This window comes from Gracilinanus agilis, chromosome 1, assembly GCF_016433145.1.
Source record: "Gracilinanus agilis isolate LMUSP501 chromosome 1, AgileGrace, whole genome shotgun sequence".
Lineage (NCBI taxonomy): Eukaryota > Metazoa > Chordata > Mammalia > Didelphimorphia > Didelphidae > Gracilinanus > Gracilinanus agilis.
In genome coordinates, this window is record NC_058130.1 from 146,403,993 (window position 1) to 146,476,081 (window position 72,089).

The window sequence follows — 72,089 nt, forward strand, 5'->3', positions numbered from 1 at the left end:
CCTCATTTTACAACACAGATAGTACTTAGGGAACTGAGATTTACAAAAATAAAATCCATTTCCCAATTGATAAATTAATTGGTCTAAGGATATGAATAAGGACTTTTCGGAAGAAATCAAAACTATTTGTAGACATATGAAAAAAATGCTCTAAATCACTCTCAATTAGAGAAATGTTAATCAAAATGACTAACACCTCACACCTGTCAGAAATGACAGCACTAGATGGGGAAGACAGAAAATTGGCGCCATAATAAACTATTGGTGCAGTTGTGAACTTGTCAGTCAGATGATGAGTGATTGGATCTGAGGGCTGTTGCAGCTGTGGAGAGTGAGAGCTAGCCTGCTAGGGAGACTAGCAGCTAGAGAGAGAGAGTTAAGGTGGACGAGAGAGATGAAGTCCAACATGCCTGAGAAGGACTGGGGGCTATGATCTTTGTTTATTATGACAAAGAGAAAGACTTTTATTTTGTTCATTTATCTATCTATCTATCTATCTATCTATCTATCTATCTATCTATCTATCTATCTATCTATCTATCTATCTATCTACTCATTTATTTGTTTGCTTTTTAGAACCCTTATTTTCCATCTTGGAATCAATACTGTGTATTGGTTCTAAGGCAGAAGAGTGGTAAGGGCTAGGCAATGGGGGTTAAGTGACTTGCCCAGGGTCACACAGCTGGGAAGAGAAAGACTTATAGAGAGGAAAATGTTAAGCATTACAACATTCTTGGGGGATGTTACTTTCATGTTTATGAAAATGACTTCACACATGAATGTTAGCAGGGTTGCTATTACAGATGTAAGCAAGTTAAGAAATAGTGTTTGCTAATCAATTCTGCATTCTTAGGAAAAGGCAAGTTTGGTACTTTCGGCCATGATGTTACAAAGACTTCTTTGCTCTTTAGAGTGAGGGGGGACTCAGGGTTTAGTGAGGACCTTCGGCTGAGAGCAGCGGTGCCTTTGGGTGAGAGATTGGGACCTTGCCAGCAATCTCAGGCAAGCATGGCTGCTTTCTTCAGGGGACTTGATCTATCTTGAGCTCCTCCTATATGAACTGGTTGAACCATTAATGGAGAACAATTTTGAACTATGCCAAAGGGCTATAAAACTATGAAGAGCCTTTGATCCGGCAATCACTATTAGGATTGCACCCCCAAGAGACCAAAGAAAAAAGAAAAGGAATCATGGACAAAATATTTATAGCAGCCCTTTTTGTGGTGGCAAAGAATTGGAAATCGAAGGTATGCTCATTATTTGGGGAATGACTGAACAAACTGTGGCATGTAATTGTGATAGAGTACTGTTGTTCTATAAGAAATGATGAGGGGGGTGATTTACGAAAAAAACCAACCGTGATAAGACCTCTATGAAATGACATGAAATGAAGTGAGAAAAACAGAGATCACTGGGCACATGAACAGCAATGTTGTAATGATGATTAACTGTGAAAGACTGGGCTACTCTGATCAATACAACAATCCAAGACAATTCCAAAGGACTCACGAAAAAATGCTGTCCACCTCTAGAGAAAGAGAACTGATGAACTTTGAGGGTAATTTGAAATACAGGCATACTTTGGAGATATTACAGGTTCAATTCCACCTCACCACAATAAAGCAATTAACACAATAAATTTTTTGGTTTCCCAGTGCATATAAAAGTTATGTTTATACTCTACTGTATTTTATGAAGGGTGCAATAGTAGTATGCCTAATAAAATGTACATGCCTTAATTAAAAAAAATTTTGTTTACTGCTAAAAAATCCTTACCATCATCTGAACCTTCAGTGAGTCACAATCTTTTTTTTTAAGAATTTAAGTTTATTTATTTAATTAATTTAGAATATTTTTCCATGTTTACATGATTTATGTTCTTTCCCTCCCCTCCTCCCACCCCACTCCTATAGCCAAGAAGCAATTCTACTGGATTTTATGAGTCACAATCTTTTTGCTGAGGGAGGGTCTTGCCTCCATGTTGGTGGCTGCTGACTGCTAAAGGCTGGGGTAGCTGTGACAATTTCTTAAAAAAAGATAATGAAGTTTGCTGCTTTGATTGACTCTTCCTTTCATTTGAACACTTAGTGATCATTGAGGGTTATTAATTGGCCTAATATCAATATTGTTGTGTCTTATGGAATAGGGAAGCCTGAGGAGAGGGAGAGAGAAGGAGAATGGTTGGTTGGACCACATACAACATTTATTGACTAAGTTTGCCAATTTATAGGGCAGTGGCTTGTGGAACTCCCAAATAATTACAGTAGTAACGTAAAAGGTTACTGATCACAGATTACCATAACAGATAAAATGATAAAGTTTGAAATATTGTAAGAATTACCAAAATGTGACAGAGACACATTGTGACCATGCTACTGGAAAAATGGCAACAGTAGACTTGCTTCATGCAGGGTTGCCGCAAGCCTTCAGTTTATAAAAAACAACATTATCAGTGAATACAGAAAAGCAAAGAGCTGTAAAATGAGGTATGTCTGTATAGTTTTTCTTTTTTCTGCTTTTTTTGTGATATGACTAATATGGTAATGTTTTACATGATTTCACTAGTATAAATGAGAGCATATTATTTGCCCTTTTATAGGGAGAGAAAGAATTTGGAACTTAGAATTTAATAAGAAAAGAATATTTAAAATAATAAAACGAATTTCAGGACTCTGCTTAGCTTAGTGAATGTAACAAAATATACACTCTGCTCATTTCCTTTGAACTGCCACTATGATCTCAGACCCTCAATTTGTTTGCTCCCTTGCCCACCAAATAACTGATCTTCCCTGTAAAGCCTTCTCTCCCTTCCTACCTGCCTCAAGAAGGCTGCAGTGTGCTTAAGTAGAAAGACCCTGCTGCTGGACGTTGGGGATGATTTCTTCAAGCTAGCCTTGTAATTCTCCCAAGGAGGAGGGAATGAATATACAAGTAGAAAAGAAGGGATGACATTCCTTTTTTAGCTGGACAGCCAAGCCATGAGGATGTAGATGCCTTTCTTTCCAGGGTGTGATTTTTGTGTTGTACCAATACACTTCCTACTTGGGGAAAGAATTCAGGTGGGTATGACTTGCATATGTTCATTCTTAAATTGCCATGTCTTTTTCCACACTAGTGATCTAGCTGCCTGGAGGTCCCACAAAGCATACTACATAGTATGAAAACGTCCCCAAGTTGAAAGGTCAGCCAGGTTTTTAATCAATGCAAAACTGGCATTACCTTATCTGACCATAACTTGCCGTCATGGTACCTCTCCCTACACTTTCATCATGAGTGTGCTGGAAAAAGCTTGAATCGGCTCTGAGAGTTGATTGCTAAATTCTCATTGTGAGCATTTTACCTCAGGAATCAGCAAATACTACGCACCAGGGCTTGGTTGATTGTTTTGGTGATTGAACTTAAGAAAGTGATGGAGAAAATGTTATTAGTGCAGATTAAATTTAAAAGTGTACTGTGAGTATATCCTGCTCCCCACAACCCCCCCCCCAAAAGAGCCAGTTGTGAAAAATTTACCCACATAGGGGCAGAGAGGTGGCCCAGTTAATTGGACAGGTCTGAAGAGGGTAGGTCCTGGGTGCAAATTTGACCTCAGACATTTCCTAGCTGTGTGACTTCAGGCAAGACACTTAACCCCAACTGCCTAGTGTAACTGCTCTTCTACCTTGGAGCTGATACTTGGAATTGATTCTAAGATAGAAGGTAAGGGTTTAAGATTTGCAAGTATACCGCTGCCTCAATTCTTGGTTTCACCCCTCTTAAATATGTTCATTCTTATCAGAAACTTCCAGGAACAATTAAACAATAATTTTAACCAGGAAAAAGAATACTTGACTTTTGGGGGGGGGGGGGAGTTGTGAATGCAAGGCTAGTTGAGAGGTCCCCCTCAGAAGACAGATGTAGTTTTTTGTAGAACAGGGCTTTGAGATCCAAGTAAAAGAGCATACTTTATACTTCTGGGGTGGCCTGAAAGTCAGTGGTGTGCCTAATGGGCTAAATACATTCTGGCTCTGTCTATTTCATTCTAAAGGACTTGTAAACTCTTCCAGGAAGAACGCAGCAGCAGAGGGAAATGACTCCAGTGGCCCTGAAACAATGGGAGTCCTGATGGAGAGACTGGCAGTGGGGACCGCTAAGGAATGATGAGCCACAGGACCCTAAACAGGGGTTTATTTGGCACTTCGTACTTCACTATCTTAATCAAATTGGTGCCATTAGTCTTTTATGGACTCAAGGCAGGGTACAGACCCAAGTTAGAGTTTGAAACTTGAGTGAACCCCGACTTTGTTCTCCATAGATTAGATAGGTCAATAATAAAAATATGATAGAGAATGTAGAACTATTTAAATATTATTTTGTTTCTATTTTTTTCAGCCAAGGAGAATTAATCTTTGAACAATAAAAGCCACATTTTTAAAATGGCTAAAAGGGCATTGTAACCGAAGAGAACAGCAGAAGAGTGGTAAGGGCTAGGCAATGGGAGTTAAGTGACTTGCCCAGGGTCACACAGCTAGGAAGTGTCTGAGGTCAGATTTGAACCTAGGATCTTCCATCTCTAGGCCTGGCTCTCAATCCACTGTGCTACCCAGCTGCCCCCTAAATACTTTTGATGAGTTCAAGTCATGAGGCCCAGATAGACTGCATCCCAGAGCATTGAAAGAATAGATAGATATTAGTGCTGGATCGTCAGGTCATAGAGAAAGGGGAGATGCCACAGAATTGATAAGAGGTAAATGATGTTCTGATTTTCAATGAAACTTGCGAACTACAAACTAATGTGCTCAACTTTGTTCCCTTGAAGAGTTCTAGGGAATGTATTATTAAAGTGGTAGTTAATGAACACCTAAAAAAGAACAGATTATATGATATATCACAAAGATCATATTCTAGGACTAGGTGAGATTTATACCAGCAATGCAGGAGTTGGCTCAACAGTAGGAATTTATCAGCATAACTGACCATATCACTAACAAAACCAACAGAAATCATATGACTAACTTAATAGTTACAGAAAAACCTTTTGACAAAATAAAATGCTCATTCCCATAAAAAACACTTAGAAAGCATAGAAATAAGTGGATCTTTCCTTAAAACAAGTAGTATCTATCTAAAACCATCAGCAAGCATTATCTGGAATGGGCATAAGCTAGAAGTTTTACCAATAACATCAGGGGGCAAAGCAAGGATGCATATTATCACCTATTATTCAATATTGTACTATAGCATAAGAGTAGAAAAAGAAATGGAAGGAATTAAATAGGCAATGAGGAAACAAGACTATCATCACTCTTTGCAGATGACATGATGGTATGGAGATTCCTAGAGAAATCAACTAAAAACGTAGTTGAAGTAAATCACACTTTAGCAAAGTTGTTAGATATGAAAGAAACCCACACAAACCATCAGCATTTCCATATATTACCAAACAAGTCTTTCAGCAAGAGATAAAAAGAGAAATTCCACTTAAAATAACTGTAGCCAATATAGATTAGGGAGTCTATTGCCAAGACAAAGCCAGGAACTGTGACAGTACAATTATAAAACACTTCATACAAACAGATCTAAACAACTGTGAAAATAGTAATTGGTCATGGGTGGGCTGAGCCATCATAATAAGAATTCTACCTAATTTAATTATTTAGGGCCATACTAATCAAATTATCAAAAACATTTTAGAGGTAGAAAAAAATATTCATTTGGAAAAATAAAAGTCATGAATATCAAGGAAACCAAAAAAAAATGTGAAGATGGCCTAGCTATACTAGATCTCAATATGTATTATAAAGTGCTGACCATCAAAACAATCAGGTATTGGCTAAGAAATAGTGTTGGATCAGTGGAATTAGATTAGCTACACAAAAAATGAGCAGAAAATGAATATAGTAATCTAGTTTGACAAATGCAATGATCCATACTTTTGACAAGAACTCACTATTTGACAAAAACTGCTTGGAAAAGTTTGGTAGAAACTAGGTACATTTCAATTTACATTGAACATAAATACCATTAAGCAAATTATGAGGAGCATGGAATAGTTTACTTGTTAGATCTTTGGGTAAAAAAAGAATTTATGGCAAACAAGGAAGAGCAGGGGGCAGCTGGGTAGCTCAGTGGATTGAGAGCCAGGCCTAGAGACAGGAGGTCCTGGGTTCAAATCCAGCCTCAGACACTTCCCAGCTGTGTGACCCTGGGCAAGTCACTTGACCCCCATTGCCTACCCGTACCAATCTTCCACCTGTAAGTCAATACAAAGAAGTTAAGGGTTTAAAATTAAAAAAAAAAAAAACAACAACAAAAAAAAAAAACAAGGAAGAGCATTACAAGATGTGAAATGGATAATTTTGATTATATTAAATTGAAAAGTTTTTGCACAAACAACAAATACAGCCAAAATGAATAGGAAAGCAGAAACTTGGGAATTTTTCAGCAAGTATCTCAAATATATGAGAATGAAGTCAAATTTATAATAGAAGTCACTTCTAAACTGGCAAATGGTTAAAAGATATGAAGTTTTCAGATGAAGAAATCAGTTATATTCATATGAAAGTTCTAAATCACTCTTGATTAGAGAAATGCAAATTTAAACAATTCTCAGGTATTATTGTCACACCTTTCAGATTGGCAATTGATCCAACCATGCTAGAAAGCAATTTGAAACTATGCCTAAAGTGATAAAAATATTTGCATATTCTTTGACCCAGCAATATACTACTAGATTTGTATCCCAAAGAGATTTTTTTTTAAAATGGAAAGGACTTGGCAAAGAATTAGAAATTGAGGTGGCACCCATAAATTGGGGAATGGCTGAGGAAGTTGGAGATGATTACTATCATGCTTTAAAAAATGACTAGTAAGGATGCTTTCAGAAAATCATGTAAAGACATGAACTGATGCAAAGTGAGCAGAATCAGAACACCTTACATAGTAATGGCAATATTGTATATAATCAACTATGAATGACTTAGTTCTTCTCAGAAATACAACCCAAGACAATTCCAAAGGACTCATGATAAAAAAATGCTATCCACCTCCAAAGAAAGAATTGATGGAATCTGAATGCTGATCAAAGCATATTTTTTTTTTGCCATTCACATGATTAATATATTGTTTTGTATGATGTACATGTATAAATCTATATAAAATCACTTATCTAAGGGAGGGGGAGAGGGAAGCAGGGAAAGAATTAGGATCTCAAAATTTTTAAAAACTTGTTAAAAAGTGTTTTTACATGTAATTTGAAAAATATCTAAGAGAACATGTCATACTAAAGTAACTTGTTTTAAAAAACAAGGTTATTAGATGGATCAGAGAAATGCTATACAAACACAAGTATACCCAGATTTTAATAAAGCCTTTTAAAGTCTCTTGCATTATTTTTGTGGCTAAGATGGGAGGTAAGGACTAGAAAGTGGAATCCATCAAGTGAATTCAGGACTGATCAAATTCAGACCTAGTTATGGAAGGCAGCATGGTATAATGAAAAGCATGCTTTATTTGGAGTAAAATAAGCAGTTCAAATCTGGATTGCCACTAGTACTACTCATGTATATATGAGCAATTCATTTAACCTCTTTGGGCTGGTATTTCCTAATCTGCAAAATTAGGGGGTTGGATGAAATAACTTTTATGATCCATCAGTTTTAAACTTAGGATCCTATAAATTGCCAGATCCAAAGAGTATTGTCAACTTGGAAGTTTAGTGGAGAATATTATAGTGATCTGTGCTTGGTATTTGTAGAAAATTAAAGAGGAAAAGGTAGTAGATAGGGAAAGTGAGAGAGATCAAGGTTATATTAAATCACCTGCCTGATAAGCTTTAAAACTTATTTAAAGCATTATAAGCTACAAACTTGTCTCTAGAACAAAGTACTTCTTAAAGTTTTCTGATAAACGTTTCCATCATAAATATAACCAGGAGCAATCCAAAATCTCAGTACTCTTTTAAAATAATTTTCAAGCTGGTTGCTGCTATGTATATATGATCTCTCTCCATGTTTACCAGGATTCAGAAAAGGAATGAGAACAGCCCTCCTCCTCCTACTTCTTTGACTCATAGAATCAAGTTTGAATTCCAGAATTCTTCATCCTATTAGTCCAACTTCCACCTCTCATTTTCTACCCTGGCATAAACAATTTATTCCAAATCCATTCTCCTCCTCTTTATCATACTGTTTTCCCCACCTGGAATATAACTTTTCCAAATTCTATCTTTTTGAATCCTGTTTTGGGTCTTATGAAGGTTTCTTTGTTGCAGTCCAGTTTTCAGAGTGCTTCACTGCCAGGAGTATTGGTCATAGCAATTCATGAAAATTACACTTGGGTATAGAAGGGCTGCAATCTGTTGGCAAAGGAATGCCACACCAAAGAAATTATAGATCTTTTGCTGAAGGAAAAAGTCAAATGATCTGAGTTGCCCCATTATTAGTATTATTCTCTAGAATTTCATTTCAGATAAAGATGCAATTAAATTTAAACATAAAGTACATTTTACTCTTTATCCATGGTAATGTACCTTATGACTGTTAATACAACTTCATTAAAACAATTTTATTTTTACTGAACTTTGGGGTAGAAAAAGGCCTGATTTCTTCTCATCAGATTAAAAAGAAAAATCTTGTCAATATAGTCATGTCAATGGTGAAATCATGAAGACTAAATACAATAAAATAACTTAGTAGGATGAAGCAAGAGTTGAATAATCTTCTCTACATGAAAATAGTGATTAAAAAGATACAGTCAAACATGGCAGATGTTCTGAATTCATGTCAAACAGTGTTTAGTCTCTCCTGAAAGATGGAATTAAGATTAAATTACTTTGTAGCCACAAAAAAGTTTTGGTTTTTTGTTTTCCTACTTGCATTTAACTACTAAAAGGATAATAATGCACATTCAAGAAAAATATTCTTGACTATAACCCTGAAACTAATGAAAATCTATACCATAGACTTAAGGGTACTTTTTGAGATTGCTTTATGCAAATACAACACAATTGAAAAGTTTACTGAAAACTTTTATTGTAATCAAAAAGTGACATAACAGGGCTGTAATGAATTCTGCAAATCATTCTGCTGATATTTTAGAACGGATACCAGCTTTTTCTGCCAGGCAATTAAAAAAAATTCAAATGTGAAAATTTCACAGTACAGTAAACTCCACCCAAACTAATTAATGGTGGTTAAAAATAAGATGCCCCAGGCAAAACCTCTCATGTTACATGGTCACAACTCACAATTCTGTACAAAAAGTTCGTGTTATAAAGCTCTGATGTAAAAATCAAATAATCAAGCAGCAATATTTTAAGTGCAGCACAGGGTCTTCCATGTCATTATTTACAAAGCTTGAATCTGTTTACATTATAACAAAATTTAATACAGATGACTTAGTAATTAAGTCAATTTTTTAATCTGTCATTTTTTATACAGTGACAGATTTAACTTTTTGGTCATCCTTTTCCTTCTCCTTTTCTTTATCTTTGCTTTTCTTGGATTTTTTCTTCTTATGCTTGTGTTTTTGGCTCTTTTCCAATTCTAACTCAGTGCCTGTGTGTTTCTTATGTTTCTTATGTTTTTTATGTTTCTTGTGCTTCTTTTTTTCCTTTTTCTTTTTCTTCTTCTTGCTATCTTGACTTTCTGCTGAGCTAGCACTGCTGCTGTGGCTTCGTGTTTGGCTTCCAGAAGGACTATGACTGCGACTTCGGCTAACACTAGGACTACTTTGACTCTGACTTCTTATACCTATTTGGCCAACTACTGTTGTCTCCAGGGTCTCTTTAGCTTTCTCTGCCACCTTTTCTTTCAGTTCCTTAGGATTTTTCCCCAAAGTTTCTTCCTCTTTTGCGGACACATTACTCTCACTGTCACTTTCATTATAGTCTGGTACAAAAGCAGCCTCATCAGTTTCTCTTGTTAAGTCTGAAGAAAGTCGAGAGGAATGACTTAACTGGGGCTTAGGTTTGACAACAGTCTTATCATTCTGCCCAGTAGTAACATGCTCTTTTTCAATTTGTGTATCTGGTGAGCTATGCCTACAAAATAATTTATTTCCACTTAACTCTTTCTCTTTATTGTTCTTTGTTTCTGATATATGCTTTTCCCTTTCTTTAACTGGATTTTTGTCCACAGACTTATTGTCGTCATTTGAACGTTTGGAATCATGAGCAGCTTTGTGATCGTATGGTCTCCTATCCTTTGAAGGACTAGAGTTGCTTCTTTTTGATTCTCCAACTCCCTTTTTAGGTAAATCTGTCCTCTCATCCTTCAGTTTATTTTTCTGACCCAGTGAAGATTCTAGTTTAGTTCGAGAAGGAGAATCTTTTCTTCTTGCCAAGTCACTCCTTTCATCTCTCCGTTTGGAACCAGAGTGATCCCTGTTATCATAGTCTACTTTTTTGTCTCTATTAGGTGTAAAGTCTTTACTTGAGGAACTACGCCCAGAATCATGTTTATCTGAAGTTCTACTGTCTTTGGAAGATTGAGAAAGACTTTTGAAGTTTCCTTGTTCATTTATACGATCTACACTAGTATCTTTTTCTGTCTGAATGCTGCTTTTCCTTTTTTCAGAGTTTTCCTTATCTGACACAGAATGATCCCGATCTTTGGTTTTTCCTTTATCACTGGATGAACAAGTTTTGGAACTTTTGGCCTCATGCTGTACACTTTCGTGGCTTACTTCTTTTGTGGGTTTCTGAATTTTCTCTGATGGCTCACTTTCTTTTTCAATAAGTTTTACAGGATTTGATGGCTTAGTGCTAACATTTTTTATAACACTAGCAGGCTTTCCTACACTTGACAAAGCTTGTGTAGATTTAATGTCTTCCTCTTCAGATTCAAAGTCATCTTTGTCCCACTTTGATTGAGGAACCTGAATCATAATAATAACATCTTCAGCAGGAGCTGTATTATCATTATTATATTCTTCCATGGTCTTAATGACAGTTCGTTTTGTGTCTGTTTTTTCTTCACACTTCCTTACAGGGCTACCTCCAGTTGAACTGGTACTAAAAGAAATTAAAACATTAATTAGGGCATAAAATTTTAACATTTTCACAGACCAATACATTTTCATCAAAATAGGACCACTGAAATATTAAATTTTACTTAAAAACTTAAATAAGTTTATCCTGGTCAAATGTTCAACTTCAGAACAGAGACACTTTTTCCTTCCCCAGTGGAGTGCTGTTTCACTGCTTACTCCAGTTCTGAGGTGGACTAGGCTGTATCCTCACAGTCTTTATTATGACTGGCAGGATCCCATTACATGAATATCAATATAGTTATGTTTTTATATTAGGCAACTATGGGCAGACAGGCCTCAGTAATGGTAATGGATACCTAATCTTCCCTGACCAATACAGTATTCACAAAAATATGAATACAAAATAAAACCTATGAAGACATCCATGAAACTGTTGTGATAGTTACATGTATAACATTTCCCAAGAAACTAAACTGCTCCCTTTAATACCAATCCTTCTAAAATCTTGCTTTCTCAAGTATCAATGAATAATAGTAGGTAAGAAAAGTCTTAATTATTAGGTAATTGGTAGTTTATATGCATGTGAACACAGGCTATAATCTTGATGGACCAATCCAAGTTGTCTGTCGCTGCTTCAACCATAAGCAAAGTGTGGCAGCAGGCACAATGCCATAACTTAATTCTCAATAGCTTTCTTTCAATCTCTACAGCCTATAAATCAATTCTCTCTTTTTTCTTTTTAACTGAAAATTAGGAACAAGCATGGATTATATACAGCAATTCAAGAAACTATAAGCAGAACAGTGTGGCATGACTTCTGAATGATCTTAATGTTCATTTAATTCAATTTAATCTCACTAATTCAGACTAAATGGGGAAAGTCCAATTATAATTAAGATTGAATTGCAAGATAGTCAAAGAACTACAGTTTTCACTAAGTTATACCAAGTAATTCAAATTAGCCTAAAAATCTTGACTAGAAGTAACACTTAGAGCAGTGATTCTCAAATTTTTGGTCTCCAGACCCATTCATGCTCTTAAAAATTACTGAAGGGGTAGATAGGTAGTACAGTGAATAGAGTCCCAGGCCTGGAACTCAGAAACACCTTGAGGTTCAAATATGGCCTCAGACATTTCTTAGTTGTGTGCCCTTAGGCAAGTCATTCAATCTCAATTGTCTAGCCCTTACTGTTCTCTCTTAGAATTTCAATTCAAAGACAGAAGGTAAAGGTTTAAAAAAATCTGACTACCACACCTACCCAGTCCTTCCACAAAGGGCTTTTATGGGAAGCTACTGATATTTACTATATACTTGAAATTACAGCATCTTAGTATAGTTATGAAAATAGTTTTGCCTTTATGATCTCTTCCTGAAAGAATTTCAAGGGACTCCTGAGGTTCTCTATGACACATTTGGATAGGTTATCTCGATAACGATTTAACAAGAATTTTTAAATTAACAAAGGGTATAAATATTTCTAAAAATGAATGCTGAGTAATGTTTCTCATATCCCACTGGGAATGCAGCCCCCATTGCCTGGCTGATAAGTTCCCAACATCCCTGATGAGTAGTCAATCTAGTTTCCTCTTAAGCATCTTCATAATTAGAGAAATTACTATTTTGTTAAACAGCTCATTCTACTTTTGACCAAATCTGTTATGAAGTTTTACTCTATATTGAGCCAAGGTCGGCCTCCCTGTAAGCTTTCACCCATTGGTCCTGATTCTGTCCTCTAGGATGAAGCAGAAAAATCTTTTTTCCATAATGTCGTCGCTCATATGCTACATGGAATCAAGAAGATATTAAGTTGTTAATCGATAAAATATATGCATTAATCAGATGTATAAATGAACTTTTTGAGAACATGCCTCTAAAAGCTCATATTTTTCCTAAAATCTTTGTTTCTTAGCAAATCCATTTCCCCAGAAAACAAAGACTTGAGCTAGGAGGGGCAATGAGGCAGCATAGCAGATAGAGAGCCAGGCCTACTCAGGAGGATCTATCTGGCTTCAAACCTGACCTCAGACACTTGCCAATAGCCCTTACCACTTATCTGTCTTAGAATTGGTACTAAGACAGGAGGTTAAGGTTTTTAAAAAGCGAAACAGGTTCAAATTATAACAATTCTATATTAGAATTTTTATAAATGAGACTGAATTGTATTATAGAGCTACAGTGAAGAAAAAAAATTACCTGGTATAATCCACAAGAGTTGAGCTAGATCCTTCAGTGGCTGTTACTTTTCTTCTTACTTTTCCTTTAACTTTTTCTTGTTTAATTTTACTAGATGTTGGCTCCAATTTTTCAGTGAGTTCTTTTGCATTGGGCAGGTTTTCTCCACTTCCAATTTTTTTTCCTGTTTCTCTGTTGAGCTTAATCTTTTTGGCTGGGGCAGTTAACACAGCTTTGTCTTTTTCTGGGGTTCTATCTGTTTTCTCAGCATCTGGCTCAATTTTCCGCTTTGGTGACGGCTTCATCATTTCAGCAACTTCTGGTTTAGAGCTTTTCAATGACAAAATCTCATGTTCTTTATCAACACCCTTTTCTTCAGCTTTTCTTTTTCTTTTTTCTGGCTTGGCATCAGCTGGCTTACTTTTCTCATTAGTCTTTTTTGACTTTTCCTCCTTGTTAGCTAGCTTTTCTTGTTTGGCATCTTTTGAATATTCTTTTTTAACCTTTTCCTCCTTGATGGATTTTGTTTCTTGATGTTCTTTTGTCATCTTAGGGTGAGCTTTTCTGGGTGTACTAATGGTCTTTTCTTCTTTTTGGGAGGAGGATTTAGTACTCTCTGTCTTTGGCACCTCCTCTTTGGCTTTTTTGGATGGTGGTTCAGATCTTGGAGACTTTTCACGTTCTATATCTGTTTTTTCCTGCGATGCTTTAACAGGTTTTGCAGTGCTCTCTTTCTTTGAACCAGTAGTTCCTTCATTTTTACGTTTAGTCTTGTCACCTTTTGCTTTTGGTTTGTCTTTTTCTTTCTTCTCCTTTTCTGATACAGGTTTAAAAGGTATTGACTCTGCCTCCATTGGTTCATCTCTAACAGGGGTGGCATCATCTCTACTGGGGAGAATGAACAAGGAGTCTGTTTTAATATCTTCCCCACCTACAGGTTCTCTTTGTTTTCTAGAACTCTCTAGCAACTCTGTGTTAGGAAATCCTTCATTTTCTTCTCCCTTTCTTCTCTTTCGGTGTTTCTTATGTTTGTTTCCCTTTCCATCTCCTGGTGGATTTTCACTCTCCTTCTCTTTTGACTTGGCACTATCCTTCATGGTGTGACCATCTCTTGCTGAAAGCTTTTCTGGGTAATTGCCACCTATGTTGCGACTGCGGTGACCTTGCACACCAGAATAATCTTCCCTGCGACCTCGAGCAAAGGGAGAATTCTCTCTTCTGTTGCCCAGTGGTCCAAATCTCTCTGGAGAAAAGTTCTCCCTATTTGCTGGAGGTCTAGGTTGTGCTCCAGCAGCATAACCCTTGTAATATTTTTCATACCACTCTCTGTAATTTCTTTCCCATTCTCTGTATCGTTCTTTTTCAAATGGGTCTCTAAAGTCAACATTCCTACCATAGTAAGCTTTTATATCATAAGGTGGTGGGACTTCTCTGTATCTGTTAAAATATTCACGTTCTGTTTCTCCTTGAGGTATATTTCGCTTATTAGGAGATTGTCCCCTAAAAACTGGAGGTGATCTTGATCGTGAATGATATCGTCGGTATGGGGGCGACCTAGATCTGGAGCGGTGATATCCATGAGACCTGGATCTTGAACGATAATTTCGACTTTTCCCTCTGCCTCTTCTGGGATATGGAGGGGATCGTGAATAAGAACGAGAGTGTGAACGACTAAAGGATCGAGAATAGGAACGGGAACGTGAGGAACCAGATCTCGATTTAGAATAGGTATATGAACTTCTTGAATAGGAGGAGCCACTATATGGTGATTTAGACCTGAAAACAAAATAAAATAAAACCCAAGATTGAAGAATAGAAATCAGATGCAATCTTCTTAAGTTCTAATACCTATCTTCTTTTTACTTTTCTTTTTCTATAACTGTCATATTTTAGAATATCTAAGGAGATAGTGACCTCTACTGGTATGTGGATGATGAGCACACAAAAGTGGATTCATAGAAATGTGAATTCCAACCAAATACCCAAGTGTAGTACACTAACATATAACATGCTGTGATGTACCTAAGTTGAAAGTTTTGATAATACTCTGTCTAATAATAAAGCAAAAAGAATAAAGTACCAAAATATCAAATTGCTAGTGTTAACTTTTAAAAAATAATTAAATCACAATCAATTATAAATCTTAAAGATAAAATTCCTTTAAATAAACTTTAAGGGAATTGCTAATTCTGCTTTGCTATTAACAAAACAATCTGCAGTATAGTGTAGCTTCATAATTACTCAGGTTAATGTTCCAGCAAAAAAGTCATAACCTTTATATTGAAACATTGTTCAAAAAATTTAACCTGCTTCATCATATATATTCAACTTCTACAGGGAACAACTCTATGGAAGAGTAATTCCCATAAACTCTTATTCTGGAAAATAAGACTTACATTGAAAAATTTAAGTGACTCAAAAGAGATGACAAGAAATGTTAGTTTTCCATTTCTATCAATCTAGACTGAATTATAAAGATAAAAGTACAATCTCATATTCAGATATTTCTTTGAATATCTAGTCCCATTATTTTGGTATCTCCTATCTTGTGTCCTGCTAGATTACTTTTTATTCTATCATGAAGGCTTACAAAACACTAACCTTGAAAATGAGCGCCTACGCTCCTTTTGAATCTTTTTGTATTCCATCAATTCCTTAGCAAAATCATTTGTAAACTCATCTAGTTTGGACTTTTTCTTTTCCCTAGTAAAATAAAGTTAAAGAGTAAGCGTTAATAAAAAATTGTGTAAGAACTAACAAGACAAATATAATTAGATCATGAAGAAAATGAAAGAAAGAGTAAAGTTTTCCATTTTAAAACAGTCACTAGGAATCCCTATGTAGATTTCTTAGATACCTTATTTTAATCTTTTTGTGGTTTTACCTTTTTCTAAAGAGCACATTGGAAAATGTTTCCACAAGCACCCATTTAATATTCACTAATAATCATTAAAATTACATATATACATACACACACACACACACATACACACACACACACAAACTGCAAATTACTTACTCCTCTTTTAGTCGTCTTTGCTCTCTGTAGAACTCTTCCCTGGATAAGGGTGGAGCTTGTGTTGTTGGGATAGTATTTGAATGAGCTGTTTGTACTGCTGTTGATACCCAAGGTGTTGATAAATTTGTAGGTGCTGGAGGGAAACCTGGAGGAGGGACACTGTAGCCAGCAGGTGGTGGTTGCCCAGGTGGAAATTGAGGAGGGAACTGAGGTGGTGGAACACCTGGAGGGAGAGGAAGTGTGTGGGGAGGTGGTGGATACAAAGGAGGTGGTGGTACAGGTACAAAGACTGGTGTTGCTGGTAGTGATGGGCCTTGAGTCCTCTGTGAGCGTTCACCATGATGTCGTCCTCGATTTATACTTCTAAAGAAAAAAATCCTAAGTCATAACTAGTTCATATTCACTTAGGGGGCACAGCATAGGATTCTGTTTTTAGGAATTAAAAACAAAAACCATTCTTTAAATTTTAATATTTACTTTGGCTCCCACTCATTCAGAATTGAACAGATTTCTTTATGCTATTAATATACTTGGCAAATCCAGTTCTGTTAGTGTAATTAAAACAGGCTAATATTGGCCTACTTGGGAAAACAAGTGCTTATAAGAAATTGTGACAGTTTCTCATATTTATTCAATTAATCAATAAAGTGTTTATTAACACATATTATGTACCAGAACTGGGGATACAAAGACAACAGTGAAGCAATCCCTCCTTTCAAGGAACTTGCAACCTCTAGATGGGGAAGGCAATACGTATACATATGTGCAAAATATACAAGCTACAGAAGCATTATTGGCTAGGAAGACTGTGTACATGATAACATTAAAGGAGAGTCTTGAAGAAAACTAATAATTCTAAAAGGTAGGTGTGAAGAAGGCATTCTGGAGGGCAGGAGAGAGAGACACACAAGGAGAAGGAAAAGAGATGAGAGACTGAGTTTCATGTATGAAGTATGGGAAGAAAGTCAGTTTATTCTGAAAGGGACCCTTTGAGATCTTCTAGTTCAATCTCCTCATTTTATAGATGAGATAACTGAGGCCCAGAAAGGAGAACTGACTTGATCCGAATCATTACAATTCATTAGCAACAAAGGTAGGACTTGAATTCAGGTATTTTTGGTCCTGATTCAAATTATCTTTCTACCAAAGATTCTTATACTAAAGCAGCTCTAAGATCTCTTGACAATACATCTAATGACAATTTGAAAATACACAAATTAGTAAAATTGTATATTTAGCATGCTAAATAACATTTTACTTAGATGAGGCATCAATTTATTCTAAATCAATGAGGTATAATAAAATTTAATATTGTTTATAATAAATTGGATATAATGAACATTCAACAAATAAGTTAGTTAAGTTTATATGTTCAATTACCTAACTTGAAAATAAGACTTTTTTTTTTTTTTGCAAATATACTTACGGTTCCCAACCAGGTCTACCACCAGCAGAACGAGCAGCATTTATTCTTACTGGACCTTCAAACAGATAAATAACAAAGTACATACTAAGCAAGGCTAAAAGATTTTCAAAATTGGTTTCAAACTAATGTTCTATTACTCACCAGTTGTAGGTATCAACTGTCCATGCAAAAGGGACTGCCCAAGCAAAGAAGGGGTTCCAAGTACAGGTACCTGATAGCCCTTGTGGAAAATCAAGAAGGGGGACAAAATAGCAAAAAAGCCAAAATGTCAAATAGTATTACTATTTTAAAAAATATGAATAGCTTAAAAAACTCTGTTACTTAAGTAAACTTTACCTTTTCTTCCATTAGTGCACTAATTGCTATTGATGAAGAAGCTTTAGGATGATCTGATACCAAAGCTGCAGCAGGTATAATTTTATTATCAGGATCACTGGAAAACATAAGATGATTTGTGACAACATAAAGGTCCACAGTTGTGTTTTAAAGTAATAAGATAGTTAATATTTTAAGCTTTTAAAATGTTAACTCTTTTATTTTACTATATCAAACTATGTTTCTATAAGTGCAATAGGAAAGTTTCAGTCATCCAAGACTCTCAGAGTTAACTAAATAATGTAACGTTAATTATTACACGATAGGTAATAATCACAGGTAATTTCTAGTACACTTCACTGATATGCTACATAACTATGCACAATACAGTTTTTGTTGTCAAAATCTTTCTCTGCAAAAAAAAAAATCAGCTACAGACGTAACATTTTTAATTGATATTATATGGTCCTATAAATATAATTTGCTCAAGCAAGGATGTGTCTCAATATTCTCCCTGAAGTTATGGTGCCAAAAGGTAAAAGCAAGATTATAGTTATAAATATTAAGATAAACTAAAAACAATATAAAATTTACTAGAAAATCAGGATATCCTTCAACCTTAAATCGTTACTTAACACTGTGCAGAACAAAAGTACCCATTTTAAGAGTCTCTAGAAGAGAGTGAAATAGCTACTGTGGAAGACAAGCAATAGTTAGGAGGGAAAAAAGCCCCAATGAAACCATAAGACTTCCATTCTAGTTATGCCCTTGCCATGGTTATATTTTAGATAAGCTAATTTCTCTTAGTCTCTGTTCACTCACCTATAAAATGAAGTTAGATTGGGTAATCTAAAGTCCTTCTTATTAAAAACAAAACAGAAAAAAAACCACATACTTTCTCCCTCAAAATTGATACTAAGTTTGGTTACAAGGCAGAAGAATGGTAAGGAGTAGGCAAATGGATAAAGTGACTTGTCCAGGGTCATACAGGTAGGAATTATCAGAAGCCAGATCTGAATCCAGACCATCTTCCACTTCAAGGCCTGACTCTTATCAAACTGAGCCACCTAGCTGTCCCTACTTTTTAGTAGTGGCAGACAAAAATATATTTATGTATAGTATGCTAAATAAAACCATGCATTGTAAAAGCTAGCAAGAAACTTAGAAATTATCTGTGATAGTGAGAGATATTAAGGTACTTTGATTTTTTCATTGAGAATGACACGTGAACAAAAATACTTGACCTAGATTAGATAAAAATGGGCATATTTAAGAAACAGGACCTTGGAAATGGAAAGAGGAAAGTAAACAATGATTCAAAAATTTAGATATCATTCCTCGACAATGGCTAAAAATTCAAACTAAGAAGAATTCTGGGAGGGATGTCTTCTAGGATATTTCAATCTAGTTAGTGCTATTACCATGCACACAAAAAATGTGATGGTGAAAATCAGAGATAAGACTATGTTTTCAACAACTTATGAAAAGAAATACAAGAAATCAAGGTTAAAACAGAAAAAGCAGATGGAGTTTGCAACACTGTTTGAGAGTCAAAAACAAAAGAATAGATAAAATCTCTTAGGGACAGAATACAGATGAGAACAGAAAGATCAGGCCTATATGAGGGTTATGAGGATACCCAAAAGTTAATAGGGGAAGTAAAGAAAAAAAAAACAACCTTTCAACACTGAAGAATTAATTGGAGTAATTATAACCCCTGCTCCTATCTTAAATAGGAAAAACACTAGACTGGGAGCCAAGAAATTCTGGCACTTCCCCATTACTTCAATTCTATTGTTCTTTCTGCTTCTTTCCCTCAGAGTCAAGTTCATTTATGAAATGAATATTCCCTTGACTACCTCAGCTTTTCAGAACTCCCACAGCATTTATTATCTGTACAACTAGCTTGGCACTTATTAACTAGGATATTGTAAGTTCTCTTCACATCTTGTGCTCCTTGTGGAGATGGACGAAGTCTCATATTTCCTTTTAACTTCAACTGATATTATCCAAACTAACAAATGATGGCCAATGTGCAATTCAAAAAGGGAAGTAAAAATAAAAACAAGGCAAAGAAAAATGATTACGTTAACTTTTCTAGTTGTTTTCTAATAGATTAAACACAAATACTTACCGGAAAGGCCCATCTGGTTTTTCTGAATGGACAGATATAGACACTGTGGCAGTTATATCAGGAACTGGTGCTGGAGTAGAAGGTTGATTTATAGGTACAGCAGAGGATAGGGAAGATTGATTAGGAGTCATGGATGATGATATAGAAGTAGCAGCATGAGTAGATGCAGATGTCACTGGAATCATCAAAGGGTCCTGTTGTCTTGAAATTGGAGGTCTCATCAGTGGTTGTAGGTTCCGCTGAATCAGTGGTCTTGGAGGTGGAATTGGAGGTGGGGGTGGGGGTATTTGCTTTCGAAGCCTTTTAGTATAACCAGTTTCATTTTTGAAGTTATTAACAGCCTGCAAAAACCAAACAGCTTATGTTAAAATATAACATTTAGCCTAGTATGTTAATACATACAGAATTTTCTTGGTAATTAGTGGAAAGATACCCTTTCATACTGAAGAGAAAAATGGGACAGGATATATTTACCTGGCGCAAAAATTTGTTGGCAATTAAAGCATCAGGAGATACATCATTCTGATGACAAGTTGGACATGTATGTTCATCTGATTCTAGCAATGCTGTTCTTATACCTGTGTTTCAAGACAATTTTGAGTTATAGAAAGGATAATCAAACTTACCATGGACCTTATAAACACACTTATCAAATAAGTCCTTTTATATATTCTATGCTGATAAAGTCTGTTATCTAATACTCCTATATCATCAGAGTGCTAATCTAAATCAGTTTCTCCTTTAGCTTTTCTTCTACAACTCTTCATTCTAGGATTTAGGATGTCAAATATTTCAGATTACAAAGTAGAATTGATATTGACAATTATGGAAATTTGTGAATACTTGAATGAAACAGGAAACAGTGTTGACTAGTTTACTGTTTCACTCTAGAAGGCTAACCATGGTGATATATATTTTTTGGGGTAGAGGAGCACATCTACATATAAAATAATAATTTAATGTATGGATGGGATAAAAAAAAACCCACAAAACTTCTGAAGTACTAATCCCTGATATAGTCGCTATTGGAGTAAAGCAGAAAAAACTGGACAAAAGTACTGGATAATATCAGATATCAGAGGATTTAGTGCTGGAAGGGATGTTAAGAGGTCATCTAGCTTTCAACTCCTACATTTTACAAATGAGGAAACTAAGGTCCAAGGACTTAAATGATTTGCCCAAAGTTACATAGTTAATAAATGGTATAACGTATATATTCAAACACACCTTTTAATCCCAAATCCCATATTCCATTATGCTAGAAAATTATTTTACCTGTCTATACGACATAAAAAAAAGACCATTCATGAAGAAAAAACTTACCAAAAAACAAAAGTCCACTCAAGAACTCCAAATATTTTTTGAAAGGAAAGGATAAAACTACCAAGGAGACCCATGGTGGACCATAGCAAGGTTATTTGCTACTAACCAGAAATTAAGGCCAAAAAGAATCTGGGGAATACATACCTTACAAAAATGCTTAAAAAGCCAGTAAGAGCTTAAATCGATTAACAAGAGGAAACGAGTTAGACAATGAGTAAGATTGCTTACAATTACGAGACAATTCTTGGAATTAAAGACAAAGAATAACGTTGCTTTCAACTTTCCTAATGAAGATGCTAATGAGATTCCTACTTTAAAAATGTCTCATAAAATAAATATAAAGTTTTTCAAATTGCTGATAAATGCATAGGATCTTCTAGATCTAACCTGGAAACTAGCTGTAAATGAATTTAGAACTAGGTAATATTTACTCATGACTTTCAAAACAATTCAAGGGTGAAACTGGGAATGATAGATTAAGTGCTGTTGGCTTTTCTTTAGCCACTGCACTAGAAAACTGGCAGACTGCCATAATTCTCATCTTGAAGAGAAAATAAATAATTGTAAACCTGGAAGTCTTTCTTCTATTTTGAGTAAGTCAAAATAAATGATCATAAAGAATGTAATTTCTGGTTAGGCAAATAGCCCACAGGGGAGGGGGAGCAAGAGTTATATCTTCATGGAGGAAAATCCCACCCAATTAATCTATTAGAGTGATCTAAGTTAGCAAATCAGTGTTCTGATTAGAAGGAAAGCTAAATAGTTGCATGTAATTTAGGCCATTTGAAATATTTTTAATATGATCCCACAAAGCCTTTTAAGAAAAAAGCACTGAGTCATCCCTCAGACTGGAGTATTGTTTTTATTATGGACAAAGGATAGCTTAAGCAAACATTAAAGCATAAGGAATAATCCCTCTGGATTAGTATAAAAACTTACTGTTGTTTCTGTCCTATGATAAATTATGATTGATATTCATATCATCTCTCAGATAGCATCACTGATACTAGTTTAAATACTTTCATACTTTTCATACTAGTCTTTGGATAATGAAATTATAGGAAGAGACTTAAAGACCAGGGGGATGGTTGAACAGACAGTTCCTGTGGTCAATTGCAGGTAGTAAGCATTTTTTCTTTTCCATGGTGTGGGGTTTAGGGTGGGAGTAAGAAAAGGAGCCACAGGATAGCTCTTATAACTGGAAATAAGTAGTTTTTTGGATCAAAAAGAAATTGTTTTAAATAAATAATAGAGGTAAAAGAATTATCTCCTTAGGTTTTACTTCAATTAATAGATGACACTTGTCAGCTAATTAAAATAAAACCAGAACCATGAATCACCTATCCCTAAGTTTCTTAAGTTGACAACAGGAATGACCATTGTTCAATTCTAACACTGTCCAAAAGTGGTTGTAGGTTCCGCTGAATCAGTGGTGGGCAAACATGAATACAATATAATGAAACTTCGAAAGAAACAGACTGACAGATGAGCATTTCCTTTCCTTTGGCCCCCTCTTTAAAAAGTTTGCCCATCACTGGCCTAGACATATGATCTATGAATATGGCAATTTAGTTTTGTTAATCACAACCTCTATTTCTTGTTATAAATCACTCATTTCTTGGCAAAATAGCAATATTATAACTGGTTCTAATTAAGATCACTGCAAAAAATACAAAGAATACTTTGGAGAAAATCAAAGTCCTAACAAATGTAGTTAATACTCATGAAAGTAGTTTTTACTTTGCTGAATGTTTATCCACTCTAAACTTAAATTTCTTACCTGTGATAAAATAGACAATATTTCACATTACCTCATTTCATTCAATTGCAACATTTGGTATACATAAAAATAGCATGGGTAATCCCAATGAGAATATTTGGGAATATATATATACACCACTTCTAGATTTAACAGAACTTACATTCATCACAATAACTGTTTCCACAGCAAGGTATGACAACTGCATCAGTCATTATATCTTTGCAGATTAGACATAACAATTCATCTGGGATAGGGTCATCCTCTTCTGATGAAGAGGATGGTTCCTCTGGTAGGAAAGGTGGTTTTTCTTTCTTCCCTATGGCATATGCCTCTCTGAAATAAAAGAATTAAGACCTTTAAAAAGACTTTTGTCAGTAAGGTTTAGCATTTTCTAAATCATGCCACATATTCCATTACATAATGGAAAGCAAATGTAGTAACAAGCAATGAATTATAGCCACTTGAGTCATTCAACAAAAGAGCAAGTTAGACAAATATCATATGTTCAAAATGATCAGAGAAGTAGTTTCTTTAAGTAGCTTTTTGTAAACTATGCAAAAATGTTTTGGGGCAGTGGTTAATGCTAGGCAAATCAGAATCATAGAACTTTTTTGGGTGGGGTTTGGGGTGGAAAATGACAATGACTTTAGAAAGCCTCTTGTTTTAACCTTGTCATTTTCACAAATAAGGAAATTGAAGTCCAGAGACATTAAACTAGACCAAAATTATGAAGTTTGTTAGAGATAAAACATGGATTAGAACTCGGGTCTCTAGAAATATAGTCCAATCTATTACACTGTTTTCCTTATTTTTATTAATTTTCTTGGACTTTTTTTGTTAGTCTTTACCATTTGGATCAATGCCAGTCTTTGTCAAGTTAACACAAATAAAATGAAAAACTAGAATTAGTATTTCTATCACAATACACAGGAAGAGATAGTTTTAAGGGAAATATTTATATCATCACCATGCATATCTATTCATAGTAAGCAGCAGCAGATTTCAAGACAAGTCTATATTACGATCAGTGTTGAAAGAATGTATTCATCTATTCATAGTCAGCATCATGGAATATTATTGCCTTATAATTGACTAAATGATTGGGATTTTGAACATGTGCTACAAAGAGATGAAATGACACTCCACCAGACATTCCTTGACAGTCTCATCTGGGTGTACAATGTGTTTAGTAGAAATGTATTATATTCAAATGTGCTATAGAAATGGAAACCCTTCTGATAAATTTAAATGATCACCAAAAAGCCATTAGATTCCAAACATTACTAATCCCTCCCCTGCAACCACCCTTTTTTCCCTTGCACAATTTAGCAAATTTGTAGAACAGGAATGTCAGGCCTTAAGTTTTTAAAGAAATGCCTTTCCATTTCATTTAAGGAACAGTGTGTAGCTCTCAATGCGGAAAAATGAAAGAATCTGAGCTGTACGTATTGGTAGTAGGGTACCTTAGGTGTGTTATTTGTGTTGCAGCTGCTCCATAGACATCACCACGATTCCAGAAATAAGTATCAATTTGCTTATGCCCCATTGTTCCCAATTTGTGAAAGAGGAGTCTCCCACTGCCCAAGAGAGAGAAAAAAAAAAAGAAAAAAAAAGAAGAGAAGAGGAGGAGAGGATAGAAAAAAGAAAGAAACAGAAGAGTCTGAGTTGCTTACCAGCGGTGTTAGTGGAGAGGGTGAAGGTTTCATTTAAAAATATTTTGGTCTCCCATCTCTCCCCAATATATCTGTTGTGTGTTTGGCACAAGGGGGTTTTGTATTTCAGCATTCAAGAGGGGTTTCAAAAGCAGAGGTTAATTATTAGTTGGGGTTCACAGGCAATGTTAATTTTTCCACCACAACTTATATTCTTTTAACCCATTTAAGTAAAATATAACTGAATCGGTCTGCTCTTAAAATATATAGTGTCTGGGCTGAAATCAGCAATTTCAGCTAAAATTTGTTTGGAAATTTCTATATAATGTCTTTGAAGTAGAGACAGTATATGCTCAAGCTGCTTTGATATGAAACCACAAAAACACAGGACAGTGATTGATATAAAGTGGATGATATGGGTAAAGTGAGCAGGGTACAAGTGGGAGGGGAGGGTGAATTTGAAAAAGAAAAAAATGTCATAATCTAATCTGTGAACTAAAACAAAACAATGGTATTTTCCAAGCTTTTTTTTTTTTTTTTTTTTTTACTATTTTAGGCTTTTCATTCTACTTCAAACATGTGCATCATTTTCAATATCTCCTATTGGCTCACTCACTGAGCTCCCATAACAAACATTTACTGAATGTAATATTAAGAAGTGTTTTATTTCTGCACATTAACACTGTATAGGGCAAGGGAAAAAAATCTGGAGAACAAGGGTTATCTGTATTCCATATTCCTCATACAGTATATATTTTCTTAAAGCCTTGCAGAGTTGTAAGACACCTTATTAGAACATTAAGGTGAATTTCTCCCTGACCCATAAATTCCCTCTTCAGCATTTTTGACAAGAGCTCCACCATTCAACTTCTGTTTCAGTATCTCCAAAGATAGTTTGGTTAACTTTTAAAATTCATTTCTAAGTGTTAGGAAATGTTTCTTTACCCTCTCATCAAAATTCATGTCTCTGTAGTTACCCACTCCCAGTCTGCCTTTCAGGGTAAAGCCCAAAAAACATATAATTCATCTTCTATATGTGACAATTTAAATGTCAAATGGAATAAGGTCGGTAACAATACTTGCTAAACCAGCAGAAAAAAGATTTGAATTTACCAGGTGACAAAACTAATATTATGGACTTTAACACTAACTGTCCTACCTTATTTTCTTAAGTGTACATGACCCTAAAACAAAGTTAATCGTCAAATAAGCTTTTAAAAACACAACCAATTTCACCTAATACCTAACCTTCCTGAAGTTGAGATTTTAAAACTTACAATAAATATATTGAAAATAATATGAAATTGTCACATTTTAGCTTAATGTAGTACTCGGCACATTTAATCTTCTAATCCCTAATACACAATTTGTCCCAAACTCATTAGACAAAAAATCAATAACTCAAATTTCACGATGATTTGTATGTAAATTCCCTTACTCTCAAAATAAACTGCTTACAACAAAAATAAATCTGAGGGAACATGTGCAAGTATGTATGTGAATGAGGAAGAAGGCAGGGAATGCCAGGAAAAGAAAAATTAGAAGACTACAAGGGAAGGGGCACCCACATGGACAATTTTACAAAATCCCAAAACCCACTTAAAATTTGCTTAAAATGGAGCAGACTGCAGCTTCTCTTCCTTAATATAGAAATGCAACTTGTGGAGACCAGAGGTCTTGGCATACAATGTTCCCTAAGGGATCTAAATCATCAACTCACAAGCAACAAAACAAAAGCATTGCACCCTGGGACCTATAATCTCCACAGGTCACATTTTTGCCCCACCTCTAACCTGAGTACTTACGCATCTATAGTTGGGATTGCATATTTTCCAGTGTTGGTAAGCATGGCACCTTTCATATTAGGATCTTTCACCTCCATCATAAAACTTCTAGGAATTCCAGTACTCTTTTTAATTCTGGGAACTGATTCAAAGTTTTTATCCTAATCAGAAAAACAAAAAACAACAAAAAAAAGGTTTTCATTTGTCAAAATAATACAAAATATAATTAGCCAAACTTTATTTTTACTAATGATCACTCAAGCATTTATATAGTGCTTTATGATAGTGTAAATGATCAGTTATACTTAACTAATTTAATTTTAAATTATTAAATAATTTGTTCAAATTTATGCGGCTAGTTAAAGTTGGAAGCCAAATTCAAGTCTTTTCATTTAACTCTAGAATGAAACCACAACTAAGACTACCTTGTGAGAAAACTTTCAATTTTAAAATGCTAACGGCGCTTTTAAAGTGCTTTGGTTAAGCAAAAAGTTGCTTCAATTCAATAATCCTGATATCCCTTCCAATCAGATAAAATAGTGATTAAAATATCTCTAAAAAAAATAAAATATCATTGATCAAGTTATCTCGGATGTTGATTTACTCATTCAAGTTAAGAGGTTTCTTTACTAGTCTTCATAAAATTTTACACGAAAATAAACACACCAACACAAGTTGACTTCAAAGTACAAACACTGTCCCTCACAAATTAAGATTTTTGAATAGGAGATATCATCTTGTCCAAGAGCTTAATTTTACAGATGTGGAAACTGAGACCCCCAAAATTAAATGAGTTGTCCAGGATTACACAAGTACCAAAAGAAATAGGATGCCAAATAAGTGTTTTTTTAATTAATAAATGTTTCCTTGGTATTACAATTTAAATTTGATTACCTAGGGTTAATAGTATTGAAAAGTAGTTTTGCTTTTTTATGTTTTTTTTATGTTCTTTTTATTGAAATGATAATAATATGTTATCATAGACAACAGACTATTAATTACTAAAAGCTTAAGGATGAAAAATAGAATGCACATTACCAGGAAGTACTAAGGAAAATGAATGTTTACTAATGCCTACTTTAAAGGTGTGTGCATGTGTGTAGCTAGGTGGCTCAGTGTGTGCATGTGTGTAGCTAGGTGGCTCAGTGATTAAAAACCAGGCCCAAAATCTGGTCTCTGCTACTTCCTAAGTGTATGACCCTAGACAAATCACTTAATTCTCATTGCCTAGGCCAGAGGTTGGCAACCTTTTTAGCCATGAGAGCCATAAACACCACGTTTTTAAAAATGTAATTTCGTGAGAGCTGTACAGTGCTCACAGTGTGCGCTCCTGTAACAGCGCCTGAAAAAAAATTGACTTTATGGCTCCTGCAGAAAGAGCCATATCTGGCCCTCAAAAGAGCCAGATATGGCTCGAGAGCCATACATTGCCGACCCCTGGCTTAGGCCTTACTGCTCTTTTGATTTGGAACTGATAATACAGATTCTAGGACATAAGGTAGAGGTTTTAAAAAAAAGATGTGGGGTTCAAAATCCTGTCTCTCATACTCAATGACTGGGCAACCCTTAAGCCTCCTGTTGCTTCCATCTGTAAAATGAAGTTAAATAATATCTGTTTTTAACTTCCTTATAAGGCTAATGAAAGAATCAAATTAAGTAATGAATGTGAAGTCTATTAAAAATAATGTAGATCTAAAGGTCAGTTACTTTTATTGATAAGGTATAAAAAATTGTTCAGAAATAAGAATTTGAGGTCACTAGTTTTTACTAAATTTTACAACTCATGTTTTTCCATGTAACTCAATACCTAGAAAGTTTTTGAAAGTAAAAATCTGATAAAAACAATCTTCTATTTGCTTCACTATACAGCCCACATGTAAAACTATTTAAAAAAAAAAGCAAAATATGAAATTAGGACTATATTCTATTTTAAATGTCTGTCTGTGCCCTAATACAAACGTTAAGCAATTAACTCTAACTTAATGACTTCAATAAATTTTATCTGATTTAACATGACCACTGACCTTATTGCCTCTTAATATATATTAGTGTCTCTCTTTCAGTTAACCATATGCAAAATAAGTAAAACTAAGAAAGAAGTATTTTCTATTATTTGGATTTGTGGGATGTGCTAAGTCTCATCAGAGTTAAATACTAAAGAATGTTTTCAGTAAAGAGGCAACATTGTGCATTAGAAAGAGCAGCATATCTGGAAACTGAAAACCTAGATAAAGGCTCAGCTCAGACCCTGTCTAGCTAGTCTGTAATAATGGACAAATTATTTAATCTTCACACTTTCTTCATCTAGAAAATTAGGGAATCAGCTAAGAGTCATTCATAAGTCTGTTAATTTTGTGACAAAACATGTCAGCTTTAAAATTCCTCAAATTATTTTAAGTTTTCTGCATTTGAACATAACCAAAGACTCAAAACAAATGGAATTGAGTTAGGAGGCTATGAAAAAAATTCATGTAAACTAATATGAATTTTAAAATTTTAGCCAAATTAGTTGATATTTTCCTCACTAGGGATAATACATAAAAAATATAACTTCAGTATATTAAGAGCTAACATTGCACTCATATTTAATTATCTAGAGTTCTAAGGAAGTTTACCTAAATGCTCCATGAAAAAAATTAATATTCATCAAGGAGGCTGGTTTTGAATTCCAGCTCAGCCACTTAATTAACTACCTATGTAACCTTGGGAAAGTAATATTTTTCCTCTGGGCTTGTTTTCTCATCTGTAAACAGAATAGATTGGACTAGATGGAACTCCATCAACTTTAAGTCTATGATCTCTAAATTCAGATAAAAGGACTGATCTTTAATTTTCCTTGTTAGCGATCATATGGTTTTTAGTATATTCACATGAATTGTTAAAACTTCTATTAGCTACTGATTTTTTTTAAGTCACTTGCATTTATAGTATATGAAGCTAAACTTAAAGAATTGAATTCTCATTAGTTACTAATTTATCCCACAGTGGGAACTGTTTCATTCTATTACTCAAGTATAAAATAACATATTGCAGTGGTAATTAGTTTTCATACTATAGTAACATTTTGGATTTGTAGAAGCTTGAATGCTCATAAAATACATATTTGTAAGATTCACAACTTACCCCATTTGTTGGGCAATTCTTTATGTAATGGCCAGGTTTACCACACCGGAAACAGGTGTAAGATGGAGGAGGTGGACCCAGAGGTTTCTTCATGTAACTGAAATTAAAAATAAGATATATAGACACAGAGGTATGTTCTCTCTCTCTCTTAAACACACACACATACATCCCCCCCACCCCCAAGTATTTTTTCCTTAAATACGAATAAAATCCCCACCCATTTTACTATTGCAAAGGATCAACTTAAGAACTTACTTGATCGGATCATATTCGTGGCCAGACTGTGACATCATTGCTTTAATTTTATCTTCTTCAGAAGCATTGGCTTCAGCCAGATTGGCAGTCTGTTTAACAGGTAATTATTTGACACACACATTAGAAACACATTTAAGTCCACACAGCCAAAGACAACACCACTCATCCAATCCTGTAAAGAGCAGCATCTAACTAAAGTTGCATCAAAAAAGCTACATATATACTCCTGAAGATGCTCTGGGGAGTTCCTTAAGCCATTACATGATGTTTGGGTGTCTGTTTACTTGAGAAATATTTCTTGGGGGGCACTCAAAACCTTAGGCCCTGTTTGTACTTTATAATAAGACTTGTGTATCTTCTCTAAAACTTATGACTGATGTTAAGGTGCAGAAAGAAAAAAACCCACTCTTTTGGATGTTCTTATCCTTAGATGAAGTCTTAAATTCCATGTTATGACTATAATTTATTGGATTATAACTTTAGTATCGAAATCTCAATATGTTATATTTGGAACTAGAAATTAATATTTAGATTATGATTATACATGGCTACAAGTTACAAGATAAGTGATTACTCATCATTTTAAGTCTAAAACTTATGTCGAACTACCTTTCAAATATTAGATACTTAATTTGGAAAAGATTTACCATTTTAATAATTAATTATACACTAGTCCAGATACAAGCAGGGTCTAAGGGAGTGACTCCTAATCATTTGAATCTTCAATTCAAGCATCTACTAGCATTCAGGTCAGCCATTCATTGGGTTTACCTTTTTACATTCATTCACAAAACAAGCAACCAGTTTCAATGTTTTATTGTCAATTTCATATACAATGCTTTTCTTAACATTAACATAGCTCAGAATGACATTAACATTTACAGAAAATTTGATTACAGATGTTTAACAACTAATTTGTTTGAACCCAAACATTAGTTTACAATGAAAAAAAAAAGAAAAATGAAAAAACAAAACAAAAATCCTCCCAAACTCCCCCCCCCCCTGCAAAAACATTAGTAGGAATAGACCAAAAACTCAAATATGGCATTTATAATACATAAGAATAAAACAGTAAACTGTTAAAGACATTGCCTCTATGCTAAACCACACCGCATTAAGAGGTTAAAGTAAGTAACAGTTTTAACCTGCTTTATGTTATGAAGTTATCTGAATGTTTATTCTTCAAAAACAATAACTTAAAAGATGTTCACTCTTAGGACAGTTTTCACATTTTTTGGGGAAAAAATGGACACAAGCTAAAACAAAACCAAGGACAGGGTAGGGACAGCACTAATGGAGAATCCATCTTTTCAGCTCATTTTTGTGTTAATTTGGTTTATTATGGTTTGCCAAAAGCATGTAAGATTGTGAAAATTCTTGACAGTCTGGGGGTTGGGGGGAGGAAGGGAACAGGAGAAGCTATAAGCTGGAGAACTTCTAGCTTTACCTTCAATGAACATCTGTCTACTCTGAAGTGAGTTTTACTTATTGAAAAGTTGGTAACTCTATTTGTCCAGTTCAGTCAAATCACTAGTGCTTTCCCAAACAAAAGGTACACATTATTGAGCAGAATATGCAAGCAATCTTATAGCAAAACATGGCATATACAACAGTTTCAAGAGGTAACATTTTGCCCATATGCCAAACATATACATTGGTATATTCCTATAAACAGTTATATACACTTACACAATTTACATAGTCTGTGTTCAAACAAATTAGGTTGTTTAACTTGTCTACTGCAGACAGACTACAAAAGTCTATAAATTGGAAAAAAAAACCCAAAGAAACCAAGCAACTGAAACATTCAAAATATTGGCCATCAGGTCAATTCAGAAATCCAAGAAATAATCATGTGATTGTCCATGTATTAAGGAAAAGCTTCTATTTTGGCTGTTTAAATAAGTCCACATAACATACAGCCAAACAGGAAATTCCTCCAGAACTTTGTTAGTTTCCAATGTAAAATTAAACAAAAATGCATGAGGAAAAAACTGCTAAATGTAGCTTCATGTGCTTCTTCTTTCTGTCTTGAAGATGAGCAATACTCCAACATTATGTTGAGGCTGATAAGGTACTCCCCTATCTTCCCAAAATTGGAACTACTCTTTACAGGATAGTAAAAAAATGAAGTACATTTTGTTCCAAATAAAATTAAGAATTTCCCCCCTTTGAAAAATTTCCACCAAATACAAAATAATTCATAATAAAATACAAGTGGGTTCAAGAATATATATATGTATATATACCTTTGTAAGCTGGGCCAGAGAAATAGACGCAGAAGAGTCATCAATCTGTTCATAAAAAATTAAACACACATTCAAGTTCCACACTGAAAACATCTGTAAGTGATAATTAAGCCCCTAATTTCTGTTTAAAAATCAAGTACTGGGCATTTTCTTAAGTTCTCTAAAGAGCATGTTTTTTCTACCATATGCCTTGTGAAGTTAAAGTGTATTTGATCCTATTTTATCCCTCTCATAAATGTGTCTATATATATCTATGCAGATATATATCATACACAAGATAATGTGAGGGTTTTAGTTACAGTAAAGAGAATGGGGATAGGAAAGACTATCAAATAGAAAGCTTATAATAAAAAAGTACGAGAAAAACTGCACACCTTTCAATCTCCTATCTTTAATTGATAATGTTCATGACTGATTGATTCACACTGTAAGTGCATACCTTCACACTGCCACAACTGACAGTTTTAAAATAAAAGGTAGTCTAAGAATCAGAACTGTTTTTTAATATTGTAAGATTGTTCCCATCTAAATGTCACTTATTGTGCATACATGTGCCTATTCTCCTGAAGAGTTTGACAATAGCTTCTTGCTTTAAAGAGGGGAGGGCAGGGAGAGAGAGAGAGAGAGAGAACAAAAAAGAAAAGCTATGTTAAAGGCAAAGATGCCAAATGAAATGTGGGGGTGGGTGGGGGAGGAAGGAAAAATAAGACATCCTGCAGAGGTGAGGAAAATAATCACCATGAGGCATGAACCTTTTCACCCTTGGAGGAAAGGCACTTTTAAGATTTTCACTGTCTCTAAGAAAGTCACCACTAGCCAAATGGAATTAAGGTGTACAACTGCTAGGAAATAAGGGACCCCTTTACCCTAATGTATTTTCAATTATTCAAGACCTTTAATATTCTACTACCTAAAATGAGATTTTTAGTACCAGGTAGGAGGAAACACATCTCCATGATGTATGCTAAAGTTAACTGTGATATGAACTCACTATAGAAATAAGAGCATGTATATAATGACCTGCTCATGTGTAAAATGTTATATGGGGGTAACTAAATTTTAGCCACAGAGATTAACTGATTTAAGATGTCAAAACAAAAACAAAAAACAAAACTAAGTTATTTGCCTAAAGCAAATATTCCAATGAGGAAATAGGAGAAAATAGTTCTTTGTTTAATGTCTTGCTTAGGCATTTTTCCAAAATATATGTTTGGACCTATTCCAACTCAATAGTTAAACTGATCAAAATCTAAAAAATTTGAACATCAGTTTTGGAGGAAATTTAAAGCATGGTACACTGTCAACCACCATCTATGTTAGTTTCTAAATGGGGAACTAATGAATAACTTTTTAAAAAGTGGTTCATATTGTCTCTGATTGGATCTAAGGTGGCAATATGATTCAAATTTTGTGCTAAATTTTGTGAATACTGACCTGATTTCCTTGGGAGGGAAGAGGGTTGTAAGGAATAATAATTTTCTTACCTCCAGAGGTTGTAAATAAAATGAGTGACTACTAATTGTAAGAATTAATTCCTTGGTGTATTTCCTACCCCCAATACATCAGAAGATATGGCTACCTTCTCCCTTTTATACCATATCTCACCTTCATTTTAGTTTCCATTTTAGCCTCCCATTGAACATTACTAGGCATATCAAACTGTCTTCTCAATGAATTAGATAGGTTCTGGTTTATATGAAAAGAAACCCAAATTATTAAACAGTGATTTATTTTAACTGAGGTGTTGTGACACCTAAGTAGACTGTAATCCACAAAAGCCAAATTTATCATAAATAAAGTACTTGGAACTTAAAAAAAAAATCCAACTTAATTTTCCACATATTTTCAAAGGTTCTAAAAGTGGAAAATGGCAATTAAAAAAAAGTTAGGAATTCACAAGTATTAGGTAATAATAAACCAGCAGCTACTGTCAAAGTATTTGAGTTAATGAAGACTATTGCTTAAAGTCCCCCCAAAAGTGACAATGATTCATGTTACAGACTCAGTCTTGCTTTATGTGTAAATTTCTGCTAAAATGAAAAGAACCCAACTTCTTTGCATCTAGTCAGTGGTCTTGATTCTGTGAGCAATTGTTTAAATCAGAGTATACACACCATTTTACTGGCTTTGTTCTCAATTTTCAAGTAATATAAAATTCATTTCTCATTGTTTAATATCAGCATATATAGACAGCAACTTTTCATATCAACATGGATGGATGACTAAACAAAATAAAGGCAATCTAGAAAGTTCTCTTAGAGAACTGATTAGATACCATATTTGTTTTCAACAACTAGATGGATAAATTCAGTCTATGATGTTTATGCCTTAAATTTTGTATGTGCCTTCCATCCATGTAATTCTTAAGTTTTATAAAGTTAGGCAGCAACTTTTTAATAGTTATGCCCAGTGAATACATACTTATCTACTCTCTCTACAGATGGTCGAAAATGGTTAAGTTTTAATGTCATAAAGTATACCCCAAGAATACAAATGGGGCTAAGAATTTAATAAAGACTCCATTTTAGGTCACTTTTACCTATGTTAAACGGCTATTCCTTAAAGAATGATTCTTTTTATAAAACAAATGAAAACCTAAAAATTAGCTCAAAATAAACTATTACTTAAAAGTGTAATACAGACATGCCAGGGAACACACGAGGCTAAAAGAATGTTAACTTTATTTATGAACATGTGATTTTGTGTTTATACACATGCTAGTAAACAAAAAAAGGAAAAGAATTCTGTTTTCAAGAAATAAAAGTTTCATCTGAATTAGTTCATTTACTGTAAATGTGGTTTATACAAATGCATTACATTAACTACTACAGTCACCAGGACAGTTAGGCTAATTTGTGCTAGCATTTGGATACACACTGATGCATTAAAATCAATTTTAAACCAATCACCAGCAAAAACAGAAATTTGGACAGTTTTACAGATTTATGCTTCAAAATAAAAAAACCAAAAAAAGAAAAGAAAAAAAAAAGAACCCTGAATATAGGAATTGTGAGCTTAGAATCAGTATTTTTAGTTCAATGAGAACTAAAGGCTATATTCTTTATAGAATACAAGCCCAAAGCTCATAAACCTTTAAAATATGAGAACCAAGGATATATATAGGGTTAGTGTAATGACTCATACACCATTCTAGATGAAGATCAATAAATAGTTCTTAAAATGATAAAATAAAAGAGCAAGGAACTTGGATTCTGTATGGAGTTTGAGAAGTAGAACATCTAGAGAACCATTTACTATAGCCTTGTGTTTTGAATCAGATCAAGTTACTTTTTACAACTAAAAGAATATTGCTGCCTTTTACCCAAGCTGTTGTCAAACTGGTGGTATAACCTGTGCAGCTGACCTAAAAAAATGTTAACCAGGTTAAGAAAAACCACTGCTGACAAAATTACTACAGCTGGGGGTCCATCTACAGTTATATAGCACCTTAATGACTTAATGCCTCCAAATCCTTCCCCCCCCCCAATCCCCATCAAAAAGAGGGACTGATTTTAAAAATCGGAATATTTAAGTCTACTTGCTTACTTCAGTGGAAGATCCAAATAATAAAAACTTCAGAAAACTACTTTGCATACCCAGTTAAACCAACACCTCTTTGTACTAGGGGCACAATTTCAAGGTTTATTTCATAGCACAGTTTTAAACAAAGAAAAAGAGCTCATATTCCAAATGCAGAAGATAAATAATTTAACTGCATCAAAATGCTCCTGGAGAGCTCTTTGCATGAGTGTTTAAATTTTAGGTTAGGAAGAAACATCAAACTTTTAACAATATAATAAAACTTCACAGAAGTTTCTATAGCATTTTTCAAGCCATTTGGCAGGCAGAAAAAAAAAATCTAACAAAAACTAAGTGATACAACGTGAAAATGGCAAGGTATACACTCCAAACATTTTTTATTGCAAAAAACAAGAAGCACACAACAACCTATACATACATACAAAATACTAACTATAGACAGACAGATGTAGAACATGGCATCATGTTCATTAGTGCAAACCTTAAACCTACAGGATCTAAAAAGGATCATACATTATCTGTACAACACAGAGTCATACAGGAAGTCTATCATATTCAATATGAAATACAGTGCTTTTCCTGGCACAAGTTATCAGTTTCTACAATAGAAGTGTGCAAGTTGTGGTATAAATATAATATTCAACTAAACTGTAATCAAATACATTGTATTTACAAGATGTACTGCAGTGGGAAAAATGAAAAGTTCTAAAACGGATTCACATTTCACTGCTACATTAAATGTTTTAAAGTTAAATGCAATGTGTAGAAAAAGTGTGAGATTGTGTTTTTACATACTGCTTTTGAGGTTCCACTCACTGGTTCAGTTCGACTTCTAAAAAACAAAACAAGCCCTGTTAGAATATCCAATAGATTTTCTTTCCCAGTGTTAAAATATTTCTTGAACATCTGTGCTGATGAGTCTTATTATATATCTAATATTGCACATACATAAAAATATAGTTCCTTTTGATACTATGAATAACACCCACTTATTAATTTTAGTAGTAACAAATATACTATCTAATTTGATTAGATGTCTTCAACCTTTGTGAAATTAAGGTATGAATTAAATGTAAAAAAAAAAAAAGTCTTGCTCTGGAATTATAATACAGTTGTACCTTGCTTTTATTGTTTAATATCTTATTCCTAGAAGATTAATACTATTTTAAAAGCAGAGCTTGAATTTAGAATAAGGAAGTCTTGTTTGACACTTTTCTAAGTGAGTTTTGATTTTTTCCCCCTTTCTTTCTTTTTTAAAGCAGGGCACATCTGTAGTTAAGATTTAGGTTTTGAGTCCCTGAGGAACTGCTATGCTGCAGATAGTCTTAAAATTGGCAACAAGCATTAAGGCCTACACTTGTTTTCCTGTTTAATTTCCCAAACCAGTGACAAAGGATTAAATGATAAGTTTTTAAACAAATTAAGCTAAAATTCCCATCTAGAAATGATAGCATATACAGTTGGACAAAGTATTTCAGTTAAAAAGAATGAGTAAAATGTGCTTTACTGAGAACACTGGAAGAGAGATCAAGAGTATGCATAAGCCCAAGCAGAAATTCCTTTAAAGAAGCCCACACACCAGGGGGTATTACTAAACATACACCTTACATGGTCATCTTATTTTAAAATTTAAGCTATGTTCACTATAAAGTAGTGTTAGAATATCACCTGAAAGGAGTTTCTAGGATTGTGCGCGATTTGGAAGTCCTGTGACAAAAGAAAGTTTTCATTTTCCAATATTTGCTTAACAAAAAAATTCAGAAGCATTTTTACAGATTTTAGAATTTTTACTACAAATGAAATCTTATGTGCCATAAAAGTTGTTTTGTATGTTATGTGTAGTAAACTGACATGCAAGTTGCAAGTCTCATTGTTAAAGGCAACTGCTTATTTGCCATGTACCTCCTAAAAATTTCCCTGAGGTTTGGTGGTAGATTGCATTATTTATTTGGAAACAATGTTCACTATTCTAGGAGAGGAAAAAAAAAATCACAAACCAAATCCTGAAAGTCATTTATACCATGTATTATAGTACAATGATTAACTTTCTACTTGTAATTTCTTAAAAATGCAAGTTTTGCCATCAAGAAAGATCAAGTTAGATAATGTCTATTTGGCATTTGGTAAGCTTTAAATCACTAACTATGTGTCAGCTTATTTTTAAGTACTAGTCTAATGTACAATGCTAAATCCTAAAGACCTTTGGAATGTGTCTCGTTTGGTTGCTATGAATACAAGATAGTGTTGTGTCTTTTATACTAAAATGATCCCCAAATGTGAAAGACCTGGACCTAACCTTTTAAGAATATTTCCTAGGAAATATTTACTTATGAGTTAAAACTCCAAAAATGTTTTTATTTGCCTTGTCTTACTCTTGCTCATCAGTGACTTATTCCAGAATTTTCAAGTTTGACTGGGTTTATTTCACTGAAACATTTTGGTCAACAATTAAAAACAAAACCATCACTCAACTCTCAAAGTGGAAACAAATCTCTGTCAGTCGTGTAATTCTGATTCCTTTCTAGGTCATTATCATTCTGCTGCCAGTTATGCAAACAGCACCAAATTACTCAATGCCTATTCTGCTCTCTCCTGTGAATTTTTAAAATTCTAGATTGTTCCCAATTTTTATTCCATCTAACTAGAGCCCTTACTGGTATGGGGAGTAAGGAATGAAACAAATGCTTGGGACTGGTAGAAAGTTATATAGCTTAAATACTCTTGATGCCGATACAATAATTACCAGCATAAATCTCTTGAATTTTTCCATATTATAAGGAAAATCCCACTTTTTAACTGTGAAAGTAGAAACATGCAGCTATAAAATATTAAGCCTATGATTTGGATGAGTCTCTTAGCCCAAAGACAGTTATTAATCAATAGTGGGGGAAAAAGGAGTTAGAGGGTAAATGAGACACAGCAAAATGGATGTGAATGAGGAAAAGACAATTTTAATTAGGGAACTGAAAAAAAATCCTTCTTAAATATAAAACAGTAATCTTTACAGTGTTTGGACAACATTTCCTTATAGTCTAGTTATTAAATACTAATTAAGACAGAAAAGGCAATTTAATAAAGGGAGGGGCACCAAAAGAAACTAGTACTGACTAATGATCTGTTTAGTAATGGGACAGTTGAGAGGAAAAGAACCCAAAATCTGAATTTAACTTTTGGTATGCTCTCTCTCAACCTCATAACACCACTAAAATATTTTATATGTAAGCATACAAGATTTGATAAATACTTACATAACATATGTCTTGCTCGTAGATTTAACACCTCCAATAGGAATTCTTCTTACAATAACCGATGAATTCTTGGGAATCAGGGCATTGTCATCTGTGTATTCTGCAAACAAGAAGTAATTTTTTAAAAAATCCATTTTTTGATTTTGAAATTGATATATCATGGCCCATTCAGCCAAAAAAATAAAAAGAAAATATTCTCATTATTCAAAAGTTTAAAAATTTGATTTACTTGCTATAAATGAAGGAGGAAAATCATTTTAGAAGTCTTAAAATATTGAGACTAGATATGGTGGTATACACTTGTAATTCTTTACTAGGATGGCTGAGACTGGTAGATCATTTGAATTCAAGAGTTCTGGGCTACCTGAGCCATTAGGCTGCAGGAGGAAGGGAAGCAGAGTTGTCAAAGTTTCTATGCTGATTAAATAGGAATCAATCTGTGATCTGCTGCTGGCCAATCTACTTTTAGCCTGGTGAAGAGACCCACTTCCTCTCCCTCTAAATCTTCTTAGATTGTGTCAACTGACTCCAGTGAAACATGAATTTAAGGAATTGAAGGTTACTTATCTGTGTCAACAAAGTTCTTTTGCATTTTAACTACCTTGTATGCCAAAGTCTGCAAAAGTACTTCATATACACATGTTTGTATATACACATCTATATTCATGCCCTATATACTAAGAAACCCCTACATCAAGGACAATTGTCAACTTTTCTTTCTTGACTGGCAGTTCCACACATGTGGTAATCAAGATCTGCATCTGACCAAGGTAATTCATACCCCAATTTCTAATACCAGATTATTAGTATTATATACAGTGAGGTTTCTGAAACATGTAATTTACAAAAGAAAACTGTGTCCATCTTTCTAACCACCATAAAGTGTTATGACATCTAAAAATTTAATGATTGATACTCGAACCTTGAAACATTTTGTTATTTTTCTAGTTTAAAAAATTAAGATGCTTTTCAATCAAGTCAATACACAGATTTTAAAATCTAAAAATTGGATAAGCAGGACATTACATATCCAAATGATGTGCTTCTTCTATGGGTTATTTTAGGTCTTATTTGTCCTACTCGATGAATTAGAGATAGGCTATAATGAAAGAAAAGATTTGATGAAGAAGGAGGTGTGTGTATATACACACACCTCCTTCTTCATCAAATCTTTTCTTTCATTATAGCCTATCTCTAATTCATCGAGTAGGACAAATAAGACCTAAAATAACCCATAGAAGAAGCACATCATTTGGATATGTAATGTCCTGCTTATCCAATTTTTAGATTTTAAAATCTGTGTATTGACTTGATTGAAAAGCATCTTAATTTTTTAAACTAGAAAAATAACAAAATGTTTCAAGGTTCGAGTATCAATCATTAAATTTTTAGATGTCATAACACTTTATGGTGGTTAGAAAGATGGACACAGTTTTCTTTTGTAAATTACATGTTTCAGAAACCTCACTGTATATAATACTAATAATCTGGTATTAGAAATTGGGGTATGAATTACCTTGGTCAGATGCAGATCTTGATTACCACATGTGTGGAACTGCCANTAAAAAATATATATATATATAAAGCAATTTCTAAACCAAATTTCAGGACATTGATCCCATACTTCCCCTTAATCAATGATCAACTCAACTAATATTTTTAGTTCCTATTACATGCAAAATGTGCCAAGATCTAAATAAATTAAATATCCTCCTAATGTGCCAGGAATTAAATAAAAGAAAATAAAGTGCTATTGTCCTCAAGGAAAATAATTATGCTCTACTACTTTAAAAAAAAAAAGGGGGGGTTTAAGTGAGTGTTGAGAGGTTTAATCAATCAATTTTTTGGACTTTTTTTCTTTCGCGAAATCAATTAATTCCATTATGTTACTAATTTCTGTTCAGTAATAGTAGAGGCTGAATAACGGATATTTGAACTTGTGTACCATATTAGCCTGCCACGAATACATAGTTCTAATCTGAGAAAGCATGCCACCTTCCATAATTATTAAGGATTAGTAACTTATTTCAATGTTTAGGCAATGCTTAAACACAAAATTAAGAATGTTTAGGAAAATAAGACTAAATTTTAAGCAAATCTTTGAGTCTCAATTTTAAAGTTGAGGTAATTAAGCCTAGCCCATTATGAATATTTGTCTTTACTTCTAAGATTCCAAAAACTGGCATATATTCACAAGTATTTAAAGTACTTAACAGAGAAGCCTGAGGCAGGGTCAGAAAGTGATTGGCAAAAAATGATCAAGGGGCAGCTGCTAGGTGTCTCTGTGGATAGAAACCCAGCTCTGGAATTGGGAGGAATTTGGTTCAAATCTGGCCTCAGATATTTCCTAGCTGTATGACACTGGGCAAGTCACTTGGCCCCAATTGCCTTTGCCCCTTAAGAGTTACTAGGACAGAAAATAAGGTTTATTTAAAAAATGAACAAACCACAAAACAAACTGATCAAGTCACTGGCACTTTAAACAAAGGATTTGGGGCTAATATCTGAGATAAAGTTCAACAGTGCTTCACCAAAAACTTTAGTTGGCCACACAATTAACTCTAGTTACCTCTGCTCCATACTTTCTAATTCTGTTGAGGGCAGAAATTTTGCAGGCGGTAAACCTAAGGTTTGGGCTACAGAAATGCTTGTAAAAAATCATTGTCACAATAACTTTTTTTTTTGGTAGGGATGGAAAATTCTTTCTTGAAGAGCAGAGAACTAAATATCTAAGGCCTCTTCCAATATTCTATGAATGTCTCCCTCATTCTCAGTTGTTCTCTTAATTGAAGTTCAACTTAAAAGTATAAATTTGAGGTATGGGGGGCAGGCAGCTGGGTAGCTCAGTGGATTGAGAGCCAGGCCTAGAGACGGAGGTCCTAGGTTCAAATTTGACCTCAGACACTTCCCAGCTGTGTGACCCTGGGCAAGTCACTTGACCCCCATTGCCTACCCTTACCCCTCTTCTGCCTTGGAGCCAGTATTGACTCCAAGACTGAAGGTAAGGGTTGAAAAAAAAATTTGAGGCATGGTTTTATGTAATAGACTTAAGCAAATATACACCAAAATTAAATATCCAATTGTGGGAATGTCTGAATTAACAGGACTTCAAAGATTTGATGATACACACAAAAAAAATCTTTCAACATTTCATATCTATTCTGTGCTTATAACTAAGAGATTGTATGAAACCAATCAATTAAAAAACTACTAAAATTGAGTCTTGTTTTAGATTTAGGAAAAAAAGTGGAATTTTATTTAAGCAATCAGGCTTCCTTGAGGAGAGAAACATTTTTAAAAGAATTTCAAGAGTATAGAACATATACCACTTTTTTCTCCAAGGGGGGAAAAAAAGAAAAGCAAAATTTTCAAATGTGCCCAAATCCATTTGTTTATATCTTATGCATTTCACTTCCTTCTCCCCCAGAGCACCTGGATTCTCAAAATAATTTTGTTTTGATTCTAAGTTATTCCACAGGAAGCATTATTACCTTGGTCAAGTCATCACCCTTATGTTTGCCTCAATTTCCTCATTTGCAAGACATGGGCCCTAGTCTACATGGACTTTTAAAGATCCTTTATAGTTTGTTTTTATAATCGTCTTCCAGAAATATGGTAGCTTTTGAAGCTCCTGAATATATTTAAATGTCTCAAAACAAAAAAGTATCCCCTTCCAAGTACTACTCCCTCATAAACTAACGTAAACAATATTTTAATTTGCACATTTGTCATTCACTGGATGATAGGTTCCATAATTCTGACACTGCCTTGAACACATGACTGTAGTGTTGAAATTAGGCAACAACATAATAAAAAAAAATTATGGTAAACATCTTAAAAGCATTGTTTGTATTGCTGGCTCAAAAGTTTCATTTGAAAGCTATCTCATACCCATTTATTGACAATAGAATGAAAAAAAGAACAGTGAACCCTAGTTTTTCTGTTTGCCTAATGAATCTGGCAAATAGATAAACCCTTTAAAGAAGAAATCTTCAAGATAGAGGAGAGCTCTCTATCCCATGAAGAGTTTAAAACAGAAATTTAAGTTGTTCGCAGGATATTCTCTCCTATGTGATTCTGATCCATCTCTGACTTTGGGAAAAGCTGCCTAAGTCAAAGTAGAAACTTCTTAGAGTTGGTGAATTTCTTAAAAATTATTTTTGAGTAACTGGTTTTTAATGTAATTGGTTTTCTTTGCAATACAATGTATTTTATTCATTTGAAAATATTATTCTGAAAAGAGGTCCATGACAAAAAAAGATAATGGGCCTCTCAGTTTTATTTGTAAAATGGGGATTAGAAATACCTTTATATAACTGTTGTGAGGAAAGTAACTTGCAAACCTTAAAATGCAAGTTATTAGGAACTATTTACAAAGCCAAATAATATTTTTAAAAAATGTTTTGGAAGACCAATCAGGCAGTTAGATGGCTCAGTGGATAGTGCTAGGTTTGGACTCAGGAAGACCTGAATTTAAATGTGAACAAACACTAACTGTATGACTCTGGGCAAGTCACTTAACCCATTTGCCTTAATTCATTGAAAAAAGAAATGGCAAACCACTTCAGTATCTTTGCAAAGAAAACCTCATAGAAAGTATAAACCACTTCAGTATCTTTGCAAAGAAAACCTCATAGAAAGTATAGTCCACAGAGTCAAGAAGAGTCAGAAATGAATGAACAACAAAGACTAATTGGGCATCTAGTCTGCTGGACAACATTAATTGCTTCAATTATGTGCTATTTTCAATGCTACCTCGAAGTGTTGCTTGCACACATACACCTTTTTAAAAAATCTACTAAAAATATTCAAATTTGTGATGTACCCAATAATCTTTTGAGTACTAGCAAATTAGAAAACCAGTATAAATCCACTGTGCAACGTAGCTTTATCTTGCTTGGTTTTCATCTAAACCAGAAATATATTTTACATATAATGTGTTTTAAAAATTGAAGTGCTGGGGGGCAGCTGGGTAGCTTAGTGGATTGAGAGCCAGGTCTAGAGATGAGAGGTCCTAGGTTCAAATCTGACCTCAGACACTTCCCAGCTGTGTGACCCTGGGCAAGTCACTTGACCCCCCCACTGCCTACCCTTACCACTCTTCTGCCTTGGAGCCAATACATAGTATTGACTCCAAGACAGATGGTAAGGATTTTTAAAAACTAAAAATAAAAATTGAAGTGCCAAACAAGTAGGGCACACTTCTGTTTTTACACACACACACACACACACACACACACACACACACACACACGCAAAAGAATGCACAGGAAATGGTTTGAACAATTTAAACAGATTAAGTGCTTTAGAAAAACCCTCTTCATACCCAAATATCACTCCTCACTTATTTAACAGGGTCTCCAAAGAATATTTAGCAATAGCACTAGCTTAGGTGAATTACTTCTTAGAAATACATTTAAAAATATTACTTAGAAAAATTTAAAACTACAGCAAAACATCCATCCTTAGATGCATATAAAATATAGCAAACTAGGGAGGAGGTGTCTTACTGTAATCCAGTTTAACTTCAAAGCAAAGTTGGTATGAATTTTGAATGAATGACTACTATCCTAATGGATTCTCTACATTAAAAATTATACATTTTAGTTTTGAAACCTGTGTTGGCTGTTCCAGTTAAATTCTGCATTAGCACTAAAGAACTTGAGGCGAGATGTTATTAGTGTACTGGTTTTTCAGAAAGTCAATATTCAGAACCTAACTAGAGTTTCAAAATTTAGTGGCACAATTCTCATTTCACTAATTCTTTTTCTTTAATTTGGTTCATAAAAATAGTCATAATTTATCAAATGCCTTATATATTATCTTCTTTATAAGTGAATACTAATTTAAGTATGCTATGTCCAAATGTATTATTTTTTTCCAATGAAAAATACTCAGAGATGTCCTGTTAAAGCTTCAAGAAATAACAAAACTTAAAAAGTTCTCAAGGGCTATTTGCAAATTCTAAGATAACAAACCACTTTCAGATTCTCATTTACTTCCTTTAGTATTCCAAAATGATTGCTAGAATAAAGATTTTGGATCTGTGAGCTTTATCTGTATCTAGTATCCAAAATAAAATGGGAATTTATATCCACAGTGACTGCCACATAGGAGGTATTGCTTAATGCTTGTTGACTTCTAATTCAGTGAAAGAATCACAATTTTAAGGGCTTCCAAAATTTTGCCATAAATCTCCATACAACTGGTTAACACCAGTATTATGATGGAAGATATAACTCCTTTCCTTTCCCTACTGAATACTCCAAATCATGCTGAATATGACGACTGATATTATGAACTGCAATCGTAAAGCAAGCAAAAAGTGAAACAGTATTTCTTCTAAATAGAGAATGAAAGCACTTATGTCTCTGAAATAAGTTCTAAAACCTTCAGATTATAGTACTGTAATGTGATCCTGACAAAATAAAATTGTCATTGGTCATGATGTTTAAAAAAAACAAAACCAACAACCCCAAAACTCCAGCCAGTAAAGCTGTGTTCTAAGAAAACTCGAGGATGGCACTAGATTGGACCCTGCCATTAAGATAACATAAGAGATATTTTAACTGGCAATATTTCTCAGAACAACATTATTTAAAACTAACTCAAAAAATTTATTTTCAGCACTTCTACCCAGATGATCTCACAGAAGAGGTTATGCAGAACTTGCAAGAACTCAACATCTGAAATGCTTTTAACTACAAAGAAACTCAACTCCCTTTAAAAAAAAATCTTTCACCACACTAAATGTGATTTTAAAACAAAACAATTTCAAACTCCTTTGAATCTGACAGAACCCTTTACCTTTAAGTTAAAGATAATTTTAAAATTTTCAATTGTCCATTCAAGTTAAAGCTTTCAAAAAGAAAGCTTTCCTTTATCTGTGCCAATATGGAAGCTCCTGACTTCTTTGCAGCATGTCCAAAAATCACTAAAAGACATTTAACTCTACTGGGTATTAATTTCAAAATCAGCACTCAAAATTCTAATTATTAAATTTTAAGAAGAACTTTACAAAAAGTAGAACCTCACTACTGTCACTGATTAAGGACTCTCTAAATGCGGAACATTTCCAATTCCAAAACTAAAGAATGGGTAGAGGAAATCCCTAAAAGTCGGGTAAAAAGGAGGACCTTCACCTTAGTATAGGATTATTCTGAGGATAATGGGGGAGGGGGAAATTATAAAGGCAGCTAAAAAAACCAAACAAAATTTGAGGAACCTATATCCTTTTACAAGACTCGTTATTAAAAGCAGTTTTCACCAAGATAAAGGTCTTTTTCCCCTTTCTCTCCACTTTGTGCAAGTGTTAATACGGAGCCAAATGGCCAAGGGGTGGCAGATAGCCTAAAACTGCAAGATCCCCAATGCCACAAGTTGTATAACTTGACAAGAACTAGCCTATCATTCATTTATTTCAGTTAATCTACAAAGAAAGGGGAAATGAGATCCAGGATTGGATTAAACACCTCACATTTTCAAGTCATATTTTATTTTAAGTTTTTTTCTAAGAGTCTAAGGCTCCAAAAATTTTCACAACGAACACACACCCTCTGCAAAGCAAAATTATAGGAACAGTTCCCTCACCGAATCAGAAAAAAAAAACAACAAAAAAAACTGGGTGCCTGCGGGGCGCATACCTTCTTTCGTTTGTGCATTGGTGATCTGTAGATCGCAGTCAGCAGCCTTGAGTTTCTCTCTCCCCATGATTTGCTTCTTCAAATCACACAGGGAGATGTGAAGTCCATCAAAGGTAACGGTATCATAGTTGAGTTTGGAGGAAAATTTATAATGCACACAGGACATGGTGCCAAAAGTTCCCTAAGGCTCAGCGATGAGACGTGACACTCTGAATTATATGTATATTTATAAACTTAAGAGATATGTACACACACAAAAACACTCAGAAACTGAGGGAACCTTAGGCCTTATTGCCCCCCCGACCCCACGAATGGGGTTCTGAACCAAGAACCCCCCCCAATACTCAAATCACTTCATGGGTAGATGGGAACGGGAGGGTATGGGGGAAGGGAATTTGGAGGTAGGGACTGGGTAGGGAGGAAGGAGAAGAGGGTAAGGAGAAGGTAGGGATCCAACGGGTATAAGCCGTACAATGTCACCCAGCGGGGCCCCCCTCGCTCATGCTAAGGGATTGCAGGAGACAGGCAAGCGGGCGGCGCAATCAGCAGCAGTCCAGGGAAACAGTTCGAGTCCCCCCAGAGGGATCAGGGGTCCATCGCGCCGCCACCTCCCCTCTGTCTCTTTCCGGCAACGAGGGCGACCCCAGGCCCCGGGAGGAGGGGAGGACGGGGCAGAGTCCGCCAAGGCCACAGGCCTCCTGTTTGCCTGCCTGTCTGTCTGTCTCCTCCTGGGGCGGCCGCCTGGCCGAGCTCGGCTCCCGGCGACTGCAGCTTTCTTCCCGATCGGCGTCAGCTCCCGGGCCCGGGCCCCCGCCCCGGCCCCCTTCCCCCCTCCTCCTCCTCCCTGTACACGGAGTCCCGCTGGGAGGAGACACGAGCACCCCGCAAACCTAGGGGAGGCGGGACAGAGAGGGCTCCCTGACGGGGGTCGCCGCCGCCGCCTCCGGCTCCTTCTCCCCCTCGGCCGCGGAGACCGCCGCCGCCTCCTCACAGACAAAGCTGGGACTAGGCCGCACTAGGCCCGGGGCCTCGCCTCACCCCAGCCCCGAGCCAGCACAGGGACGCTGTGCGGGCCCCCGGCCGCCGCGGCCACCTTCCTCCTCTTCCTCTTCCGCTTCCCTGGGCCGGGAACGCCAGAAACCTCGGGCTCCAAAATCGACGATGGCGACGTCTCCTTCTTCAGCCGGTTAGCCCTTCAGCAGCGACAAGTCCGGCCAGTCACTATGGCGGCCGCGGCTATACTCAGCCAGAGCGCCCCAGTGCGGGGTCTCTTAAGCAGGGGCTGCACGGGCTCCGCGCGGAAGGCGGGGACACGGAAAGGGGGCGGAGCCTCGGCGCGTCACAAAGCTCGCTGTCCCTTGCCACGTGACCCGGCGCATTATGACAAGCTAGGGCAGAACCTGTTTGGAAAAAGGAAGAGACCATATGACTTGGAGTGGGGTGGGAAAGCGGGAAGGGGGTGTGGCTTATTGGAGGTGAAGAAGGGTGAGGTGGGGAGAAGTGAAAGAAAGAGACATTCATTGGTGAAGAGAAACAAAACCGAAGGGTCTTCTAGCGGCCACCCCACTCCGAAACGACTGACCGCATTTACGGCTGCGCAACCAACCAACAAACGTTCAGTGGTTCCCGACTCTTCCTCACACCATGGCCTATACTGTCCGTGAGATTTTCTTGGCAAAGATATTGGAGTGGTTTGCCATTTCCTTCTACCCTGGATTAAGGCAAACAGCGGCTAAATGACTAGTCCAGAGTCACACAGTGAGTGTCATAGGTCAAATTTGAACTCGGGTCTTTTAAGACTTCACGCTCAGGCACTCTAGCCGAACCACCTAGCTGCATCCTATTTAAGTGCTTATTGGGTGTAGTTCGGAGTTAGAAAAAGTGAAAAACACTTCTCTTTCAAGAAGTGTGCAGTCTATGTAATATTTTTTGGAGTCAGGAAGACCTGAATTCAAATGTAATCTGAGACACTGTGTGACCCTGGGCAAGTCGACCTCAATTTCCTTTTCTGTAAAATGGGTATAATAATATCATCCACCTCCTAGGGTTGTTTTGAGCATAGGAGAAGATTATTTTTGAAAAGCTTCAATGTTTTACAAATATCTCATTTTATCCTCACAATAACCTTGGAAGTAGATGCTATTATTCCCATTTTACAAGATGAGGAAACTGAGGCTGACAGGTTAAATGACTTTGCTTGAGGTCACACAGTACTGCTTAGTTTACACTTCGTTCTGATAGATTCAAACAAAAAGTATTCTCACTTCTAAAAGTACCAGAGCCAACTACCTTTAAACTAGGTTTGTAACCTTTTAACCTTGGCTCTGTTCTCATTGAATCCATAAAATCTAACCATTGACAAATCTTGTCACTTCTACCTCAACAATGTTTCTCATGTTAGCCTCTTCTTGAGTAATTGCAGCAAAGAAATAGAGTCAAGAATGGCTCTCAGCTTGTAGATGTGGGTTACTAAAAGAATGGAAGTACTTTTTATGAAAATAAGGATGTTTAGGGACAGTTAGGTGATAGAGAGTAGATAGGGAGGAGCCAAACCTGGAGTCAGGAGATCTTAGGTTCAAATCTGGCTGAGGATGCTTCCTAGCTGTGTGATGTTGGCTAAGTCACTTAACCCCCATTTCCTAACCCTTACCAATTTTCTGCCTTGGAACTGATAGTAGTATTAATTCTAAAATAGAAGACAAGGGTTTAAAAAAAAAAAATTGGGACGTTTAGAGAAGGGGCACTTTGATCATGCTGAGGTTCAGAAGGAATTGGAACATCTAGATAGAGATGGCCAGCAGGGAGCTGGTACGGATTTGGAGTTCATAAGAAATGGAGCCTGAGTATGCAATTTTTTTGGAATCTTGTATATAGAGATAATAGTTGAACTCATGGGAGTGGATACAATGAGTAAAAGAATGTAGAAAAAAAAAAGAGGACTAAAGACATGCTTATAGTGCAAAAGATAAATGATGATCATGATGATCTAGCTAAGAAGGCTGAGAAAATTTGGTCAGACAGGTAGAAAGAAAAACAGGAGGGAATAATGCCACGGAAGACAGGGAAGTAGAAAGTACACGGGAGAAGAGTTGGTCCACATTATCAAAAGCTACAGAGACTTAAGGAGGCTAAGAGCTGAGAAAAAAACCCATTGGCTTTAGTAGTTAAGAGATTGTTAGTAAGTTTGGAGAGAAATTTCAATCAGTGGTGGGGGCAGAAGCACAATACAAAGGGGTTTAAAATGAGATTGAAGTAGGGATAATAAATGTAGATGATATTTTAGAAGGAATCTAACTGTTAAAGGGATAAATGATATAATAGTTTGAGGTGATAGTAGGGTCTACTTAGGGATTAAAAAAAATCCTTACCTTCCATCATAGAATCAATACTAAGTATTGGTTCCAAGACAGAAGAGAGGTGAGAACTAGGCAATGGGGGTTAAGTGACTTGTCCAGGTTCACACAGCCAAGAAGCGTCAGAAACCAGATTTGAATTAGGAACTTTCTATCTCCAGGCCTGACCATCCACGGAGCCACCTAGCTTCCCTTACTTAGGAGTTCTTTAAAAAGGAAAAAGATACAAGAGAGTTGATAACTTTTATAACCAGGAGTGTATAGATTACTGATTAAGATTACTGATGAGAGGGAATTATCAAAAGTATAAACTTTCAGAAGACACAAGTAGAGCACTTGACCTTGGCAAGAAGGAGGGACACCTCTTTCTCATAGGCTGTAATAAAAGAGGAGGGAATGGGGGGAAATAGAGAGGAATTCTGAGAGCACAGAAAAAAAAGAGAGCTCATAGCAGATGACCATGATTTCTTCAATCAAATAGATGGCAAGATTCTTTGCTAAAAGGTACTAGGCTGGAGATAGAGGAGATGATTTGGAATATCAACTAAATGTGATAGGGAAAAATAAAAGGCTTTCCCTGCCAAAGTGAAGGCTCAGTTGAGATTACATAATATAGACTTTATATTACATAATAATAGACCTTTCTTCAGTTCTTCTAGCAGAACTCTAGCATGATTTTGGGTGGATAGGTTGTTGCACAATCCATGTTTTGTATTTGGCAGGGAATAAACTGGTCAATTGTTGAGTCAAGGCAGTAAATGAAGAGAATGAGGCCAGAGCAGAAATGATAGAATGGGAGTAAAGAGTAAGAATGACCTAGAGCAGGGGTCGGCAAGGTATGGCTCTTTCTGCAGGAGCCATAAAGTCAATTTTTTTTCAGGTACTGTTACAGGAGCACATACTGTTATAGGAGTGCACACTGTGAGTACTGTATGGCTCTCACGAAATTACATTTTAAAAAATGTGGCGTTTATGGCTCTCACCGCCAAAAAGGTTGCCGACCCCTGACCTAGAAATTAGTAGGTGAACATAACAAGAATTTGCCAGCCTTTGGTCCTTGCCAGCAATTGCTTAGACCTGTGATTCTATTGGTATAGGGAATTCTCAGGGAGGAAACTCCTTAGTCTAAGGCTACTTAGCAAATTATAATGTTTAGGAGGCAACTAGGTAGCACAATGGATAGAGCACCAGGACCAGTTGAAATCTGATCTAAGTAACTTCCTAGCTGTGTGACCCTGGGCAAGTCACATAACCCCCATTGTCTAGCCCTTGCCACTCTTCTGGCTTAGAATTAATACTAAGACACAAAGGCATGGGTTAAAAAAATTATAATGCTTAACAGAGTTGCTTGAGATATTGAGAGGTTTAATGACTTGTCTGGGGTGACTCAGCTTATAGATGCCAGAGATGAGACTTGACCCCAGGTCTTCTTGACTCTGAGGCTGGCTCTGCATCTACTATGCCACACATACTGACATTATCTTAGAACCCAAGGTTATCCATGCCACAATGAGTCACTGGTCTAGGATTTTTGAGGAGGCTTCTCTCGATTCCAAAACTAGAGAAAAGTTGTGGGTCTGTGGCCCTGAAAAGGGAGAAAAATGGCTTTAAAAAAAAACTAAATCCTACAAAACTAAAAAACACAGGGCAACTGAGTGGTTCAGTGGATAGAACCAGACCTAGAGATGGGAAGACCTGAATTCAAATGTGACCTCAGCCAACACTTCCTTGCTGTGTGACCCTGGGCAAATCACTTAACCCCAACTGCCTAGCCCTTACTGCTCTTCTACCCTGAAACCAATTCTTAATATTGATTCTAAGATGAAAGGTAAGAGTTTAAAAACAAGACAAAACCATAAACATGATACATTGGAGTCAATAAACATTTATTTAAATGCCTACTATGTGTGAGGCACTGTTAAGCCCTGGGAATTCAAAGTCATAAGATAGTCTTGATCCTCAAGGAGCTCCAAATCTAAATGGGGAAGACAACATATAAAAGGACAACATATGAAAGGGGAGGTGGATGGGGAGAAGAGGATAGGCACAATGAAGCTCTGCCACCATTGTGTGAAATAATCTGAGAAGGGAGGTGTGAATTAGAGTTGATTTTCTCTTGCAGGATTATGAGTTTTGGAGATCTCATAAAGTCTAGGAGAGCAGCCAAATGGGAAAAAGAAAATTTTTGATTTTTTTTATATTATAGCATGATTTATTCTTGCACATTATATAGGATTATTGATTTAGCGTTAGAAGGGACCTCAGAGCCCATCTAGTCTAGCCCCTTAATTTTATAGTTGAGGCCAAGAGGAAGAGAGTTAGGTAATTTGCCTGGATCATCCAGGTAATGAATATCAGCTAGTCAGTAGCATTTTTAAAATACCAGGCACTGTGCTAAGTGTTGGAGATACAAAGAAACACAAAAGAAAATACCCTGCTTCCAAGGAGCTCACTAACTAATGGGAGAAGCAACAAGCAAATGAATATATATAAGCAAGTTATAAACAGGATAAATAGATAATTAATAGAAGGAAGGCATTAGAATTAAGAAACACTGGGAAAGAGTTCTTGTAGACAATGAGATTTAAGCTGGGACTTGAAGGAATCTGGTAGAGCCAGGAGAATGTTCCTGGTATGGGAGACAGCTACAGAAAATGCCAAGAGCTGAGAGACCTAATGCTAGGTTAGGGAAACTGCAAAGGAGCCCAGTGTCTTTTGATTGAAGAATATGTTGGGAGGGGAGGATGTAAGATAGGGGAGTGGGGCTATGTTATAAAATTCTTTGAACATCAAACAGGATTTTAGTTTTGATCCTTGAGGTAAGAGGGAGCCATTGGAGTTTATTGATTATGGAGTGGCATGGACAGAATGACAGGTAGAATTTGAACCTAAGTCCTCTGACTCTAGAGTCAGCCTTTGTTCCTTTCTATCATGATGACCTACTTCCTTATGATACTGGAGACTTAGAGATGGAATGGATTAGTGGTTAACTAGTCCAATTTAGAGATGAGGAAAATGAGTCTCAGAGATCAATGCCTATTTTTATGGGCCTCAAAATGGTTTGATGTTGAACAGAATCATGGTTTAGAGAATTTTAAGTTAAAAACATAGTTCTCTTTGGTAAAGGGAAGAGATTGCCTTCTGCCTCTAATTTTAACAAAGACAATGGAACTAATTAGCCACTTGGTTTCTAGCATATATTTTACATATGTAGTTGGCCATGTTTAGGGTCAGAAAGGTCTTAAATAGTCATATGGTCCAACTACCTCATTTTATAGACCAGAAAAGTGACCCTGAAAGAAGAAAAAATGACTTGCTCAAAGTAATATAGGTAATAAATAGCTGAGAGGGGTTTTGAAACTGGGTCAAATGAGTACAAATCCACTATTTCTGTTGCACTACATCACCTTCTACTGATAAAGAAGCTAAATCTATTAAGTGAAATGATTGTTCTTGCCTGGGGTCACTATGAGAATCAGTATCAGAAACAACCTTGAACAATTCTAGCCCAAATTCTCCACACACCCACCTACTCTCCTTCAACCTCAATACTTGAGTCATTGGCTAGGGAATATGGACATTAGAATGTCTCCATCCAGCTTCATGGAGTCAATTCAGCTCAGTGAGAAGCTACTGGGAGGTTGTTTGGGGAGTGGGGGGAAGAGAAGCTTCGCCATAAGTCATGGGTTATAATTATGTAATAGGATTCCTTACTAATTATTACTTAAATTATTTAAATGTATATATGGTATGTAGAATGATTAGGGAGAATGGTATGTTGGAAAGACACAAGTGCGGTCCAAGGTGCTCTGGTCTAGTGAAGCTAGAACCTATTTTAGCAATACCCCATTAAAAATATTTAGCATGTTTTATCATTTCATCTTTACCCCATCATTATTTTCTTTCAGCTTTACCCTTTAAATGTTTTTCATATGTTATATGGTCTGCCCTTAAAAAAAAATTATCAGTCACTTTGCTAAATATCCCCTTTCCTTTTTAACTCTTACTACACCAAAGAAAAACAGATAATAAAAAATATAAAATATCCATATCAGATGGCATTTACAATCTTTAAAAAAATTTTTTTAAAATAAACCTTTACCTTCCGTCTTGGAGTCAATACTGTGTATTGGCTCCAAGGCAGAAGAGTGGTAAGGGTAGGCAATGGGGGTCAAGTGACTTGCCCAGGGTCACACAGCTGGGAAGTGTCTGAGACCACATTTGAACCTAGGACCTCCCATCTCTAGGCCTGGCTCTCAATCCACTGAGCTACTCAGCTTCCCCCAAGATTTTTTTTATAAAGGAAAGCTATGGCTAATCAGGACAGCATAAAAAGGAGGGATCACCTTACTGACAAAGGTCTGTATAGTCAAAACTATGATCTTTCAGGTAGCAAGGTATGACTGTGAGAGTTGGACTATAAGGTAAGTTGACCATCAGACCCATAGGAGGTGATGAGATCATCGAAGGAGAGAAGGTAGAGAAAGAAAAGAGGACCCAGAACAAAGGCATTACAATCATGATCAAAATCCAGGCTAAGTGGGGGAGCTGGGTAGCTCAGTGGATTGAGAGCCAGGCCTAGAAATGGGAGGTCTTAGGTTCAAATCTGGCCTCAGACACTTTCTAGCTGTGTGACCCTGAACATAGGAAACTTAGGTCATAAGATTTAACACTTTGACATATAAGGAAACTGAGTCTCAGTGGGGTTAGATCACTTCTCTCAAAGTCACATAAGTAATAAATAGCAGAACTTCAATCGAAACCTAGGGCTTTTTACACCAAATCTACAAGCCCACATTGTGGATGTGGTCACTGTAATCCTTTAGTGAGAGCAGTACCCTGTCTAGGTATGAAACTTTTACAGACCTACCCATCCACATCTACAAAATGTATTTACCTTAGACATTATGCACATGGATGTAAACACAGATAAGCCTGTATATCTAATAAATGTTTAATGCTGTCTGCCTAGATATTTGCCTTTGTAGTCTGATGGGAGATCCTCTATATGTATACCTCTATCAATGCTTTCTATCTTAGGTGCTAGGTCCTAGAGTCGGATATGCCCTCACACCATAGTGACCAATTAACAAATGTCTTTAGATAAATAACCAAGAGGTTCTTTCCTCTTCCTTTTATTTACCTACTCCTCCTGGGGAGAGGAGAAGCAGAGAGGAGTGCATGATCTCCATGTATACCCAAGGCTAAAAAGAAAATTGGAGAAAAGAAATAAAAGCTTAAAATTCCTATTACCTTTTAAGGGACAAATAAAAATAGAAATAACTATTTACCAATATATTGTGAGTCTACTTTCCCAAAGATTTCTCTTTTAGACTAAAATTGTGGATTTCAAACAATAAGTAGCATTTGCATAATACCTAAAAATGTGGAATCAAAGGATATCCAGAAACTGGTGTTCTTCTATTTTAGGGCACCATTTTTTGTAAGGGATTATAATCATATAAGTAAGTGTCTGCTGATAGGCCCAAAAGTGTGAAACACACACCTTTCAAAGGGTGATCACACAGAAGCTTGATTATTTTGGGCCACGGGAAGTACATGGGGAGCAGAGGGGGAAGGAAATACTTCCTTTGATGGTCTGTGGACTGTGTCTGTTTCAGACACAAACTTTTTGAGTTTAGACTTCATAGCTATTTTGGTTCTGACATGGTGTTTATGCCCTCTGAGAGCCTACTTTGTGAGGTTATTCATTTTTTTCCCTGTTAAAAAACCCTTACCTTCTGTCTTAGTATCATATCTAAGACAAAAAAGTGGCAAGGGGTAGGCAGTGGAGACTTAAGTGACTTGCCTATGGTCTTACAGATAGGAAGTATCTGTTGAGGACAAATTTGAACCCAGGTCCTTCTGAGTCCGGCTCTGGTGCTCTGTCTACTGTGTTACCTAGCTGGCCCTCCATATTGTTATTCTTTAAACCATGAGTCAGACAGTTGATCATGGACCAATGATAGGAACATAGATAACATATAGATAGATAGATAGATAGATAGATAGATAGATAGATAGATAGATAGATAGATAGATAGATAGATAGAAACATTTATTAAGCACTCAATATGTGTCAGGTACTGTGCTAAATTCAGGGGATCCAAATAAAAGTCCCAAATGCCAGTGCTTACATCTCGCATTCTAATGGGGGAAAACAAACCACAAATGAGAACTAGAAAGTATGTGTTGGGGAGAGACCCCTGCTGGGGCGAGGCTGCTAGCAGGTAGGTGGGGAAGTGCAGAGTAGGTCAGGGAATATAGAGGATTAACAATATTGGTGGCCCCAAAAGGAGGCCTTTAAAATGCCTTTTAAAATGCACAGAAGAGAACAGAAGGAAATTCAGAAAATATTGTGTGAGGGGCAGCTAGGTAGCACATAGTAGATAGAATACCGGGCCTGGAGTTGGGAGGTCCTGGGTTCAAATTTGACTTCAGATACTTCCTTAGCTTTGTAACATTGGGCAAGTCACTTAACCTCCCTTGCCTGGCCCTTACTGCTCTTCTGTCTTAGAAATGATACAAAGACAGAAGGTAAAGGTTTAAAAAAATTAAAGAAAGTAATGTATGGAATATAAATGCTTTTAAAAAAATGTAATAAAAATGTGAAGTGGAGATTTACAGTTTCTTATGTTTTCCAATTTTCCCAGCAGTTTTTGTCAAATAGTGGGTTCTTATTCCAAAAGCTGATATCTTTGGGTTCATTGCACACTATCTTGCTGAGGTTATTTACCCCAAGTCTATTCCATTGATCCACCCTTTTATCTCTTAGCCAGTATCAATGTTTTGACGATTATTGCTTTATAGTGCAGTTTAAGATTTGGTACTGCTAGGCCCCCATCCTTCACATTTTTTTCATTAGTTCTCTTGATTTTCTTGACCTTTTGTGCTTCCAGATTAATTTTGATATTATTTTTTCTAGTTCCATCAAAAAGGTTTTTGCTAATATGATTGGTATGGCACTAAGTAAGTAAATTAATTTAGACAAAATTGTCATTTTTATTATATTAGCTCAGCCTATCAATGAGCAACTAATGCTTTCCAATTGTCTAGATCTAATTTTATTTGCTACAGTTCCCTATGATATTTTCGTGTTCTAATATGAATATGGAAATGCTCATTTGGTGGGAGGGGACCTCTAGATGCTCCTCAACACCCTTTTCCATGTTCTCAGAGGTTTTACTGATAAGCTACACTTGTTCCAACTTCTTGAAATTGAACAGAATTTCTGTCATCAAGTAGTTTTCAGACTTACAGCACTTCATGTAAAGCCTATAACTGATGGATTGAATAGGCCTCATCTAATAAATATATCAGAGCTAAAATAGGGTGGGGTCTTTTTAATTCCCAAGGGGATGTTTTCAGCTCATGTTCATGGTGCTCTCCTTCTTGGTGGAGATTAATAACTCAATGCTCCCTGCCTGGATGGAGTTGATGAAGGCTGGGTATTGTCCACACATCAGCCACTTCTTTCCAGAGTTTTTCTCTCCCTTCAGGGGCCTCTTCCTGAAGAGAATCTGGACTTGGTCTTCTCTTTTCTTCCAAGCTCTGACAACTCTGCCCCTTAGGAAGTCACAGAGCTCTGAGTAGACAGTTTCCACCAATAAGGACAGTCTTAAGCAAATTACGTTTAACCTTTGGGTGACATCCCCCCCTGAGTAAAACTCTTTGTAGTCCCTTGTAAAAGGTCAGCTGGGGCAAACTTGAAAGTAGTAACTCACTAGGTGTGATAAACACCAACCTTAGAGCTTAAAAACAAAGAGTGGTTTTCCTGGTGTCCCCAGGTAACCAATGTGGAAACTACAATAAACAAAAGTACATTAACAAGTACGTGTAACAGACAGGGCATACAGAGCATTACCTGGCAGGGTGCTCTAATGATCACAAGGCTTTCTACGTGCAGGGTATAACACATGAACGTTTCAGAAGTACATGCATATCTGTAATATGCAGCAATGGACCATGAGCAGCAAAGCAAAGTTGCAACAATAAAGCTAGCAATAGGCCTCTGTAAAAATACTTTAAAGGGCAGCTAGGTGATACAGTTGGATAGAGTGTCAGACCTGGAGGCAGGAGGATCTGGGTTCAAATGTGAGCCGAGACATTTTCAAACTATGTGACTGGGCAAGTCTCAACTTTGTTTGCCTAGTGCTTGGCCTTCTGTCTTAGATTATTGCTAAGACTGAAAGGAAAGGTTTAAAGAAAATACACGTTGAATACAAACCAATGCATAGGTATTGCAATAGAATAAACATAACACAAAACATATTCAAGAGAACATAGTAGTAAAATAAGAAACAAATTCATGCAAATGTGGTGAGTCAGGAAGACCTGAATTCAAGTCCATCCTCAGACCCTTCCTAGCTGTGTGACCCTGGGCTGGTCACTTAACTTCTGACTGTCTGACAAAAACTTCCACTGGATCCACCAGGAAGGAAATGGCAAAGCATTTCAGTGTCCTTGCCACAAAAACCCCAGGGTTAGATATAGTCCACAGACTCACAAAGAGTCAGACATGACTGAAGGAATGAATAATGACGAAGCAATAAACAAATATCATTATGAGAAAAGCACATTTCACATGAGCATCTCTAGCTGTGTAACTAGATCTTCATGTTTACCTTTAACATCGTAACTTAACCTAATGACTGGTCTGATGGAGCTACTTCTAACTCATTATTTTGTCAATTGTGTCTAACTCTTCCTGACCCCAAGGGGCTGAAAAGTGTGTGTGTGTGTGTGTGTGTGTGTGTGTGTGTGTGTGTGTGTGTGTGTGATGGGGCTCAAGAGAAGTGAATATTAAAGTATAGAAGTGACATGGATTGAATTAATGAATGAAAAGCATTCATTTATTTTACTTTATTTTGAAACCCTTACCTTCTGTCTTAGATGCAATACTAAGTATTGGTTCCAAGTCTGGAGAGTGTTAAGGGCCAGATAGTTGGGGATAAGGGATCTGCCCAGGGTCACACAGCTAGGACATGTCTGAGGTCATATTTGACCTGAGGATCTCCCATCTTCCATCTCCTGTCCTCTCTCTCTCTCTATCCATTAGATAGATCCACCTAGTCACTCCATGAAAAACATTTAAAAAACACTTGTGGTTGAGTCATTTCAGCATGTCTAACTCTTCGTAACCCCTCCTGGGGTTTTCTTCGCAGAGATATTGGAGTAGTTTGCCAGTTCCTTCTCCAGCTCATTTTATAGATGAGAAAACTGAGGCGAATAGGGTTAAGGGACTTGCCCTGGAGTCACACAGCTAGTAAGTGTCAGAGACAGGATTATAAAGCATTTACTAATTGCTTATCTCTGTGGTAAGCAGGAAGGATAAAAATATAGCCAAATAAACTTTCAGGATTATGACATGTCATATCCAAGGAATCTAATCACCAAGTAGGAATTTCCTGATGGATCCTGGATCTCATCTCCTAGACCTCCTTATCTTTGTGTTTGGGGAGAAAGAACAGATTGACACTGTTTTCCATTATTCCAGGATTTTTCATGGCAGGAAGGGATCCATTCAACTGGTATTTCCCCAGTCCTCTGGCTAGCAAGTTCCTCCCTCTTTTCTTGTACCTGTGATTCACAGTTGCAGAGGCTGAGGCATAAACCTCCTGAGGCAGAAAGCTCTTCCCTTTGCTACCACTCCCTGCTCCCTCAGACCTATTTATCTCTGCCCAGCCCTTCTCTTCCCCACCTCTGTCCTCTTCTGCCTGTCTTTTTTTTCTCCTTGGGAACTTCTCATCCTATTATTAACAAACTTTCTTTCATCTTGAATCTCTTCCTTTCTTGTTCTTTTCATCTTTCTATTCTCTCTGAAATTTGAATCCCTTTAGAGAATACTGAATCCCAGGCATCCATTTGGATTCTAGGGTCTCCATCTCTAAGTGACCTTGAACACATTGGACCTGCAGGAGGAGAAGGAGGAGGAGGAGGAGAAAGAGGAGGAGGAGGAGGAAGATAAGAAGGAGTAGGAGGAAGGTCTCTTACTCATAAGGCTGAGGGCGGCTCATTTGAGAGGAGAGGGGAGGTTGTTGGGTTGGGAGCATGTCTCTGATAAGGACAAAGTTCTGTGTGATTTGGGAAGGCCAAGGATCTGTGGTCTACCATGCTTAGAAGAGAGAAAGGAGAAAGGGAGGGAGATAGCTGACTGGGTCAGTACCTTTCTTTTTTCTCTTATCATATATGATTCCTTTACTCTAGCAGGAGATTACATCCCAGAGAGGCAGAAGGTTCTTTTCTGCAGGCACAGAGACAAAAACCACTTGACCAGGAGAAAAGAGAGGGGAAAAGAACCAGCTACTTCTGTCTTCTCCTTTTTCTTTTCTCCCTGTCAGTTTTACTTCTTATTTTCCCTCCTCCTGTTATCACCTCTTTACCCTTCATCTTTTAATTTCCATCATTTATCATTTTCCTCTTCTATTATTTTTTCCATTCAATAATTTAATTTACAAAGACATATACCATGGTGAACATGTTGCTTTATCCATTCTTCAAAACTGCTTTTATTGGTGGTGGTTGTTTTTTAATCCTGATTCCTGGATAGAAGAATCTTACTTCTAATGACTAATGAAAGGAAACTTTACTTTCATCAAGCTTGCAACAGACTTTAACAAATGTTGCTAATACACTGAAGTTCTATGGCTCTCATTAATGTTAACTTCAGTAATAACAGTTTCACAGACTGAAGGGAGTTCAGAGAACATTTAGTCTCATCTCCTCATTTTGTAGGTGAGGAAACTGAGGCAGAGGGATATGTAGTGATGTGACTGGGATCACACAATTGGTAAGTGTTAGAGCTAGAATCTGAATTCAGCTCCTTTGCTAGCAGTCTTTTTTGGTCTGCTTTAATTTTAGTGCCTTCCTTCTATCATCCTGTATATAGTTTGTTTGTATCTATTTGTTGGTATATTGTCTCCCTCATCATTAGACTGGAGAGCAGAGGTATATCTTTTGCTTTTCTTTTTCTTTTTATCTTTCCAGTATTCAGCACAGTACCTGGCACAAAGCTGACCCTTAATAAATGCTTCAGACCATCAACGAAAGCAAACCCAAGCCTGACTACTATTAAAACTACATATGGCATATCCTCATAGGTAAATAACAACCTGTTGGTTAATTCTCTGGTTGGGGATACTGGCTGCTATGGAGTTTTGTTTTTAATAGAAAGGTAGCTTAATGCAGTGTATAAAATGCCAGGTTTGTCATTGGAGGATCTAGGTTTGGATCTTGGCTCCACTATTTGCCACCTGTGTGACCTTGGGCAAGTCACAATTTCTCTGGATCTGAGTTTCCTCCTCTGTGCAATGACATAGTACATTGGAAAGAGTAATCAATTTGGAATCAGGAAACTTGACTTTGAATTCAGCCTTGGATGCCTGCCTAACCTTGGAGAAGTTCTTAAACTTTCTGGGTCACAGTGACCTTTTCTGTAAAATGAAGGGGTTGGACTAGATGACCTTGAAGTATCTTTCTGGTTCTAAATTTAAAACCTTAATAATTATGTGGTCAGGATGGCATTTTTCTCGTTGCAATGGATTTGAAGGCCTCGTTACAAGAACTGTGTTCTATTTTCTGTTCTATTACCCCTAGACTCATCAAGGCTGTTACATTTTTCTTTTTCATTTTTTCAATTAATGAGCATTTATTTTCTAATCCTCTCACTTTCCCCCTCTCACTGGGAGAAAGAAAAGAGAAAAACAAAACACTCGTAACAAATATGCTTAGTCAAACAAAATAAATCCCATGTTGGCCATGACCAAAACTGTGGGGCTTATTCCATATGGTGAGTCCATTAACTACCTCTTTGTCAGCAGGTGGATAGCATCTACTACATTTTCAATAGATACTATATTTGTCTGATAAGGACTTTATGAGGCATGCTAGCTCTTGTCTAGTCCTGTTCAAGATATTTAGAAATTAATTTGGTGGTTGCTTTCACAAGGCCTTTATAGATAAACATTTTATAACCAGTTCCTTGTATCTGTCATCTTTCCTTTTAAAAATTTTAGCTCTTGAATATGCAAAAAAGTAGGTGGATGAATTGCTTATTAGGATAGTGCCCTGAAGCATATTAAAAAAAAGTTGACATAAAATTTCCTGAAGAAAAATGCTAAGGCAAAACCCATAGCATTTAGTTGAGAACATTAGATTAAACAGGCTACTAGGAACATTTCAGATATTTCTCCTCTGTATTCCCAAAGCACTTTGTTGCTTACTTATACACACTGATATTTGTTAGAGGTACATATTTTTTTACTTTATCAGACAGTAAGCTTCTTTAGGAGAGGAATTGCATCTTATCAACTTGTACCTAATAGAATCTATCAGCATCTTGCACATAAAACCATAGCCCAGTGATGGGCAAACTTTTTAAAGAGGGGGCCAAAGGAAAGGAAATGCTCATCTGTCAGTCTGTTTCTAAGGCATTTCACTGCCATAGCCTATACTATATAATATTCCCTATAATCTGTGCGGGTACGAAGCCGTATGATGACCAAGATACTCCTGCACACATTGAATTATTGCTATGCAGCTGAAATTTTCTTTTAAAAACATTGCTATTTCTAATGTTTATATGATAGTTTTTTCCTTTCTTTTCTTCATGTTCTACATATTTAAATTTATTTATCAACTGCTGATGGGCTGCACCAGTTAGGTCACATCATCTTGCTGACCATTGAACCTCTTTAGGAATGAAATAGACAGACTTCCTATTTTCAAATGGATGGGAAAATGATTGGCTAGAACCAGCATTGCTTTACTAGAGTCAACTAGCTATCAAAAGCTGAATTATGAAAAACAGACTCAAGCCCTAGGAACAACTTTGTAAATAGTAACTAATGAGGGGATAGCTAGGTAGCTCAGTGGATAGAGTGCTGGGTCTGGAGTCAGGAAGACCTGGGTTCAAATTTGATCTCAGCAGATGCTTCCTAGCTATGTGACTCTAGGCAAGTCACCTAACCCTGCTTGCCTAGCTCTTGCCTCTCTTCTCTCTTAAAATTGATACTAAGACAGAAGGTAAGGGTTTAAAAACAAATTAACTAATGATATGAACATTCTGATAAATTATACTAAACTTTATTGTACCATTCAATTAATAAATACAAATTTTAAAAACAGGTTTTCAATTTTCATTGGCAACGCCTATAATGTTTCCTTCAAAAACCCTTTTTAAAGTGTCATACAGTCATGTAAAATTTTTCTTCTCAGAGCAGCTGCAGGTTTGCATGGTGGTTAAAAAAAGGAGGCATCACTGATACTGTATCTAATTCAGTAAAGATTTATAGAAGCACAAATGTGTGTACTTGTTAGATATTTAAATAAATAGTCAGTCCATAATTTCCTATTATGTGCCAAGCATTGTGTTTGATGAAGCAAAAGATAATCCCTGTTCTGGAGGAACTCAGAGCCTGATGAAGGAAACAACAAGCAAACAATTCTGTACAAACAAGATACATACAAGTTAAACTGGAGATATACAACAGAAGCAACTTCTGTTTTATTTGAGGATCTTATAATCTCCTATGGATATAATTCCCTCCTCTGTGTTGATGATTCTCAGATCCATCCAGCCCTAGCCTCTCTGCTGACCTACCCTATTGCACCCCCAACTTTGCTTTTTCAGATATGCCATTCAAATGCCTTTCAGACATTTTGGATTGCCCATCCAGGAGACATCTTAAACTCAGCATGTCCAAGTCAACTCATCTTTTCTCCCTCTTCCAGCCTTATCTATTACCGTGCAATCTTACCTGTTCCCCAGTCTGGCAACTTGGGTATCAATGTCTCTCATTTCCCATTTCCAATCTGTTGCCAAGGTGTGTCAACTTTACCTTTGAACCAGCTCTCAAATATCTTCACTAGTCTTTACCTTTGACAATAGCTATAATGCTATAATATCTCACTTCATATTCTCAGCAGAGCTCTTGGAGAAAGTCATATCACCTCCGTTTCTTTGCTTTCTTTTCTTCCCCACCCCCCCAAACCCTTACCTTCTTAGAAATGATACTAAGTATTAGACACTAAAGCTGGTTCCGAGGCAGAAGAGCAGTAAGGACTAGGCAGTCAGGGATTAGTGACTTGCTCAGGGTCACATAGCTAGGATGCGTCACAGGCCAGATTTGAAACCAGTTTCTCTAGCTCTCTATTCACTGTGCTGTCTCTGCTGCCCCTATTTCCTCTCTTTTCACCATCTTCTCGACCCTGGATTTTGACAGTATTACTTAACTTACCAACAATTTTTTAATTACCAAATCTAATGATTCTCTCGGTTCTCATCTTTACTGATTCTCTGTAGCATTTATTTGACCCTGTTGAGCACCCTCCTTTTCTAAATATTCTTTCCTCTTCTGGTTACTTCTTGCATCTCTCCTATTAGCTGTTTGCTTCTTTTTTGCTTCTGCCTTTTCTCTACTCACCTAGCCACCTTCTTAGTCGGACCACTCTAATATCCCTCTAATTGGACTCTCTTCCTCATGTCTCTCTTCACTTCAACCTATGTTCCATTCAGTCACCAAAGTGATTTTCCTAAGTCTGACCATATTACCTCCCTACTAAATAAACTCCAGTGGATATCTGTTTCCTAGAGGATCAAATATCAAACTCCTCTGTCTGGCATTTGAAGCCTTTTATAACTGACACTGTCCTATATTTCATATTTTAAATGTTAATCCTCTACATAAACTAATGTGTACCATCCATATTGACCTTCTTAGTTTTCCTCTCATAGGACTTTCTGTGTACTGGAATATTTTCCTCCCTCATCTCATCTCTGCCCAGTAGAATTCCTTGACTCCTTCAAGAAAACAATAATGAGCAGTTGGGTGGCTCCATGGACAGAAATCCAGGTCTGAAAATGAGAATTCCTGGATTCAACTCTGGCCTCAGATACTTCCTAATTGTGTGACCCTCAGGATACCCAGACTGACCCTTCTTTCTCTTTCAGAAGACAACTTTGCTTTATACTATACTATGAAAATCAAAGTTATCTTTTTTAACAACAATAATAAAAAAAATAACAGCATTCATGTGGTGCAAAACAATCTCATTTTATGCTCACATTCGATTTTGGGAGGAGAGAGCCATTGTTATCTTCATTTTATAGATGAGGAAACTGAAGCAGACAGAGATTAAGAAACTTGCCCAAAGTCACAAATCCAGTAAGTGTTAGAAGCTGCATTTGAACTCAGATAAGCTCTATCCACTGTATTCTTCTATGTTGAGTTCCCTCTTCTTCTCTATTGTACATATTTTAAAACCTTTTAACACTGTGTCATTGTTCTCTCCTTTATTCCAGTCTCTGATGAAGATATGGCCCTTATCATCAAGACTAATTCCTTAATTGGGCCCTTGATCCCTTGCTTTCCTCCAGTAGTTTGCCCTTTATTCCTTTATCTCTGTCTATCTACTGGCTCCTTCTACATTGCACATACACATGACCAGGTTTCCACCATCTTAAACAAAACAAAACAAATAAATAAATACAAAACATAAACAAAAACAAGCAAAATCCCCAAACAAAACACAGCAAAAACCCTTTTTTTGGTCTCAGCATCCTCTGAGATTGTCCTTTATTTCTCCATTTTATAGCCATATTCCTAGAAAAATCCATCAATCTCCTTTCTATTTCTTGTTTACTTTTTGGTCCCTTGTAGTCAGGCTTCTAGCCTCGTCATTAGGTGGAAATTACTCTCTCCAAGGTTACCAATGAACTACTCAATTCAAAGATTTTTTCTCCATCTTTTTTCCTTCTAGATACCTTGGTGTAGTATTTGATACTATTGACTACTCCAACCTCCTGGTTACACTCTTCTCCCTAAATTTTTGTAACATTCTTCTATCCCTTGATTCTCTTCTCATTTGTCTAGATGCTTTTTCTCAGTATTTTGTGCTGGATTATTAAGAATGTCCCTATGTCCACTATGATTTGGAGGTTCCTGGGTTCTTTCCTGGACCATCTTCTCTTCTCTCCATACTCTTTCTCTTAGTGATCTTACTAAATCCATAGATTTAATTCATCTTTGTGTGGATGACTCCAGTCTACATACTCAGCCCTCAGTTCTCTCTTCTGAGCCTCAGAATTGTATCATCAACTGCTTAGTGGTCATTTTCACTTGGAGATGCAATCTCAATGTCAATATGTCTAAACAGAATTCATTATGTTTCCCATTAAAACTTGCTAACTTCCCTATTTAACTTGAGGATGCCACCATCTTTCCAGTTATGTGTTTGCAACCTCAGTTTCAATCTCAACTCTTCATTTTTCACCTTTTTTAGCAGTATTATAGTACAATAAAAAGAGCACTAACTCTTAAGTCAGAAGACTTTGGTTTGAATCCTATCTTAGACACTAACTAGTTGTGTGACTTTGGAAACAACATAATTTAATTTAACTTCCTCCGGGCTTTAGTTTCTTCATCAGAAAAACAAAAGATTATATTATCAATAGACATTTATTAGGTACCTACTACTATGCTTGGCACTGGAGATATCAAAAAGGCAAAAGATAGTCTCTTTCCTCTAGGAGCTACATTCTCTCTCTTTTTAAAAAATTAATTAAATTAAATTAATTAATTTAGAATATTTTTCCATGGTTACATGATTCATGTTCATTTTCTCCCCTCCCCCCTCCCTGCTCCCGTAGCCAATGAGCAATTCTGTTGGGTTTTACATGTATTATTGATCAAGACCTATGTCCATATTATTATTTTCAATAGAGTGATCATCTAGAGCAGGGGTCAGCAACCTTTTTGGCTGTGAGAGCCATAAACCCGTGTGGAAGGAGGAGGATGGAGGCAGAAGGTGCTGGAATATGGGGCTGGGGCTGAAGGGCCCCCTGGGGCACACCCTGGGGCTCTGCCCAGACTGACAGGTCGGGAGGTGGAGCCAGATATGGCTCAAGAGCCATACGTTGCCGACCCCTGATCTAGAGTCTATATCCCTAATCATATCCCCATCAAACTATGTGATCAATCATATGTTTTTCTTCTGCATTTTTGCTCCCATAGTTCTTTCTCTGGATGTGGAAAGCATTCTTTCTCATAACTCCCTCAGAATTGTCCTGGGTCATTGTATTGCTGCTGGCACAGAAGTCCATTACATTTGATCGTGCCACAGTGTATCAGTCTCTGTGTACAATGTTCTCCTGGTTCTGCCAGGAGCTACAATCTCATTTGATCTTTACAACAACCATTCAAGGTAGATATTTTTATTATTTTAATTTTACAACTAAGGAAACTGAGACAAAAAGAGGTTAAGTGACTGGTTTAGGGTCACTAAGGCTGAATTTGAACTCAGATCTTCCTGATTATAGACCCAGGGCTCTATCAAATTTGCTGCCCAGTTGCCTTGGGGCAAGGCTCCCAAGAATTACTTGGGGTTTCTAGGCAAGTAGGCAGACCTTACCCTCTGGACTTAGAGTGCATAAGGATCTTATAATAAGTCAAGTTAGTCTAGGACTGTTTAGATATAAAAAGAAAAATATAAAAATTTCTCAACTAATCCTCAATATTTTAGTATTGCAAAGTCTATTCTTCTCAGATTAGCTTCAAGAGCAATATTTGCAGAGAATTCAGTAATTCACACAGCTAAGAAGTGTCTAAGATTCAGGTCTTCCTGACCCTAAGCCTTGTTCTCTACCCACTGTGCTACTTAACTGCCCTTAGGAAGGTCCTTATTTCAAACTCAAAGAGTTAAAAACCTATATTTACCTTTAGACCTGGCAATATCACTATTAGTTTTGTTTCCTAAGGTGATTTGGGAAAAAGGAAAAGAGCCTATAAGATTTAAAATCTTTATAGCAGCTCTTTCTGTGGTGGTAAAGAATTGAAAATTGAAGGGATGCCTATCAATTGGGGAATGGCTAAATAAGTTGTGGCATATGATTGTGATGGAATATTACTCTGCTGTAAGAAATGATGACCAGGTTAATTCTGGAAAAACATGGAAAGGCCTACATGAAACCATGAAGAGGGAAATAAGTAGAACCATTATAGTACATTATAGTACAAATAAGTAGAACATTATATACAGCAATCCAAAAATTGTTTTAAGAATGACTTGTGTATGTCTACCTCCAGAGAAAGAACTGATCAATTGAGATAAATGACAGAATTTTTTATATATAGATATCTTTTTTGTTTGTTTGTTTGTTAAATGATGCCTTCTTTAATGGGGGGGAATGGAAGGGAGGAAGTTAGCTGGGTATTTTAATGTAACAAACAAATAAATACATTTATTTTAAAAAATCCTATATTAAAAACAAACATATGACTCCCTTTTTTACCCTAACACTCCTGATCTTTTGTCCCTGTCTTAATCATTGTGCTGAGTCTGTGGAGGGCAAAGGGTTCTGTAGTTATTGTTCAGTCATTTTCACTTTGAGGTTTTCTTGGCAAAATACTGGAGTGGTTCGCCATTTTTTTCTCTAATTCTTTTTATAGATGAGGAAACTAAGGCTAATAGGATTAAGTGACTTGTCCAGGATCACACAGCCAGTAAGTGTCTGAGGCTGGATTTGAACTCAGGAAGATGAGTCTTCCTGACTCCAGACCCAGCACTAGCTGCTTATGGTAATTAAATAGTTTATTGGTCCTCAGTAGAGTCTGGTTTGGGAAACACAGCTAAGACTGTTCCTGGCATAATCCCTTCCTCCTCTGTTAAGTAACAAGCTCTGATTCAGAGGAAAGGTCTGATTGTTCTTTGCTGAAATCTTTCTCCTCCTTCTGTTGCCCTTCTTAGGTGCTTGCTCTCCAGTCCTTCTTGTGTATTCATTTCCTATGCTTGAATTAGAAATGAAAAGGAAGAAACTGAGAAATCAGGCTTACCCCTGCATTCATTTGCATCCCTATATTTCCTTTGCCTTTGGGCCCCCATTTCATTAAAAGCATTAAAAATTAGAGGATAGGACCCAGTGGAGGAAAGAGAAGATATAAAATGAAAAGGCATAATAATTTTTAGTCCTAGTTATCCTAGTGACCTAAGCAGCTTTCATCACTGAGCATTTGAGTGTTCACGTGGTCTCACAGGTAATTTGGAAGCATTATTTAACAGGGAAGGGGCCCATCTTGGGCAATTCACTTAATCTCACTCTGCCTTAACCTTCCTGACCTACTTTACAAGAATGTTCTGAAGAATGACTAATAATAGACACTATAAACATATTTTGGGATCAAAGCATTCTCTATAAAGAGACATAAGCAAATATTAAACATTAATCTGGAGGACAATAGTTAGCTGAGCAAGACTGGTGTGCAGAATCATGTGTTAGGAATGATGGAATATACCACAAGCAGAATTCCTTGGGGAAACGCGGTGAGACTCTTCATGATCATGGCCTTGGGCAAATCACTCCCTTGGCTTTTTTCACTCATAAAATGATAGGTTGGCTCAATGATCTTTAAAGTCTCCTCTGGTTCTGACATTCTGTAGAGTCTATTCTCTAGTACTCTAGGACTAGACATACTAAGATGAGCAAATATTGGACTCACTTTGCTATTTCCATGGAAAGTGGTTTGAGTGATAGTGGTAGGAATTGTCCAGTTGGAGTAAATTTGGAGAGAATATACAGTCATTAAAATATCCCTTTGCTTGTATAATAATTTCTCCCCTGTTTGTTAGAACCTATGATCTCATCAATATAGAGAACTTCCAGTACAGAAATCTCTAGTTTAAGCAGATTGACTACTCACTTGTAATTTGCAATTTTAGTAGGTTTCCTGGAAGCACTGACAGGATCACTGACTTGCTCATGATTGCTCAGTTATGTTTCAGGGAAAGGGGACTCAGTTTCCTCATATGTGAAATGAGGAAATTGGTCTAGATGGTCTCTGAGATCCTTTCCAGCTCTTTATCTATGATCCTAGGTCTTGAACCCAGGTTTTCCATCTTCCAAGGTCAACCTCTAAGCACTCTACCATGCTATTTCTTGAAAACAATGATAATAATTCATATGACAGGGATGTGTTGGTAAATATTTAACAACCATCTCTTGTTTGGTGGGACACACTTTTAAGTTATTCTTATTCTTAACATTCTTATTAATATTATTATTGACATTTTCTTAAGTTAATATTTCTTAAAACAGTAAATCAAACTGTAGTACTGGCAGATTAGGAGGTTAAATGCTCACACTGCATATTTAATAATTGTCTCTCACAAGTCAGTTTTGGGGGGCAGCTGGGTGGCTTGGTAGATTGAGAGGCAGGCCTAGAGACAGGAGGTCCTGGGTTCAAATCTAGCCTCACACACTTCCTAGCTGTGTGACCCTGGGCAAGTCACTTAACTTCCATTACCTAGCCCTTACCACTCTTATGCCTTGGAACCAATACACAGCATTGATTCTGAGATGGAAGGTAAGGGTTTAAAAAAAAACCCCACAAAGTGGAGGGGATAGAAGGAGAGAGAGGGTAAAAACTCTAATCCTTTCTTCCCAGCAGAAGGAAGTTGAGAGTAAGAACTTTAGGAAACTCTGCAGAGCTCAACCCCTTGCTATTATTTTATTATTAGACTTGGCTCTTTCCATGGAAGGTGACATGGGTGGTAGCAGTAGGAGTTGTCCAGTTGGAGTAAATTTGGTGAGAGTAGACAGTCATTAAAATATCCTTTGTATAATAATTTTTATTATACACAAGTGTCTTAATCTTGCTTCCTTTCTGATCCCGGTATGAACTTTATTTTTATGGATGACTTTCTATCCCTGGACTTTCACCTCAACACTACTTTCCTGATTACCAACTTTGTCTGCTTGTACTTTGCTTTTGGTATTCTATTGTGTATGAATGTTCAAGCCATGACCTTTTTCATTCTATCAGATGGAATTTTCAGCCTGTCACATAAAACATTTGTAGTATATTCTCTCCTGGATATCACCTGTTGTTGTTTGCACCCTCCTCCTATGTACCTGTTATATATAACTTTATATTCTAGTTTATTGCATATACAACATCTGTTTATTAAATGTATACTATACATCATATGTATCATTTTGTGTAATACTAGCATATGTGATACCCCTGCTTATTAGAGTGTGAGCTCCATGAAGGGAAATTTGCATTTAATCTTCAAAAGCTCCCATCAGACTTAGAATAGTGCTATAGAGGTAGAAGATGCTTAATAACTATTCATTGACATTGATATTTGCTTGTCTTATGAATCCTCAATACCTGAAAAAATACTAAAACACATCCAAAAGTCAATCTGCCTGCAAGTGGATCACAGGTAAAAGAGAGATCACAGACAGATAAAGGAGAGCTTTCAAGTAGATTATAAGTAAAAATTAACAGTTTTCTGGTCCTTTCTTCCTCTAAATTTCTATTGCAATTATTGCCAGTACAATTCATTTAGCAATTAGTTATTGCTGCTTGATGACAATTCTAATGTGAGATAATTCTGGGAAGATGGGTTGGAGCCAGAATATGTAGAGCTTTAGAAGTTTTTACTTTATCTTCTGAATGACAAGGAGCCAAATGAAAAGAAGTGACATGATCAAGTGGATACATATGGAAAAGTAATCTGGCAATCATGAAAAAGGTGTTATGAAGTGGGAAAAGACTGGAATCAGGGACATTGATTAGTAAGGCAGATTGGAGAGATAATGGGGGAGGCAAAATACAATGATTTTGTTAATTGGATATAGAGAATAAAAGAAAAACTTGAATTATTATTTAAATCTTTTATTGTTCTTTAACGTCTGGTTGTTGATCTTACCTTTCCATTTAGATTTATAATTTTTGAGGACAGAGCAATTTTTTATACATTTTATTTTCCTTTTCTGAATTCCCTTGTATTATCCCTGAATAAGGGTGGAAATACAGTACTTGCTCCTACTACTATTGGTACCTTGGAAATTTGCTGAATAGAAGGTGATTAGGATTTCTCACACCCAATCTAGTACTACTTTGCAGTGGGAATGGGCTCAGAACCCCTACTAGCCACAATCATAGCGACATGACCTCTTACAGTAGCACAGACATTCCCAATCATATCAAGACCTTGAATTTCTGCTAAGCTATAAATTTTAGCCTTAATTTGAACTGAATTTCTGAATCTCTTCCTAACTCCAGATTATTCTCTCTCTCTCTCTCTCTCTCTCTCTCTCTCTCTCTCTCTCTCTCT

At 36.2% G+C, this 72,089-nt stretch overlaps 1 protein-coding gene across 2 annotated transcripts; it reads right to left on the minus strand.

Moving 5' to 3' along the window:
- Nucleotides 1–8,994: 8,994 nt before the first annotated feature.
- Nucleotides 8,995–46,798, minus strand: RBBP6 (RB binding protein 6, ubiquitin ligase). 2 transcript variants are annotated; one of them, XM_044658153.1, is made up of 17 exons: nucleotides 46,618–46,798; nucleotides 38,975–39,074; nucleotides 36,522–36,558; nucleotides 32,187–32,231; nucleotides 29,938–30,026; nucleotides 29,683–29,779; nucleotides 26,581–26,720; nucleotides 23,284–23,456; nucleotides 20,513–20,616; nucleotides 20,039–20,379; nucleotides 17,926–18,022; nucleotides 17,731–17,809; nucleotides 17,590–17,644; nucleotides 16,164–16,526; nucleotides 15,746–15,847; nucleotides 13,166–14,920; nucleotides 8,995–10,993 (listed from the first exon to the last, which is right to left on the minus strand). In XM_044658153.1, the coding sequence occupies exons 1-17, from the start codon at nucleotides 46,781–46,783 to the stop codon at nucleotides 9,412–9,414; spliced, it is 5,325 nt and encodes a 1,774-aa protein (XP_044514088.1). In that variant the 5' UTR covers nucleotides 46,784–46,798; the 3' UTR covers nucleotides 8,995–9,411. The 2 variants fall into 2 exon arrangements, with proteins under 2 accessions (XP_044514088.1, XP_044514094.1); XM_044658159.1 differs by lacking the exon at nucleotides 15,746–15,847.
- Nucleotides 46,799–72,089: the final 25,291 nt, after the last annotated feature.

Excerpts from the sequence above, each read along its gene's own strand:
- RBBP6 (XM_044658153.1), bottom strand. The coding sequence starts at position 46,783 with ATGTCCTGTGTGCATTATAAATTTTCCTCCAAACTCAACTATGATACC. Across the intron at positions 30,027-32,186 it reads CTCTGGCCCAGCTTACAAAG|ACTGCCAATCTGGCTGAAGC; the intron begins GTATATATACAT and ends CCTGTTAAACAG. Across the intron at positions 18,023-20,038 it reads AAACCAGATGGGCCTTTCCG|TGATCCTGATAATAAAATTA; the intron begins GTAAGTATTTGT and ends TATGTTTTCCAG.